General features: G+C 38.6%; 4 protein-coding genes across 4 annotated transcripts; 3 read left to right on the forward strand and 1 right to left on the reverse strand.

The window, feature by feature from the left end:
- Positions 1–13,159: 13,159 nt before the first annotated feature.
- Positions 13,160–21,326, forward strand: rgmb (repulsive guidance molecule BMP co-receptor b). Its single transcript, XM_041999972.1, has 3 exons — positions 13,160–13,637; positions 17,293–17,834; positions 19,111–21,326. Exons 1-3 carry the CDS (start codon positions 13,520–13,522, stop codon positions 19,867–19,869), a joined length of 1,419 nt encoding a protein of 472 aa, XP_041855906.1. The 5' UTR covers positions 13,160–13,519; the 3' UTR covers positions 19,870–21,326.
- A 2,486-nt stretch (positions 21,327–23,812) lies between these two features.
- Positions 23,813–30,936, forward strand: erap2 (endoplasmic reticulum aminopeptidase 2). The gene is made up of 21 exons (XM_041999971.1): positions 23,813–23,919; positions 24,810–25,144; positions 25,255–25,441; positions 25,518–25,687; positions 25,771–25,909; positions 25,997–26,131; positions 26,238–26,358; positions 26,436–26,590; positions 26,712–26,825; positions 26,911–27,042; positions 27,349–27,480; positions 27,665–27,733; positions 27,823–27,998; positions 28,088–28,167; positions 28,265–28,448; positions 28,552–28,708; positions 28,791–28,975; positions 29,105–29,266; positions 29,460–29,600; positions 29,744–29,825; positions 30,315–30,936. Exons 2-21 carry the CDS (start codon positions 24,975–24,977, stop codon positions 30,459–30,461), a joined length of 2,838 nt encoding a protein of 945 aa, XP_041855905.1. The 5' UTR covers positions 23,813–23,919; positions 24,810–24,974; the 3' UTR covers positions 30,462–30,936.
- Positions 30,937–31,362: 426 nt separating this feature from the next.
- Positions 31,363–48,204, forward strand: LOC121649015 (leucyl/cystinyl aminopeptidase). The gene is made up of 22 exons (XM_041999549.1): positions 31,363–31,756; positions 34,017–34,111; positions 34,887–35,089; positions 36,104–36,215; positions 36,376–36,633; positions 36,735–36,925; positions 37,079–37,217; positions 37,648–37,782; positions 37,957–38,077; positions 38,166–38,317; positions 38,404–38,517; positions 38,611–38,742; positions 39,127–39,261; positions 40,286–40,446; positions 40,520–40,608; positions 40,687–40,870; positions 40,984–41,140; positions 42,107–42,291; positions 42,466–42,627; positions 43,675–43,815; positions 43,925–44,006; positions 44,108–48,204. The coding sequence occupies exons 1-22, from the start codon at positions 31,729–31,731 to the stop codon at positions 44,237–44,239; spliced, it is 3,108 nt and encodes a 1,035-aa protein (XP_041855483.1). The 5' UTR covers positions 31,363–31,728; the 3' UTR covers positions 44,240–48,204.
- Positions 48,205–53,138: 4,934 nt separating this feature from the next.
- On the reverse strand, positions 53,139–57,339 carry slc14a2 (solute carrier family 14 member 2). Its single transcript, XM_041998416.1, has 10 exons — positions 57,243–57,339; positions 56,466–56,528; positions 56,182–56,365; positions 55,666–55,855; positions 55,281–55,409; positions 54,697–54,889; positions 54,373–54,520; positions 54,052–54,186; positions 53,856–53,905; positions 53,139–53,763 (listed from the first exon to the last, which is right to left on the reverse strand). The coding sequence occupies exons 1-10, from the start codon at positions 57,264–57,266 to the stop codon at positions 53,362–53,364; spliced, it is 1,518 nt and encodes a 505-aa protein (XP_041854350.1). The 5' UTR covers positions 57,267–57,339; the 3' UTR covers positions 53,139–53,361.
- Between the last annotated feature and the right edge of the window lie 3,609 nt (positions 57,340–60,948).

Genomic DNA, 60,948 nt, shown 5'->3' on the forward strand with positions numbered 1-60,948 from the left:
CTTTTAAATCCAGTTAAATGAGAAAATCGGACATGAAGATTATCTCTGATTGATGGTGTCTTTTGAACTTTGATCATGGAGCCATGTGGCGCTTCCATTAAACTGGGCTGCTTTCATCTGTCTTGACATAAACACCAAACAAACTGTGCGGTGCAGATTTAATTACGTGGACCGCCACACTACTTTCTCTCAGTGTTCTTCCATAAATATCTTTTAATTGTATCACAATTTTTATCTGTCTGTCTAAACTTTTAGGCTATTGAATAAAACAAGAGTCAGCAATGACCTAAATACAATACTCTCCTTGTGACAGTTGTATTAGGGTCTCTGTGGCTTGAACAGCTGCGGATATTGTTAAATTAGTTTTGGGCCCCGCTCTCCACCCTACACCCTGCCTGGGTGGGCCTGTCTGCAGGGTGCCAAGGGTGGTGTCTGTTGCCAGTGAATTGACATGCTGTTTAAAAATGGATCTGTCTAAATTATTCAGTCTGTTATTTTAGTGCAAGCATTCAGGGATGATGTGTGGTTGTCACGGAAACATAGTCCCATGATCCTAAGCCCACAGCTGAGTTCCCACTGGAAGAAGGGAGAGAAAGAGATGGCCTGTGCCAGCCGGATCATTTCAACAGAAAATGAGGTGGAAATATAAACTGCAACTATACATGTGTATGTGTGTGTGTGCGTGTATGTGTGTGTGTGTGTGTAAGGGGGGTATCTACCAGTTTTTGTGCCCACTGGCAGTGAGGAATTATATGGACCCACAAATCATATAAATATTATCTGGAGAATACTGCCACTAGGATGTAGGGGAAATAAAATACTTACCTGGATGTGATGAATATATGTATGTGGTTATGGCTTTTTCTAAGCACAAGCACACAGACACACACAGGATGGGCCCCAGGCTGTGATGGTCAAACTTTATGGATCTCCAGTGAGACATGAACACATGGAACAGTCATCTAGCTTCCAGCTGCTGATGTGGAGCTTCTCTGCATCTCCCTCTGAGATCCTGTCCGTGACGAGAGGCTGCATCTGGGGGCTGGCACATCATTCACTGGACTCTTGTCTGCAAATAAAAACTATTCACTGTCAGTCAATGTTTTTGTGCCTGTGTCTTTGTGTGTGCACAGTGAACTATTCTTTGTGCACAAGAAGAAAAGGAAACGGCTGTGAGAACAGCTGGGAAATCAGAAGGTGATTCTGTCTTTCCTCTAAACACTGGGATTTACGCGCCTACCAAAGCCCAGACACACAGCAGTCTTGTGCCAAGATGAACATGCATATGCATGCAATCATGCACACTTATTCACACAAAGGACTCTCCCTCTTACACAGCTTGCATCATAGATTTCAGATTGTTTCATCATCTGTTACTCATTTTTCTTCTTAAGCTTTTCACCTTAAACAAACAAATGCAATATGCTCATTGATTTATTCGGAAAGAGAAAAACAATGAAAGATGGCGAGTCTCTTGTGTACAAAGCGGTTCCACTTTAAACAGCTCACATGTTTATAACATACTCCCTGCTGTTTTTGATAAATATATTATTGTTCAGCAGCATTTTAAGCCACATTTGATCAGAAAAATTGACAAACCCATTTCTTCAGGACTTTCTCATTGCAGCCTGCATACAGTATTACTGGACACTGATTAGCCTCTTAAACTACAAAGACCTCAATTGCCACTTCCCTAAACAACACAATCACTTTATTTCTGAAGCACAAAAGCTGGAATGATGTGTTCACATCCCCCAAAACCTCTGATTGTTAGTAGCATTTACATAAGATAAATACTTCTCAAATGACTTGAGATGCAGTGTACCACAAAACACACGACTCAATGGCAGTTTGAAAATGTTAACTCCTGCCGAAGCCATTTGGAGACATGCAGCCTGCTGTCCTCACAGTGTGACTCCAAATCCCACTGTCCCCATCAAGCTTTCCTCCTTACCTGACAGCAAACAAGAGCTCCATACACCTGCGGCAATCCACGTTGATGTGTATTTTTATGTGTGTTTGTGTGTGTTCACGGAAGAGCTTGCTGTGCAAGCATATTCACAGCCAGCATTTCTGACAAGCCTAATGAATCTCCAGAGAGCAGCTACCTGCCAGCTCTCTCTTGTTCTGTCTTGTCTTCATTGTTCCTGCACTCTGTTTTCTACTTTCTTGTTTTCTCCCCTCATCTTGCTTTTTGTCTGCTTAAACCAGTGTTACTTCTCTCACTGCAGTTTTGTTTTCTTCCTAAATTAGATCACCAGCTGCTTTCATCTCTTATGAGTAAATTTCTTACATTGTATCCATAAATTTCTATGAAATTAATGGGGTGAAATGGTCCGTGCTACTCATGCAAATGTAATGAAAATACTCTATTAAAGACGCACAACAGAAATGTGCAGATTTTCTCAGTGATGCGCCCCCTGTCAATGGCTAATTCGGCATCCATCTTGCATCCTGCCTGTACTGAGCTCTTTTCAGCCAATAAAAAACTGTTTATCTCTTGCTCTCTTATTTCTTGCTGTTAATTTGTCTGTGTTTTCCTCTCTTCCTTTTGATAATGTTCCTTTGCTAAATCAGTCACAATGCACGTTCAAAATGGCCAGTGTGTTTATATCTGCTTGCTAGCATGCGACGCGAAACTCGGCTGCAACGTTGTACAATGTCCTGGAATAAATATATGTATAGTACCATTTTTTGGGACACTACTGAGCAGCAGTTTTAAGGTCATAAAGTTACACAATTCATTTTTAATACATTGTTGAATGTCACTCAAAGTTCTGCTTTGTGTTTATAACCCATTTGCCACAAAGGTTCTCAATTTATCTTTCTACAACCAAGGACACATATAATCATAATGTTGTTGCACCTCTGAGATATGTACCAAGTGTCCTTTGGTACATGATGGCGCGGCCTACGATGGTGGAATAAGTCATCCTGGAGATCTATTTTTAGTTGTATGACGAATTTATAAGAATTTATAAGCTTTTTTTGCCAGATTTTTCTGTTTCATTACCCAGACTCTTCGCCTGCAAAGCCATACTGTTGTGATGGATGCAGGATGTGGTGTAGCATGGTCTTGCTGAAATCTACAAGGTCTTCCCTGAAAAGGGTTGCAGTCTGGATGGGAGCATAAAACTTGGATTCAAAATTTAGATTTATCTGACCACAGAACAGTGGAATTTCACTTTGCCTCAGACCATTTTAATTCAATTCAGCTTTATTTGTACAGTGCCAATTCTCAACAAAGTCATGAGGCACTTTACAGATACAATCATTTCAAGTAAAGTTTTGTGATCCAATTAAAACAAATCCACATTAGTCCAGTTTATGACACCCGTGTTCATACAAGCCATTTCATAATATATAATAGCCCATCTAGCTACGCAGTGCCACTAAGAGCAAGATCGTGAGCATCCAGTTTTGGCATTTGGCCTTGTCCTTTGTGCACAGAGATTCCTCCTGATTCTCTAAATGTTTTGATAATATTATACACTGTTAATGGTGGAATCTTCAAATTATTCACACTTTTTCACTAATGAAAATTTTTTTAGACACATTTTTAGACAGTTTTTTGTAGATTGGTGAACCTTTGTTCATTTATACATTTGAGAGGCTTTGCCTTTCTGAAATACTTCTTCTATACCAAGTCATAATACTGGCCTGTTGCCAATTAATCCAACTGGTTATCCAATGCTCCTCCAGTTGTCTTTGATTTGTGCCAATTATTCATCCAGTCTTTTGCTGCCCTTGTTCCAACTTTTTTTAAAATGTGTTGCTGCCATCAAATTCAAATGAGCTAATTGTTTCCACAAAGTGGTAAAGTGTCTCTCTAACGTTTTGTTTGCGTTCTGGTGGGAATAAAATATAGGTTTACGAGATTTGCAGATAATTGGATTCTATTTTTATTTACATTTTGCACAGTGTCACAACTTTTTTGGAATTAGGGTTTTACATGTATACACACATGGAATATAAATACAAGTGAAGGCTCTAGAACTAACAGAGCACGAAACAGTGAATACATTTTTCTAGTCTAAACTCCAGATAGCCCACTTTCAGTACTGTGTAGTTTTAACTTATCCCTGTCAGCAGGGTGGCCCAGAGATAGCCATGTGCTAATTGCAATGGCAGATTTACTTAGACTGTAAAACACTGAATATAAAAACTAATTCTGGTATAAAAATATGATGAATCAAGAGAGAGTTTGGACTTTTAGAATTTGCAAACAAATGAGATCATATTTATCTGCAGTTTGCAGAAACATAAAATGTCAACTTTTTAATGTGACAGCAAGGCTGATGTGAGATGGAACCTCTTTCTAGAGACGAGGCTTTAATTATACCTACCCTCGCTGTATTAGTCATGCTTCAGCTCAGCTTGTCTTTCCAAAATCCATTACCTAAGCCAGAGGAGGCCTTGTAAGGTTACAAATGATTGCTAATTACACAACATTATGATACACTGTCCTCATCTTTCTGTAATCACAGTAATTAGGGAAATAATGTCTACGTAAAATCTATGAGCAGAGAAGCAAAAGAACCATGACTGAGGAAAACAAAAGAGACAAATCCACACAGGCTGACACCTCAAGCACACATGCTTTGAGAATAAGCATAAATGTGGGTGTACACACATGCACACACATATGGTGTATGATTTCCATGTATGTTACAAAGTTGTGACTGCTTCACTGATCTGTTGCCTCACATGAACTGAGGGGTAGAGTGTGTAGACAGAGCATTAGTAATGAAATGCTTCACACTTATTTGGCTTTCGCACTTCAAATGATATTGGCATGGCACAGCGTCTAAAACACAACCATTAGATCTATAATGACTACGCAGCCTACTCCCCATGGACTAAATGCACACACACACACACACACACACACACACACACACACACACACACACACACACACACACACACACACACAGAGAGAGAGAGAGAGAGAGAGAGAGAGAGAGAGAGAGAGAGAGAACTCTCCCAGCCCCCCCAAATAGTCTATGTATTATGCATTCCACCCATCTGCCACTCTGTGAGCACTCTATCCCAAGGGGAAGAGATGGGAGGAGAGGGGGAGGAGAGGTGAGGGAGGCACTCACAGCTGGATTAACAAAAAGATAGTCGGGAGGTTAGCTTTCTCCCCCACTCACTCCCTCTCTGGCTCCACATCTGTATATCTGTCAGGTTACGAGCTGATGGAATGTGAGGGGCTCACCTGTGTTTGGGCTTCCTCCTTACAGACAGGTATGAGCATATGGCTCTGGAGTATGAGTGATTTATAGATGTCCATACCTTTCTTTGCATATGTGCGTGTGCATGTGTGTGTGTGTTGACAGAAGTTTTGTGTTTACTACTGGAGGATGTGGAAGACCCAACAGGAGATAAGCTGACCATCTGTAGCCCCAAGACTCAAAATACCTGTGAGGCCTAAGTGTTTATACATGTTAATACTTGCATAAAAAAATGTCCAACAACAAAGCATGTGTGTGCATGTGTGTGAGAGACAGGGAAACAGAGAAGTGTGGTTGTGGGTGTAAAGTTATCAAAGTAGAGACAAAGAACGCTTCAACAAAGTCGCTGAACAATTATCACTACGATCAGAAGCACAGACAAAAGTGTTCCAGTTTTTGGAAGTCCTCAACTGATACATACAAAGAGGGTGTCTCTCATCCCTTAATGAGTGCTGAGAAAATCACAAGGCTTCTGCTTATTCAAGTCGATGTTCAACGGCAAAGTGACTGACAAAACAAGTTTCACTGCAGAGCGAGCTGGAGGCAAAAGAGAAGCAGTTTTAATAGCACGTCTTTGTCTCACAGCTGCCAAACATTCACCCTGACCCAAACCAAACTGCAACCTCATGATCCTCATCTGCCCTATTACATCCTTCAGCTGTTTCCTTCTTTCTGCTCAGTGTGTGCAAATGTGTGTGTTTGCCTAGAGAAAACAGAGGCTCCATTGTGACTGTGTTGTCAGATGCAGCTGTGTGCACTTCAGATGTTTTTACACAAAGGATGAAGTGAAAGATGAGCGAAATGAAGAGGGTCAAGAAGAGCTGATGAAGAGATGGCAAAGAAATTTGCTAAAGATGTATTTGTTAACCTCACCCTCGTAGTAACTGCACTAATGACAAATAATTCCCTTAAAAACACAAGTATACTTTCAGGGAGATAAGGGAGTTAAAAGTGTCTCCATGGACCAGTAACCACTTATAGGACGAGTATTTATGTATAGATCCTAAATTCTGTGAACTTAATGTCAGGTTTTATTGAATCTAAACTAAGTTTAAACAAAAAAAAACAAAAACAAAAAAACAAAAACAAAAAAAATTAATGTCCTGATTTGTTATTTAATCAACAAGCATGTGGAAAGAAGAAATATTGAGGTTTTTAAGTAGCATCATCTCATGGATATTAACTTTATCTTATTAATGTTTGAATGAACTTGTTTATGGACCTGTGATGGTTTAACATATAAGCAGCATTTGATTGTTATAGTTGCTTTATGTTAAGCCACTTTACCTAGGTAGCACTTTATTATTATTTTATTATTATTGTTATTTTTTTTTTTTTTCTAATTTTTTGTAAACCACTTCTTAATAATGCTTAGGTCCCCCTCAGGCTGCTAGATGTGTCCTGAACAGGAGAGCCATGGACACAGCACCTTTTCACATCCTGTGGAGTGTCTACGGATCAGGCTTGCTCCAGCACATCCCTCAGATACATCGTCAGATTCAGATTTGGGGAGTTTGGAAGGTCTACACCAGGGGTCTCCATCTTTATTCCTCGTGAAATACTGTCCTGCAGGTTTTATATGTCTCCTACTACAACACGCCTCTGCACAAGCCTGTTAATGACCCAGTGATTTGAGTCAGGTCTATCTCATCAGAGTAGAATCCAAAACCTGTAGGACAGTAACTCACGAGGACCGGAGTTGGAGACCCCTGGTCTAAACCTTGGGCTCTTTCTCCATGAACTGTTTTGAGGTTTTTTGTTTTGTTTTTTCTTTTTGTTTGTTTTTCTTTAGTGTAGAAGAACACACTACCGCTGCAACCAAGGAAGGTGATTGCCATGAGTTTGTGAGCTTTGTCTGTCCTGACATTAAGCACCTCTATTCGTGCTTAATGTCAGGATCCACAGTTTTCCAGCATTACAACAAGATGTTAGATGTTATTCACTTCAATTGTTATCAGTACAAAGCCTTTATGTGTATATAATTACGGATAATGTGATATAATAGAAAGTATTTTGTTATTTCTGACTTTGAAATTAAATAAAACTACTCATTGCTGAATATAAAAGAAAAAACAGATATAAAGTGTAGTATCATTAGAGCATTTTGGTTTTAGGTCATTACCATAAATCAATGCACATCAACGGACTGGTCAGAGAAAAAAGACTGAGATTGAGTGTAAGGAGAGAAGAATCAATGTGATAATCACCCTCTCTGGTCTGCGTTAAAGGAATCCTCTCCCACTGATCCGAGTTCTTAGATGACGCTTCATTTCCACTCAGCATTTTAAAAGATAAACTCTTTCTTCCCTCACTGTGGCACCTGAAACAGGCCTCTGTCTCAATCTCCTCTTTGTAATAGTGGAGTGAAAGTGCAGGCACAGGATGGTCTGATAAGGCCAACTCAGGTAAAACACTGCACAAGTTTGGCTCTGGAGAGAAAAAGCTATCAAACAGCCTATTAAAGGATATGGTTTCCCCTCACATTACAAGAGGCTTTGATACCTGGATTTTATCTGCCATGTTATCGTCTCACATCAGGAATACAAATGCACACACCTGCAGTGCCCTGCAGTGCAGGGCCCTTTAAGGCCCACACAAAAGATGCATGGAAGTATGAGGACGACAATGTATGACAACGTTTGAATTGCCATTTATGTACGTAAGGGGGCATAAATAGGCCCTTACCTTATGATATGAATGTGTGTGGTGTGGTGGCCATCACTGAGAATGACTTAGTATAACTCACTATAATACTAGAGCAATGATTTTGGTTGATAAGTACATATTTCAAGTATTGCACCAATGGTAGCATTTACTCTGTAGCATTCAATAAAGACATTAAACCAGTTAATTAAACTGGATGTTTTAATATAATTTCTTTTTTGTTTTCATGTTGATTAATCTTGCTTAGTAAAATGGGTGTTGTTGAGTGTGTAGCTTGACATTGAAAGAATGCCTCACTTCACCTCATCCAAACACAGCCTGGGATGTGTGTGCAACAATGCAAGCTCTTGACATGTGCACACTCTGCAACACACACACACACACACACACACACACACACACACACACACACACACACGCACACGCACACACACACACACACACAGCATTAAAACATGCACACAGGTGTATTATGAAATTGTGCTGTTGAATGATGGCCTGTTTGGCGTTTGGGTGAGGTGTAGAGAGGTAGAAGTGCATAAGGGAGGCAGAGGTGTGGAGGTGAAGACAACCTAGACGTTCAGAAACAAACTGTCTTTGTGCCTGAGGCAAGTGTGTTAATTCATGTGAAACCAGGCAAAGCAGCTTTGTGGGGAGGTGTGTTCGTTTCCTCTGCTCCTTGGTCTCAGCTGTGGTGTAACTGATTAAATGAATAAGTATGAAATATAGAATTAATCTTTATGAGCGGGTTCATGTGTTATTGAGGTGTCTACATGTGTATGTCTGTGTAGGCAGATATGTGATTAGAATGAAGTATGTAATTAGCACTTATGAATAGAAGCATATGCAAAATTATAATTGAATTAGCCAGTCTGTGTTCTCTGCATTAGTGCAGATGAAATTTTCACCTGTGTGTGTTTCATCCTGCAAAGAAGTGCACTGCAGGTTGACAGGCTGGTCATAGAGGTTGCACAACCATCAGAACACAGCTTGCTTAATTCCTGTCCCAATATTTGGTATCCAGGATGTACAGCTGGGTGGCAAATTAAAGTTAAACAGCATTAAGTTTCTCAGCAGGGACTAAACCCCCATGAGCTTTAAATCTCTTTTCCTTGCCTTGCAGGATAAACACTATTTTTCCAAAAATATTACCCCATTTGATAAGATGATGTTTCCAATATCTTATAATGAGATTTTTTGTATCATCACTTTATGATTTTGATTAGTTATTTTCAAAAGTAGTGAAAAAGGCCAACTGTCTTGAAAAAAACAACAACAACAACAACAACAGCAACAACAACAGCAAGTGCATTCATGTAACAGCAACAACTTAATGTATGCATGGTTAATGATTAATACTCCAAAGCAAAAGGCAAAATCTTGCAAATCATACAAATCATGAAGATTTATAAGTCTTGTTTATTTATTTTTTTTTAAATACATGTTTAGATTTTAACTTGATGCAAGGAACACAAAATCAGAAATTTGTGATTGTGCCTCTTTGGTCACTTTCAGTATTTGATTTAAACTCATTTTAAGCTATTGGCATGTCATTTTATATAGTTAAATTACATAAAATTATATAAATGAAAAATGTTAGGGTTGGGGTAAAAGTACAGATAGGGTGTTTCACTTTACTTAACATGAAATGCTACACAAAACTACAAAAATAAACATGCAGTAAAATTACTTTACCTTTTGTTATGAGAACAAGCTCTTCCAAAGGATGGAAAGTCTAGACTGCAGGAAGGCCAGTCAAGCCCTAGGACTCTCTCTCCTAAAAATTAAAATGAATGTGAGGACCCCCAGGGACCACAGGTTGGGAACTACAGCTTTAATCCATGTACACCACCATTGAATCGTAGATAGTAGCAATATGGCCTAATTGTGTCTAGCCTGCCACACCTGATGATAAAAAGCTGTGTTTCACTAGTAATTAAAATCATGTTGGATAAGAACTTCACAACTAATCTTGGATGAACTAAGTTATCACTTGTTACCAATTCCAGTAAATATTTTAGTTTTGTTCAAGTGATCCCTTCTTTCTGTTCAGTGTGGTATCATTCCAGGAATTTAACACGGCTATGAAAGTACAGGATGTTCTGTTTTTTGAATTAACAGCTATGTTCATGAACGCAGCAAGAAATACAGAAGTTTCTTTTTCTGGATTATCAAAAAGTATCCATACAGTTAACGGTAAAATATCCAACCAATTTTCTGCCAGGAAATTGTTTTTTATGGAAAAATTTCGTATAGTGCACCTGTCTCTTTACTAATTGAAGGCCTGTAATAAAGGTGTGTGAAGTAAGTTTACACTGTATGAAACATGCACATTTATAAACTACAATACCCTGTTAGAGAAGATTTCCTCATATGTGGATCCGCAGTTGCCTGCAGACTTTCTTCACTGGTGAGATCAGAGGCTTCTGGCACAAACAGGAAACTAATGTAATCTAATATGAGAGCCTGGTTGAGTTGCACATATCATCTCCTCTGGGCACACTTCCAGTGAAATCCTTGTGAACTTTATAGTGACTATGTGTTGTTGTTGTTGTTGTTTTTTTTATCTGACATGGTAAAGATGGAATAGTAGCCGTGACCAAACTTGTGGCTAGGAAAGATGAGTGAACGTGCTGAAACTGAAAATGTCAGAGAGAAAGAATCCATCTTTGACTCAGATAAAAGCACATAAACTACCAGCTACATTCTTTTTTTCTTCTGCTCAGCAGTCAGTTATAGAAACATCACTTGTAGACACACACTAGTTTATTTTCACACATATACTCAAAAACAACTCCAGCCAGGATAGCACGGTTTAGGATGCAGCACAGTACAAAGAGTAAACACACCGTGGATTGCAAGTAAAAGATTATCTAAAACTATAAAGGCTTCGGTACTTGCTTTCAAATCTGTCCAACTTTATAACCTTTATTTAACTGACTTTGGCTCAGGTTCAAACCTTTGCCCTTTGCAATAAAATGCTTTAAAATGCATCATGAAACAAGACATGAAGTTATTCATTCATGAATTATATTTGTAAGTGGAAGAAACTGGGGGCTGTTTTGCATATATTCAGTGTGTGTGATTATCTCAGGGTGGTGTTTACATTGTCTGCTCACCTTGCACTATGGTTTATTTGACTGTAAAGATTTCTGACAGTTTTTGTGTTAACTGTTTAGTGTCTTTGCGTTGTCATGTCATTGTCTACACGTTGCAAAGCTCCCTTCATCTTAAGCCCATCCCTGTGTCTGTTCAATGTTTTCTGCTTTTTGTCAGTACGGTCAATAGAGAAACAAACTTATCTTAAGAAACTAGCAGATGATGGATGGTGCACAGAGTTTCCATCTGGAATATAATCATTTGGAATCAAGCTGAAAGAGTTAGGTTTTAATCCTAGAAGGTTTCATCAAAGACAGTGAAACAAAAGCTCAAATAAAGATTTAACCACTTAATAACAAATACTTGAAGCTCACCCCTCATGTACAGTTCATTTGGCCAGTGGATCAAATACAGCAAAAGCTCAAAACAGCAAATAAATAAATGATGAAAACAAAGATTTGCCCTACATGAATGGAGTGTGGAAAATCCCCAGTCAACATTAAGTCTTGAGATTGTAAAATTAAGATTTTGAATAGTTTTGAATTGATTTTTCTATTATAGTTTTAAGCTAATCATGAAAAAAAAATTAACTAAAACAGAGCAATATATAAGACTTTATTTATTTATTTATGTTTTTTACTACATATTGAATGCAACATGGGGTTATATTCCTGTTTTTCAGAACCCCTCCACTTCTTTACAGTCTCCTTCCAAATTCATTCCAACAGATGGAAGCTCAGCAGACATGTCCAAACCCTGTTGCCCCAAAAGAAAAGAAAAAAAGTTTAGGAGAAAAATAGAGTGTAAGTTATGTATTCAGATGCAATCTATTGTACTCACTTTAAAACCATTTATAAGTTGTAGTAACTTGGATACAAAATTAATTAAAAGAATAAATTAACTAAAAAAACTAAAAAGAATGTCAAATATCTATGTTATGTAAAAGTATATAAAGGTAAGGATGCCTCCTGGAGAGGTGTTAAAGGCATGCCCCACTATCAGGACCAAGGGCAGACCTCAGATATGCTGATGGGATATTGTCTCTCAGATGGCCTAGGAATGTCTTCTGCTAGATGAGCTGGAAGAATTGGCCTAGGAAAACGACGTCTGGGCTTCTCTACTTCAGCTGTCCCCCCACAACCTGACCTTGGAATGATGGATGGATGGATGGATGGATGGATTAATCTTTTAAAGTAGAAACAGGATTAATAATTTTCATATACTGAGCAACATTTACTGGAGTTCATATTTTATTCTTAAAATAGTTACCTGTGTGTATTAAATGTCTACATTAGAAAAAAGGCTGCAGTTTTAAGTTATTTGATAAACATGTATTGATACTCATTGTTGTGAGTTATGAGTAAGATATCAAGACACTAATAATAAATTCTAAATCTCAACAATGCTTTTTAAAATGTTTTTTTTTTTTTTTTTTTTTTTATGCTGAACTTTGTGCCATGGCAACGAATCAACAGTTTATTCTTATCATCATCAATTTCATGGAAAGTATTGAAATAAAATTTTTGGGTTTTGTTTTCCATGGTGTCAACTGTCTTTGCCCACTTTCCCAGAAACTAATTTCCACCACTGTGATTAAGATGACATAGAATCCTATCATTTATCTATTACAATTTTGTGATTATTCCATGTCATTCCTAAATATGACTTAATTAATTGTGAATAAATGTAATTATAACAACCAAGTTAAAGGGCCTATGTACCATATTATTCCTTCTGTTTGGTAGCAAAACATGGGAGAAAGCGCGAACAAAAAAAAGCCTAAATAGTATGGAAAAGTATGGAAATAGATCTTTATATTTAGCCTTGATTTATTATAAGAGAAAGATGGTATTTCAGTTTTGCTTTGTTCATTTATTCACAAATTGTCAAGTAAGTGGCAGCACTGTAGCTTTCGCACTTCGATTATCTTCTCTGATAAACACAATCATCATTGTATCTCCCTGTTTTACAACTTTTGTCTGTCTGAGCGCCTTCGCTCTTATGTGGTCTTGTCCCTCCGTCTAGTGGTAGGCGGGTTTTCCGCCAGCAGGGTTTGGTTGATTCACTATTGATTTGCTGGAGGGGCAGAAGAGGAGGAGGAGGAGAAAGTGAAAGGGGAGGAGTGGAGAAGAAATCCCGGCTCAGTGCGGGAGGGATGTGATTGTGCGTGTAGGACGCGAGAGGAGAGAGATCATAATCAAATCAAAAGTCCGACCGCTGAGCTAGAGAGCGCACTTAAAATCACGTGGGGTGGAAAATTTTACAGGGGAAAAAGTAAAAGTGTCGTCGAAGTGACTTCTGGTCGTACTTTGCTTTCCCTTCCCTCTTTGCTTTTCCTGCCCCTCCGCCCTGCATTCCGCGGAGCAGCTGTGTTTTAATGCCCCTGCGCACCCGTGGAGGAGAGTCAGGAGAGAAGAGTGAGGAAGAAGAGGCAGAAGAAGTGAGAAGGCCCGGACACCACCCCTCCTCGCTCTTTGGAAGTCTGTCCACTCTCCCCTCCTGGCCCTGCATGGACGGGGATGGGGAGAGCCGGATGCTGTTGCCTCGGGGCTGAGCGCCTTGCTTCCCCGTCTATGGTGCGCCGCTTCCGGCCGCTGCTGCTACTGATCATCGTGTTCTGCTGCGGTGCTCACCTAGGTAACTAACTCGTACACTTCAGCACTGCAACGACATCAAGCGTTTCTCTTCGTCATAGTTGAATAAATCTATTGTTTTACGCACTTTTTTTCTGTTTGGCAATAATTTTAGTTGGCTGCAGAAGCTACAACCTCCTTTAACTATACTTCTTTTTAGTCTGTTGCACTTGGTAGTGAGCAGAGATACTTTATTAGCTATTAGTTATTAAGGCTTTGTAGGCAGCGACTGTATGTCCGATCCTTGAGTTGGGCCCAGCGCTGCCTGACAATGGCTCTCTCCAAAGCGGCAGTGCAGCAGTCTGAGCATGGATCGAGTTTCTCCTCCTCTCTCCTGGGCCGTCGTTCTCCTGTCTGCCCCTTAATAGCTCATGGAGGAGGGGGAGAGAAGTGAAGAGTCTACATCTCCTGTCCATATGTAACAGATCTATTCCATGCAACATAAATTTAAAGTAGGCAGTATTTGTTCTATGTCAATCTAACTCAACCTAATGTTGATTACAGGAATAAACGAAGTGTTATTTTCATCATATCAGGTTGTCAAATTTAATAATTAAAAGTAGCCTAGATTAAAGCTACCTTGAAAGTCTGTTGTTGTTTTTTTCACATAATTGTTTGTCTTTTGTTGATCACCAACAAAAACTCATAATTTGGGACAAATGCTTGACATGTTTGATTTAACTGAGACTTGGCTTGAAAACAGAATACATTTTTAAAATGGCTGTAAGTATATAAGTATTGATTCACGACTTTCTTATTTAACACAGTATATGCTGGTCATTTATGCTGCATAAAAGAACAGTTTTTGGTATTTACTGTAAAAATGAAACAAACAAACAAAAAAAAAAAAAAAAAAAAGAAAGTCCTGTCTGCCTTTCAGAAGCATGTTTAGGTCGTGCCTGAGTTTTTCTGTGTGTGCATGGGGTCGACTGAAGTGGCGGCTGTCTGTTGGCCAGTCACACCTCCAGTAATTAGTTTAACACGGCTCAGGCAGCGGGACAAAACCACCTCTGCACACAGCCTGGTGGGAGCAGACATACCCGCTTCACATTAAGACCCTCTCAGCACCTATTTCCACACATGCGTCATCTGGAAAGAATGTGTATCATTTAGTCTGTTAAGTCAAACTGAACATTTCATTTGCTAAAACCTGAACATGTTTAGGATATTTATACACACGCCTTCAGCTCATAGCTCCATGTGTCTCTTTAGACAGGTAGGCTGGAGTGTCTGAATTACAGACTATTGTTTAGTTGAGTGCATGCTGTTGTGAGCCCCTGGAAAGCTTTGCATCTCTAAGCTTAGAGGTCTGTTTGTGTGATTTGAGCTCAGAACGTGCGAGAGAGCACACAACAAGGTGATCAATAAGCACTTCACAAGCCATTCTCTTGACTGAGAGGGGATCCCAGTAGATCCTTTTTCTGGTCTCCTGGGATCAGAGAAATTGGGGGCAGGCAGATTGGGAAACAAAAGAATTGCTAAAAATCATGCCTGGGAGATTCAGCTGGCGGATCTTTTGACCTCTGTCTGATGGTGAAAAAGGTGCTTTGTGATGCAAGAGGAGAGGGGACAAGGTGACCAGGGAGGGGATGAGGGAGTCAGGATGAAAACACTATGGAGGCAGGTTTTTTTAAAGCTTATCAAAATATATATAATTGACAACAGATGAGGCAGAGAGAAAACAAGATATGATTAGGAATTGAGTGGAGGGTGGAGTGAAAAATAATGGCTAATACAAGAAATGGAGTAAATGTTGCTGGCAAACTGACTCCTGTTGTGTCTTTATTAGAGACTACTTGCAGGGGATAATACAAACAAAGCTCTAAATGTGGTGAACACATTATTTCCTCACATGACCACTTATTTACATTCAAAGATTGAATTCGCTTTTGAAAGTACAGCAGTGAATACTCGAATAGATTGAGGATATAATTGAAGAGCAAAAATACGAAAACTGTCCTTTAATCCAGAATACCAAACAGTGAGAGCATAATTAATCATCACTTAAAAATTCTGCTTTTCCACAGGGCACTCACAGGTAGGCTAGAGTGTGGGATCAGCTATGCAGCCACACAATGGGAGCTGGTGTAAACTTCAAAAGATGCTCACGGTCAGCATAGTTTTAACCTTTGCAAGTCAAAGGGTTGAAGCTGACTCCTTTGCTTATGAGGTCAACTATGTCACTTTGTGGGGAAAATGTTCCTGAATTAGTGCGCCACTGTGTTTTTAGAGGAGCTCAGGATTTTGATACCTTCTGAAAGTAAGAAAATAACTCACTCTAATCAGATTGGGAGCAGTGTTTAGGTGTAGCAGGCCAGATAGGAGGCAAAGTAGGAGGCTGTTGGTGTGTTGGTCTAAAGACACAATATGTCCTCAGTGTTCAGACAGTCTGTGCAGTGGTGGTCGGTGTGGCTGGCAGCCTGTGTATGTATATGTGTGTATCTGTGTGTTGGTGCTAGTATTTAACAGGCAGGAGAGAGATTCTGAAGCATGGTGTAAGTTGGGGGGGTAAGTCTGTGCCTGAACCCTGATTTCTAAAACTCAGAGCAGTACTGCCCCCAAATGGTAGCACCCAACTCCTTCATTAGCCTGCAAAGAGGAGATGGAATGTGATGTTAGCTTTTGTGTACTTATTTACTTGCGGTTGCTTAAGTGATGGTGCGATGTTGAGGGAATCTGTTTATTTCAGTTAAAAAGAACCATTTACTTTCTGTTTTTGCTTGGCCATTAGGAAGTCATACCACCATCTGAAGATCACGAACTGTGTGTGTTTAATGGAAGCACAAGCAACATCCTTTTTTAGATCGCTCCTTCTGTATGTGGGTGTTTGTGTGCAGCTGCCCACACACTGCTGAGCCTCTCTCTGGCTTAATCTAATAGGAGCACGCTGTGACTGATGCATTAGATCTGGTCTCTAATCTCTCTCTGTCTCTAACTCCCTCTTTCTTCCTGATGATCAGTGATACAAAAGGCTAGTTTGACCCTTGTTCCATTCAGAAATGTAGAAACAGATAAAAGATCACAGACTGTTTCAGACCAAGAAATCTGTTCATGGTGGATTTAATGGGGAATTTCTGATGATTTGTTTCCTCTGCTAAAGCTAAAGATCACAAACAGAACCTTTCTGACCTTCGTCAACAAACGGAATAAGCTTCACTACATCATAGTTATAGATTTGCATGCACAGCACACCTGCATCACCCTGCTCCCTCTTACTATAGTACTGTATGGTTTACATGCTTCTTGGCTGTGCAAGCAGCATTATCTCACTCCTTGTGGGAAAACTTGCTTCATCTTTCCTGTCTGACTGCTCTTTGGTTTATTGCTCTTCAGGTTTATTACACTCACAAAGCGGCACTGCCCATTGATCAGGACTTTCAATCAGCAGCTGGTTCTTTTTCTAGTTTTATTGAGTTGGACTGTAACAGGCTGGTACCATTGTGTGTTTAAGATCAAAGCCTTCCTCACACAGTAACCTTAGCTGTCTCATGTGAGCGCAGAAACTTTCCATTTCTAGTAAAATCCAGTTTATTCCAGTTCAAAGCTAAATTGTCAGACATTTGTGGTTACTTCCTTGTTTTCTGCTCATCACTCACATGTACTGTGGTAATCAATCAGAGTCTTCGTTGTAAATCCGACTGTCTGTGTTTCCCTTTCAGGTCAGTGCCAGGTGGCCAGCCCTCAATGTCGCATTCAGAAGTGCACCACCGACTTTGTCTCCTTGACCTCCCACCTGACACCGTCTGTAGATGGATTTCACACAGAATTTTGCAAGGCTTTGCGAGCGTACTCAGCCTGCACCCAGAAGACAGCCAAGTCCTGCCGTGGAAACCTGGTCTTCCACTCGGCCGTGCTGGGCATCTCAGACCTCATGAGCCAGAGGAACTGTTCCAGAGATGGGCCCACATCCTCTACGCACCCTGAGATCCAGCTTGAGCCCTGCAACTACCACAGTCGTACCCAACATGCCCATACACACTCCCACATGCATACACACTCCCACTCTCACAGCCACGGCCATTCTCGGCCCGGGTACTTGTTTTGCGGGTTGTTTGGGGACCCCCATCTGCGGACATTTAAGGATAGCTTCCAGACTTGTAAGGTGGAGGGAGCATGGCCTCTCATTGATAATGACTATTTGTCAGTTCAGGTAACAAATGTTCCTGTGGTCCCTGGCTCCAGCGCCACAGCAACAAATAAGGTGAGAACTGTTAAAGGAGAAAGCAGTCTATTATTAAGGTTATTAAGGCTGAAAGAGCTTCTTAAGTGAGAGCAGCTGATGTAATTTGATTTATTTCTGTGTGTTTCTATAATGACCTCTAAGTTGCTTTTCTGTGCCACAGCGTAAAAAAAATCGTATTATTGTGAAAGTGGAAAACACCCTCGCTCTTCTTAACTCTCTTTTTCTATCTTATTCTGTGTGCCTGTTCCCACAGACTCACAGGTGTGAGGCAAGCAGCCTCGATCTTGTGACTGTCTCTTGTGACTGCAGCAGTACTGCAAACTAACTTAGTTAATGGCTGCATATAGCCTGACCACTAATAACGCAGAATAAGATGTGTGAAAGGACCCGCTGTTTACTTCTGAGTGCGTTTGCAGGCATTTGTGTGTGCATGCGCGTCTTATAAGTTCATAAGTGCCACTCCTTGCACTCAGCTTAAAGCACTATGTGTGTTAAAAGGTCCCTGTGCAACAGAAAAAATACTCACACACACACATATATGCACAACCCTAAATGGATGACGAGCCACACAAGGTGATCTTTGTAGTGTTAAAGAAGCAATGTTGATGTTTCCCTTGATGATCTGGCCTCTCTAGCTTAGTCGATAGCTTTAATTATTAAAATGCATACACACCCATGCATACACTTGGTTGTCCACACAGTGGCATAGAAGCACACAGTGAACAAATAGCAGATTTTCTACACTTGAGCTAAAGATTTGACCTTGTGTCAGAGGTGGGGCAAGTTATTAGTCATGACTATTAGGGACACACACACACACATACGCACACTCTTATGTACACTCACATTAACAGCCCTCTAGGCTTAATGGGCTGCCAGGCCTCATTCCTCACGGCTGTCATGTGAACAAAGCAGCCATTCACCGGAACTATGATGCTAGTGCTAACCGTAATGCTTACACCACACCCTGCATATCCACCACTGCTTTCACACTCCACTGAAGTGCGTGTATTTCTCAGAGTGTGCTTGTGTGCTTGCATATGTCAGCATGTTTGTATAGCTGTGTCAAATTACAACTTGTTAAAAAGTTATTAAGTCATTTCTCAAATGTGTGATGAGTTAATAACCTGTGTGATGGGTGGATGTTAATACCCTTCCATACCTTTCTTGTAATTTCTTTCTTGCAGTTCATTGATCAAAGGATTGTCTAAAATGGACCGTTTTGAATGAGCTATCCAAAAATTTTGGCAAAAGATTTAGATAATAAACTCGCTTTGTTTTTCTTGCTTTACAGATCACCATCATCTTTAAGCCTTACGAGGGTTGCACAGATCAGAGGGTCTACCAGGCTGTCACGGACAACCTCCCTGCTGCTTTTGATGATGGAACTGTGAGCAGTGGTGACCCCATCCACACCTCTGTTGGTGCAGATGGTGCAGCTGGGAAGGTCCGGGCTCTGTGGATCTCTGAACGTAGTCCTGGGCGTCATGTGGAGCTGCACGCCGGCTACATTGGTGTAACTGTAATTGTTCGTCAGCTGGGCCGCTACCTAACGTTGGCAGTGAGAATCCCAGAGGAGCTGGCTCAAGCCTATGATGCCACCCAGGATCTGCAGCTCTGTCTGAACGGTTGCCCCAGTAGTGAACGCATCGACCAAGCAGGGCATCTTCCCCTGCCACTCTCTCCTCCAGCTCTTGGACTCCAGCTACAGCAGCTGCGTCGGCCTAGCTACTCCTCACAAACACAGGCATACCCTTATGGTGCCACGCATGTTTTTGGTGTGGAGGGGGCAAAGGAGCGCTGCAGGGACCAGCTGGAGGTACTGGACATTTACTTCCACTCCTGTGTGTTTGATCTCCTGACCACTGGGGATGCTAACTTCACAGTGGCAGCATACAGTGCCCAGAAGGACATGGAGAGTCTCCATCCACACCAGGATAGATGGAGGATCTACCCCCGAAGCTCTGCCACCTCCAACTTACACTCTGTTTCTCAGTCGATGAAACGGCTTGCTCTGCTCATGCTGTGTGCTCTGAGCATTGTTCTGATGTAAGAATGTCAGTCTTTGTATGTGCCTGCATGCATGTAGGCTTGTGTATGTGTGCACTAGAAAGAGAGTTTAGGGAGTTTTTTTTTGTTGTTTTATTTTTTATTTTTTTTACTGAGCACTGATGACTCTTTCATGCAGAGAGAAAACAGCAGCAGTTACTGGGAACTAGAAGGGTTTTATAAGAGGTGACAAGCCCCCCTAGTGGGTAGAGAACAGAGTGGCAGCACTAACTGGTGGATTAAGAATCATAGAACGCAACTGACAATGACAGAAATGTTTCTGTTTAGGTGAATCAACTGTAAATAGTTAATTTCGTTTTCAGTGCACAGTGTAAAATGTATTTTTTTATTTCCGTTTGATGTGACTTTTTTAATACCTCAGACAGAGGATGTTTGTTTTTAACAGAAGCACTTTATTTTAGTTTTGTTGTTGCTGTTTTTCACAGATGCCAGTCAGTGTTTCATTTTTTCTCCACCAAAACCTGCAATGGCTCAAGTTTTATCATTGCATTACTTTTTTTGCACTGATGAAAAGTCAGTTGATAAAAAAAGCTGCTTTTTTTTGTTTGTTTTTTTTAATGGATCATTCTTCCAGTGGCTGATGAGACTCAGCATCTTGTTTTTAAGTCAGTCATCATGAGCTTTTCTGTTGAATGTATTATGTTTGATGTTGCAGCAAATGCCATCTGTACTACTTTGTTGCTATATGATTTCAGCTACGTTTGTGTGCAAATGTTCGGATGCATCATTGGTCTTTTTACTAGTTGATAAATGTGGCTTAAATTTGTCAGTCTCTTTAGAGGTATTCCCACCTTTTTGCCAAATTGTTCTGACTATATGGGCTCATATTTTTTACTCACCAAAATTATTATAATTTGAGCCAAAGACAGAAAATGTTGTGGGTAGTTTTTTTTTCCTTCTTCTTCTTTTTGTACAAAGAAAATCAAAACTCGGAACCAAACCAGCACCCTTCTTTCCATTTTATAGAAATGAAATTTACTACTGTAGACTGTTTTTCTTCAGCCAGAATTGACAAAAAATGCCTCTTACAGGGCAGCATGTAAGATATTGCAGATAAAAACAGTGAAAAACTGAAGAAACTTGATAACACTGTACTCCAAATTGTGCTTAAGCACTGTGTTATGGGAATTTGATGCCTGGGAGAGATTCCAACCTTCTTCAACATAACCTGTCTATCTAATTACGCCCAATTAGTTAGGTCAGCTTAATCATAGTTTGGTTGTTTTTGGTATTGCAATCTTTTACATCATGTGTGAGTTTGGGTTTGGTGAAGAGTGACTGGTCAATGTTGAAATACTTAACTTATTTATGAACGTAGCGTCCTGTAGAAGAACCTAAGCTCCATATTCTTGCTGTTGGATAATTTAAAAAAATGTCAGATGTGATTGTACTGCCACCTAGTGGTGCTTTCTTGCTATGTCGGTGTGTTACTTAAGTCGCTCAAAAAAAAAGAACAAAAAAAAGGAGGAATCAAACTGTGTGCCAGTGTTTTATTTAAAAACAATAAAGTCAAAACAATCCATGCAAACCTCATTTTATTAGATTTACACTGATAAAAAAATATGAAAATGAAAAATTATGCAAAAAAAACAAAATTATGTTTGTGTCATAAAAATGTGAAAACATTGATTTTCTTTTTTATTTTGGTCATTTAAAGAGTTCATTTAAACTTAGTGGAACTGCACACACATCTCCAAAAAGCACATACACACAAAGTAAGCGCATTAAACCACCTGTCTGAGGTTAGGTTTCCATCAGATAGCAGGTTTGGCCCCACAAGTGCAGTCTGTTTTCAACTGCCACAGTCAGCAACACCTGGGATGTCATCCTGAAATACTGAAAAAGGCGCGACTACTAATTTGTAGCCACCAACTCTTAAGACTTATTGTTTTCAATAAAACTTTTTTTTCCAGTATGAAACCATCTTCATGAACTCAACCATAAGGGCAAGAACATGCGCTTCATGTTCACGTGTGAAGATGGTCTTATTGTGTAGAGCTCTGAAGAGAAGAAGCTCAACTTGCCTGATTTTCTTTTGTGTGTTGAAAACACTCCTCATTTCCAGCAATCTGAAAAGTCAAATATTCTGTTAAGATTATTATTTTAAGCTCCTACATCATCATATTAAATTTTAAACATCCTTATATTAAACAAGTAGCAGCTCCACAATTGTAAAACCAAATAGGATCTTTTTTTTTAGCTTTATTCATGAGACATAAAGCAAGTCTTGTTCTTACTGTCACCAGTGCAAAAAAAACTGTCAGAAATGGGCAATATATAAATTATTAAAAAATAATGTGCCCTGATATAACAACAAAATTACACGTTAAGAAATATACTTTAGGTGCTTTAATAAATTATATCCCATTTTCTTTCTCTGTAAATTTGCTGAATGTTTCTAGGGGTTAATGCTGTATGAAAAACAAAATCTTACCATATGATCACATAATAAATGGTTATCAGAGTGTTAAAGACGAGGATCTTCATTAAAAGCAGCCTCATAGCCAGCACCACGACAGTGTTTGTCCATACAGCAAAATCTGTCGATCAAACCACACAGCTTAACATAAGGTGTCTGCATAACTCCCAAATATTTTTTAATAGTTTGCCAACAACAAACTTTTACCTTCTTTTTCTTCATCTTCATAGCAAATCTTGTCTTCACCCGTTGACTCAGTGTCTGCAGAGGTGATTGGGTGTCTCCTCATGACTTTGGAGTGTTGTTGGTGACTCACAGAGCAGCTGTAGGATGGCCAGTTACTTGTTGCCACTGTGATAATCGCCACTGCGCTGTGGCTGCGGTGCTTCCTGCTCACAGAAGTGCTGTATGGTGATTCAGAAACGTGACCCTCGGATGCAGACCTCCAGCTGATCTCTAGGTGCCCTCTCCTGAAGTCACTCACCACACAGACCAGTAGGGTCCAGCCAAGCCTTTCCCCTGAGAGATGGACTGGAGGAGCCAGAGATGCCAGCACATGACCCTCTACTCCTCCTGACCAAGCAGCGGAAAAGAGATCAAAGTTTGAGAAGAGGAGATAAGATGTAGAGGCTCTTCCAGTTTTTGTAAAATTTGATTAAACATACCTAGTGGAGGATATCACTACTAATGAAGCCTTTGTTAGCTATTTAAAAACTCTTCAGGTATTAATGCGGTATTATGTACAAATTCCACAACTCTGCACAATTTTAAAACTGTGATTCTGGACTACACAGAGTCATTTAATTACAAATACAGCAGTTTTTGCTTTAAACAAAAACAAATAAGTTCTTCTACAAATATTTTTACAATCTTTTGAATTTTCTTCTATTCTTTCAAAATAATAATGGATTAAATACAAAGTTCTCACCGGTCCATAAACAGATGATTGGCAGGTAAAACAGACTCCTGGATGACTCAGTCATATCTACCATATAGTTTGCGTGACTTTTATAATCCTTGATCACCGCTTGCTCTGTGCACAAGGGTGTAAGTGTGTGTTTGTGTGCCTTGTGCATGGGTGTGTTAAATAAGAGCATGCCATTTGGCTTTGCCAGGAGCATTGCATTATGGGGGATTGACAAGTCTCATTGTTGTGACCTTACACTAACAATGAAACCCCCTTATCCCCTCCCCACACACACACACACACACACACACACACACACACACACACACACACACACACACACACACACACACACACATACCCAACACATACACAAACACACACTCAGACACAGGGAGAGGAAGAGAGGACAGAGAGCTCTTACACATGTGAAGTTCTGTCTGTGTTTTTAAAGACTGCAGGATACTGAGGACAGGACTTTACTGTGGACAGCAGAGTCAATGAGGAATGACTTTAATAACTGGAGACACACCTGTCTACGGCTGTTAGATCTGAGGTGAGATGATATCAGCACATACAAAAAGTTAGACAACACCTGCACACACACAAAGCAGTTTTTTATAGGCAGTGGGTGGCAGCTTAAAACAGAAAGTGAAACTTTACTTCTCGGCCATTGAAGGAAGCATGATGAAGCTAAAATGACTGAGGTAAATCCCTTCTTTCTTTGCTTAAAACACAACCTTGCAGCACACACCAGACAGACGTTCTTGTACAAATAACTATTTTCAGACTCTCGTTTTCAAACTGTTGTGTGAATAAAGAGGTTGTACCCAACTTCTTTACATGTTCTCTATGGTCCAGTACTGCATTGATAATGCCCATGCAACCTGATTTGAACTGTAGCTACGCACCAGCAGCTGTTGTCACCTCACAGTTATAGCTGTGTCCTCTTCTTGTTCTGTCCACATGGTAAATCATGTGATTTTTTTTTTTTTTGGTCACATGTTTGAGTATCCGTCAGTATGAGATGTGTAGTGGCCTAATATTCAACTGAGCTTAGCGTGTCAAATTTAGCTGAGCATGTGCTCGGTAGAGCCCAGTTACTGTTAACAGTGTTTTCTCATCCCTGAGGAAAAGTCCAAATTTTGGATTTTGGGTAATGAGTTGAAAGTTATTTTAACTGCTCGAGTGTTGAACGGTCACAAGCCTGAGTACTGAAGTCTTCAGTTTTTTATCTGTTATATTGTTACAACAAGGCTCAAAATTAACTGGAGTAAAGAAAACATCTGGTCTCTGGATACCAGTGGCATCATGCTGTTTGTTGCTTTACATAATTTTATGCAATGGCACATACATGTGAAAAATTCTGTCTTAGGGGTATAGATTAGTTGTTTTTTAAACAAAATCACACATCTAGGCTATTGAATTGACAGTTAATGTTACAATTTCTCTTCTTGTCTGAAACACTTTGAAGCTCCCAGAGGAGTCCTGCATCTCAGTTTGAAGCCCCCTGCTATTGAATGAATGATTAGTTTCTCTGAATAGATCCCTTGTCTTTTGAGTGATGTATTTTTAATTTTTTACTTGTGTCTTTCAGGTTTAAGGGAAGAAGCCTCAGAAGTTGTTATTATATCATCATTCACCATCATTCACTTACTCCATTTTCTGTGTTTGGGCTATGACCAAATGATTTCAGTGTTAGCTGTCAGCCTGTCAAATAGGTTGGCATTTTTTTAGTCATTGACTGGACATTTCTTTTGCAATGGTCTCAGTGAGGCTGTTAGTGTTCATGTTCCTCAGTGTGTCTCTTGCTGGGTCTCAGCCCTCCAAGAGTTCACAGCAGGTGTCAAGTCCTCCTCATCCCTCTGGAGAACAGTCTCCTTTGGGAGATGACAATCTGTCCTTTCCTTGGAGCCGTCTTCGCCTACCAAGGTAAGCTTCAGCTTCCTATTTCTAAAATAATGACATGAACTGAAGGAAATTGTAGCCTATTTGTCTTTCAGTCAATTAATAATAAAATGACCTGTGTTTCTTTATCTCAGATACATCATTCCTCTTCACTACCACCTCCTCCTACACCCCAACCTTACAACTCTCAGTTTCACTGGCACTGTTCAGATCCAGATTGATGTTCAGAACAATACAAACTGGGTTGTATTACACAGCAAGGGTCTACAGATCTCCAAAGCAACAATTTTAGACCAGAACCTTGCTCATCTGTCTGATCAGGTAGTTGTGAATTCTTTAAATCAATTAATTAGTCTTTGTTACCTATAATGAACCTAACAATCTCTTCTGGTTTTAGATTCTTCCAGTTCTTTACAACCCCTCCCATGAGCAGATAGGCATTTTCTCTCCCAGGGTGCTCAGCAGTGGACAAAAGTATTTCCTATGTATTGAATTTGAGGCAGAGCTTGCAGAAGGTTTCTATGGCTTCTATATAAGCACCTACAGAACCAGTAAAGGAGAAATCAGGTGAGAGGAGGATCACTGTTTCACCCGTAATAAATGATCCCATGTGATAAAAATAAAATGTGTCTACTTATATCTCTTCTCAGAACCTTAGCGTCAACTCACTTTGAACCAACTAGTGCTAGAATGGCATTCCCATGTTTTGATGAGCCAAGCTTCAAAGCTAATTTCTCAGTGCGAATCAGAAGGAGTCCAGAGTTCATTTCTCTTTCCAACATGCCTGTAGTGAGTTTTGCATGTTTGCAGAGCTGCATCTTACATTTGAATGTGTTTGGGGAAGAAAGCCTTCAACTAAGAGTTTGTGCATTTTAGGTCAAGACAGTGGAAATAAATGATGGGATTCTTGAGGACCAGTTTGCTGCAAGTGTAAAAATGAGCACATACCTTGTAGCATTTGTTATTTGTGACTTCAAGTCTGTCACTGCAACAACATCATCTGGGGTGAAGGTGTGGTCTCCATCACAATATTTCAGACTTTTATTTCTTGCTTGAAATATGACTTTCTCCTCCATAAATTCTGCTTCATTGCTTGATTTGATCAAAACTCAACTAGGTTTCCATCTATGCTGCTCCTGAGAAGTGGCAGCAAACCCACTATGCCTTGGAGGTTGCTGTCAAAATGCTAGACTTCTATGAAGAGTATTTCAACATCAACTATCCTTTACCCAAACAAGGTTTTACATTTTCATTTTATTTTTATTTATGTGCTGGCAATACGTCATTTCTCATGTCCATGTTTGGCCTTTTTCAGATCTCATTGCCATCCCAGACTTCCAGTCTGGTGCGATGGAGAACTGGGGCCTGACAACCTACAGAGAAACCAGCCTTCTCTTTGACCCCCTCACATCTTCTGTTTCTGATAAACTCTGGGTTACCATGGTGATTGGCCATGAACTTGCCCATCAGGTGAGATGAAGAACTTCTATCTTCTCACATGTAAAATTTAATGTTTATCTTCATCTATTCAGTTTCAATTAATTAAATAAAGAATGAATATAGAATATTAAAGTCTTCTCCTTGCCCACAGTGGTTTGGTAACTTGGTGACGATGGAGTGGTGGAATGATATCTGGTTGAATGAGGGATTTGCCAGATACATGGAGTATATTTCAGTGGAAGCCACCTATCCTGACCTCAAAGTGGTATGTGCATTAACTGATGACTGATGAATTTATATTAAGCTAAAATGAAAGGATTTAAATTAACCTTTTTAATGAATTTTTGCAGGAGGAGTATCTTTTGCATGCTTGCTTTGCAGCAGTTGGCCATGATTCATTGAACTCTTCTCGACCAATCTCCAGCCCTGCAGAGAACCCCACTCAAATCAAAGAGATGTTTGACACAGTGTCCTATGAAAAAGTATGTTTGGTTTTTTTGTTTAGTTTTTTTTTTGTCTGAGCAGATACCAATTCATTATGGCTATATTACCAGCAGAAATAATGCAGTCGGTGTCACTTTGAAACAGGATAAAACTTTCTCACATCTGATTGCCTTAACTAATTTTCAAAATTGGAAAATAGTTCAAATGTGTGTGGTTTATATATGCATTTATAGTAACAGATTTTCACATTTGAGGCAATCTAAAAATACACACACTTTTATTTCACCCTTTGAGGCATGTTGTGTTTTATAGCTGATGGAAATCTTTTCTTTGCTTTCTTCCAGGGAGCTTGTGTCCTGCACATGCTGCAACATTTTCTGACAGATGAGGTATTTCAGAATGGGATAGTACGATATCTTCGCAAGTACAGCTATGGAAATGCTCATAACCAGGACTTGTGGGACAGTCTGTCCAATGTAAGAGACTGTGTAGTCAGTCCGTTTGTAATGAACTAGATAAAACAAGTTGATGAGTTTGAATTTGTTTGCATTTTACACAAGTACCCCAGCTCCTTTTACCTGTAAATGCATTCATTTTAACCTAAATGTTATATCTTCATTTCTAAAAAAGATCATTTTATACTTTTATTTGTTTTTTCAGACATGCTCAGAGGAGGAATTCATGTCTGGCAAACACTGTTACAGCAAAAGTCAGGCTTCTAAGAATGCAGTGAGTAAACACCAGCTTGCCTGGCCTACTGCCACAGTTTACAAGACTGTGATCACAAGTATTGATTTTCAATGGACTGTCTCCTGCAGTACCTTTTTGCAGGGGAACATCTGGACCTGACTGCCATGATGAACACTTGGACTCTGCAGAAAGGCATTCCTCTGGTAACAGTAAGCAGGAAGGGGCCTCGAATGCTGCTTAGACAGGACAGATTCTTGAGGACGGTTATGCCATCTGACCCTCTGTGGTCCACATTGCAAAAGGGGTACGTATACAGGTCTAATCTTATATAACTTTAAATTGTTGGTTAACACTTTTAAGCATTTTGAAATCACTCTTTGGTCTCTTCTATAGTTTCCTTTGGCATATCCCTTTGACATACACGACCGATGCGTCCAGTACCGTCCATAGACACCTGATGACATCACCCACAGGTAAGAGTGGAGAATATATATACAATGTATAATTCCTATAATCATACATTTTATTTGCAGTTGTATGATATAACGTTTGTTATTATCTTTCATTTAGACAGTATACACATCGGAGAGGAAGTGAACTGGGTGAAGATTAACTCTGAAATGACAGGCTATTATGTGGTTCATTATGAGGATGGTGGTTGGGATGTGATGACTAAACTGCTGAGGGAAAACTGCAGTGCTCTGAGCTACAAAGACAGGACTCACTTGATACACAATGCCTTTCAGCTCGTCACGTACGTATGTTTATATGCACACATGAGACCTTGCTGTATGTCTGTAATAGACTGCTTTAATTATTGGACATGAAATAGCATACAGAATATTTTCTCTCTAAAGGGCAGGCCATCTGCCACTCAACAAAGCCCTGGACCTGATCGGTTATCTTCAGCTGGAGAAACACACAGTCCCACTCCTCCAAGGACTTGGCTATCTGGAGGCTTTTTACCACATTATTGAGAAAAGAGATGAGATCAGTTTAACACAAGACCTGGCCGTAAGAAGACAAGACTATATGTTTGCATGATTACTTGTGTTTGAATTACTTTATGTTTAAGTGAAGTGCTGTGTCTTTGCAGAGATACATCCTGCAATTTTTCCAAACTGTCATTGACCAGCAGACATGGAGCGACAACGGCTCTGTGTCAGACAGGCGTCTGAGGTCAGAGGTCCTGTCCCTGGCTTGTCACCTGGATTATCCTCCCTGTCTGGAGCAAGCAAATCTGCATTTCAAAGACTGGCTTCAGTCCAATGGAACACTCATGTCTGTAAAACGATATTGTTACACACATCACTACAAGTCTGCAATAACATATCTTATTAACACGTTTCCTTAATTTCTTGTTTCATTATGTGCCTAATTTGCACATCTCTGTGTTTGTGGTGACTATAGCCTGCCCACTGATGTAGCAGAGACGGTGTATTCAGTAGGAGCTCAAGATGAGCATGGCTGGGCCTCACTCTTAAACACATACAAGATTTCCCTATCTGAAGCACAAAAAGACAAGATCTTGTTTGCTCTGACCAGCAGCAGAGACACAGAAAAACTCAAAAGGTGCTGTATGCTGTCTTTTTGCTCTGTTTTCAAACAGTTACTGCTGCCACCTTGTGGCAAACATTATTGTATCAAGATTCATCTCCTCTAGTTTTTATTACACAACTACTTAGTAAGCTTAAATAAAGAATTAACAAGTGGAGTAGGAATGTGTTGATTTAAATCAGCAAGCAGTCTGTGTGTTTTGTTGCAGTCTGCTGGAGCTGGGTCTGGAGGGCAAGGTGATCCGATCACAGGACCTGTCTAGTCTCATTCTGATGGTGGCCAGGAACCCAAGGGGGCATTACCTTGCCTGGAACTTTGTCCAAAAGAACTGGGACAAATTGGTTCAAAAGTTAGTATAACATGCTGGAAATTCTGAAAACAACCTAACTGAAAATTAAAATATGTGATGTGATAAAAGTATGATTTTTTTATACTGTAAAAAAACAAACAAAAAAAAGATTTTATGCTATGTCTGTATTGTTTCATTTGCAGATTCCAGTTGGGCTCGTTTTGTATTAGAAACATTATCATCGGGACCACAGGCCAGTTTTCATCTCAAGATGATCTCACTCAAGTAAATTTACCCCTACATATTAAAATACTTTATTTTCTATAAAACACTTTAGATAATCGCAATTTTGTTGCTAAGATGTTTAGATTACATTGCACTGATGTTGGCAATGTCAGAATGCTTGTTTCCTTGGATTTGATTTACATGTTTAATTCTTTATTTCAACAAAAAAAAACAAAAACAAAGAATGTCAAATTTCAGATAAAATCAAAGCACACTGGTTTAAAAAATGCTTTGAAAGGGGAAATGTCTGAGACTGCCAAGTTCTTTACCACCTGAACTTTGTCTGAGACACAAAAATGTTGATTATAAGTAGAACTGAATATTATGGTACTATTGAAAATATATTTACATTAATCAGACCCAGTTTATGTGTGCTAATTTTGCTGCTGATAGTATTTTTTAATTGAAGTAAATTTATTCATTTACATGCATATTTATTGTTTGTTTGTTACTATATTTGTGTAAATATATGTGTGTTTTAACCCTCAGGTGCAGTCATTTTTTGAGTCCATCAAAGAACAGTCCTCTCAGCTGAGAGCTACACAGATTGCCCTGGACAATGTGCAAAAAAATATTCGGTGGGTTCAGAGGAACTTAGAAACTCTGAGAAACTGGCTGGATGAGCAGATGAGGTGAAAGACAGCAGAGAGAGGTGCTGACCAGCACAACCCCCAAACAAAACAAAACAAAGAACAAAAGAAAAAAAGAAACAAAAACAAAACATTGAATTGTTATTTTGATTTCTCCGTGTGATTTCTTGTGAAGATTTCAATGCTTTATATTGCTGAAGAGTTAACAGCTGAAATTTTGAAGAAGATCTGTAAATGACTAGAGATGTATTTGTTAAAGAAACAAAAATCTAATTGGTACCTGATACTTGGTGGTGTGTACAGTCTATGTGTGTACATTGCATATTGTGTCTCTTGTGTGAGTGTGTGTGTGAGAAAGAGAGAGAGAGAGAGAGAGAGAGAGAGAGAGAGAGAGAGAGAGAGAGAGAGAGAGAGAGAGAGAGAGAGTGAGAGTGAAAGTGATTTAGATTCATTCCAAAGTGACACACAAAGGCAGTGTTGATGGACTCTTCACCAAAAAGACAATAAAAGGGTTAATTGTACCTCCTGGTATCTTTGTATGCTTTGTGGTCTTTGAAGCATATGCACTTACATGTGTGTGTGACTACTTGGTTTTTATCAACTCAACCATTTTTGTAACTTTTGTAACAGAAGGTTTTTCCAAGAAATTAATATAGAACAGTGCCATACCATAACAAGTCTCTGGGATGGTGTTAACTATGTATTTATGGATACAAATTTTAAATTAAATTAAGCCCTGTAAATATATGGAAGGGTTAGGGTTATGACGGGTATGACTAATCATCGTTCACTGAATTAAAAACTGCACAGTGTCCTCAAATGCATGTCATAGAAAAGAGTGTGTGTAACTTCAGTGTGTGCGTTTCATTGTGACCCCGCCCCCTGGTTTAACATCCAATCGGATGTTGGTACTGTAATTTGATGGTAGGTTGTCAACAACAGGAAAAGTGTCATTCTTCTCTCGTGTATTTGTGGAACACTTGAGATTAAGATTTGTTTTTTGCGTTTTCAGCGTAGGGGTTTATATTTTCAGAAAAGTTCCTGGAAATTACCACATTTTTAACATAAAGCCATGGATGATATAGTTATGGAAAGCAGTTAATGTTAGCTAACTGAATGTTATCAGTTACAATTGTCAGAAGTTGGCTAGTCTCAAGCTAGCTACTACGTAGTTAGCTTACGTGGTGGTAGGCTGCTGTTTATTGCTGTTGTTGGTTGTGGCCAGTCAAAAACATCACATTTGTTGGACGTCTTTTAACATTTAGAAGTTCCCTCGTTTTTTTGGCCTAAGGAGGTCTTCGGCAGATCTCACCATGGATTTGTTCGACAGGAACAGTACAGGTAAGGACGGAAAATGATAAGTACTGTAACAGTAAGCTAACAGCAGCAGGCCAGCTAATAACTGTCGGGACACTGGCTGCAGGCACAGTGGGAGTGACATTCATTAGAGGACAAATTTTTATATTAGTGGAATCAGGTTTTCAGGGGGGGAAAAAAAGCAACTCGGCGTTTTCCGACTAAAGTGGTTGTTTTCACAGCGGAGGGATTCTCGGAAGCTAACTTACTGTTGACTGTCCTGCGATTAAACAATAAAATTTGCATGGCTCCTCCTCATAAATCACATAATTAATGTTTACATATAAGCCTTGCAGCTTTTTGTGTACCATTATGATTATATTTGCTCCGAATACTGTAAGTAATTATTGTGAAATAGCGTGTCTAGAAATAAAAACATAAACATACTAATGTGCTGTTAGGAATGACGTTGTGTTAAATCCCAGCAGCACAGTTTACACAGCTCTTTACCAAGTGTAAACCTGTTAGTTTGATAGTAGCTATATTTGGTCCTGTTTTGAAGAACTAAAAAGTCGTGCCCAGCTCAGTCCAGGCTGCTAGCAGTCAGCTGCTTTATAACCTCTGCTGTAGTCACATGGCGTCATGGTCTTTATTATACAAACAAAAGACCACTATCACAGTGTTCTTCAACAGGAAGAAACAATAACCAAATCACAGCAGTATGACTTTTCTCTCTCTCTCTCTCTCTCTCTTTAAAACGTGTGAGTATTCTTGGTTGTGACTTTGTGATTTTCAGTACAAGACTTAACTTGTATTTCAAAATTGCATTTTCAACAGATAACGATTTGAAAACCTCATACTTCCTTTATGCTTTTAATAATCAACCAATGATAAACAGTGTTATTTCTGGGTGCTCTGCATCCATGTGAAGTCTTTACTGTGTGTTTCCACTTTGGTTGTAAAAATAGACAGATCTGCCAAAGTCAAACACATACTTAACAATACTAGGTAGGGCTGATAGTTGTTTTGAATAAATAGGAAGAACGCAGTCATTTGATAATGTACTTAACTGCTACATGAAAACTTGGCATTCATATTCCTCGATGTAACATCATGATAACGACCTCTTTCGTCCAGATATGTTGTGTCTATATAAAATGTATATCACCATGTTAAAACGGCAATATCCTATAGCTGTTAGAAACAGAAATGATAGTCATTAAAGTGTAATGTGTCTTTATGGGTATTATTTTTACTGTAAAGTCTTCTGGACATTACACAGTACCTAACCACTTAGCTCTTAATCTATTAATAGACATTCATACCACAGCAGTGTTGTCCAGACAGAGAGGCTGTGTTGCAGTCATATGAGAAACACTGCACTGATGTGAGCTCTCACATTTTGGAAAGTTTATATTTTGGGGATTTAAAACCAATCTGTGTTTGCTGCCTTCTCTTTTATTGAACAGCATGTCGTTAATTAGATGTGTACTATTCCTCTCTGCTCTTTATGTAAATCTATCATGTACTGACACTGATAAAGTACTGATCATCATCTGTAAAAGCATAATTGGATTGGGTGGTGAAATTAGTGATTCATAGCACACAGTGTTCTACTGCTTCAGTTATTGAATTAGGAAGTATAACATGCCTCTGATTGTTTCAAGAACTATTGAGGAAAGAACCCAATTGCAGCCAGAATATCACATGAATGTGGTAAAACAAGGCTTCATTCTTGTCCTGTTGTAGAAAATGCTTCGATAATTTGAGGAAGTGCAGTCTTTTGTATACTTCAGCACAATATGGCAGATAATGAATATTTAGAACATTTGTCCTTTCTCATTTCTGTGGGCTCCCTCAGTTGCTTAATTTTACTGCAATAAACTAAATGAACTTTTTGGATAAAAAGTGTAAGGACCTTTTTACTTGTCACATATTTAGTTGGACAAGTTCATAGCAGTGTTTCTCTAGCTTGATGAGCCTGTTTTATTTAGGTCAGAGTACCAACAGGAAGAAGAAGAAGAAAAAAAGAAACTGCTACGCATACACACAGAAAACTGTAGACATGAATGCATTTTTTTAATGTAGCTTCATGTTGTTTGTACTTCAGGAAATGTAACAAGCCTTGCTTTGAATAGTGTCTTATTGCCACTATGTTTTGAGGAAAATTCTGAAAAAACTGCATATAAGTTAAATGTTAGTCACTTGTTTTAATGTTTTTTGCATTCTGTGCACAACTTTCTTTGTCATAGGTCACTTCCCTTTTTTAGAATCTGTCTGATTTCTTTTCTCTTGTGTGTTGCAGAACATGCTAACCTGCCAAGGAACATGATTGAGAACAGCATGTTCGAAGAAGAGCCTGATGTTGTGGATTTGGCCAAAGACTCCACTGCATTCCCAGTATGTCAGTTTCATATGTTGATAATGTGAACCAACTATAGTAACATAAATAGGAGTAATTTGTTTCAGGAATGGATAGCACTTTCTGGGTGTTCTCAGAAAATGTGTATATGCAAATTAGAGGCGAACGCATCAGCTTTGTTTTCATTTTAAGGGTGCTTTAAAAGTGGGCACAGATAAAATAAAAAAAATAAAAAAAACAGCCATTTATGAAATTGGATAGATATAAAACCAACCAGAGCAATTAAATGTCTGGTAGGTTTGCCTCAGTGGTGCTATCATACACGAGGAACAATCTCGACATATGCAGTTTATTTATGTTATTGGTTAATTTTGTGCACGGCCATGTGGGAATCAGTATAAACAGGCAGGGAACAGTAGACACGTTCTGCAATAGCAAATGAAATATGAGATCACTGAATTGTGTGTTGTTATCCAAGTGTGTATTACCTATTTTCTCTCATAGTTTTTCACATCCACCATCTCCTATTACATTTCATTGTCCTGTGTACTTCTTTTTTTTGGCATCTGTGTCAGCTATCTGTGTCAACAATCCAAAACACTTCCTAATGTTTTGTTCTCTCTGTCTCTCGTTTGTGCTTTGCTTATTATTTTACTTTATTTTTGTTACAAGCCCTGCTCTCCTGACTACCCTCATGACCTTCTACCCTTTGCAGATTGATTACCTGGGAATGCAATCCAATGAAAGACGTGTTCAAAACAGTGTAGAGTTTAACTAGAGAATAATAGAGTACTCTGGACTTGTTCCTTCTAGGCCTTTCCTTCTCTTGACCCTGATGAGGTGTCATATGAGCCCCGTAGCTCTCGGTTGCTTGTGCGAGGCCTAGGAGAAAATGACATGGATGAGGACGAGGAGGACTGTGAGTCTTCAGCTCGTCTCCTCGGCATGTCCTTCATGAATCGTAGCTCCGCTCACCGATCCAACTCTTCCCCCTACACCAGACAGCCTCCACCGAGGTAATACACTGAGCAGGTCATCGTTTGCAATGCTTCACAATATGTTTGCATAAAAATCTAGGAACATTTCTTAGTAGTGTTATATTTCATCATCTTCTGGGTTAAATATTTGTAAAGCCTGGTGATACACAAAAGTTGAAATCAAATTAACGTTTTGTATTTGTTTCTAAAAGTTTATAAAACTTTTCTGTAAAAAGAACACTGAGGAGCTAATAAGCCATAGTTACAGATGGAAATGATAAATGCATAGTAGCAAGTACTGAAATGGTCTTCAGATTCACTAATAACCTACTTCACCTCCTTGAGATGAGATTTTTAACTATACAATACCTGTGAGGAAAATATAAAACAACTTGGACTCATATTGTGTTGAAGCATTTCCTGAAATTGTTGCTGCATTCAAGGTCCTGATAGAAATGTTATGCTTATAGTTGCAATACTGGATAACAAATAACCTTGAGCATTAAGTGACAGTCTAATATGAAAAGTATTTTATGCTTAATTGTCATCACAAAATCTTTGTAAATGTATGAAAGACCAAAATCTTAGCAATGATGTTAAGTTCTAGTTGTAGTTTAAAATGAGTAGAAACAAATGCACATAATAAATATCATGTTACTGTATATGAAATGATGGAATAGCTTTTGCACATGAAAACTGCTAGTTTTTCAGTCAAGTTACTAAAAGCAGTGAAATGTTTTCTAAGAATGGGCCGCTTAACCGGGCGGTTTGACTTCCTTAATTTGTACCAAATTGGCTATTAAGATGTAAAATTTACCTGCAGCTTCATTAGTTTACTGTTTTTAGGATAGTTTAATGTGTATACAAACAATCTATTTACAATCTGCTATATGTGCTCCCACTTGATGCAAATGCTCCACAAAGAATATAGGTTTACCTGCATTCAGAGCAACCTTGTACAAAGTTAAGGATTCATGATCAGTCTGCTGCAGCACCATTGTACACAATATTTAGAGACACTACTGTTTTTGTTTTTGTTTTTTCGTGTCACAGGTCATGTTCACGACCCTCAGCTCGCACCATGGTTGTATGTGTATTATTCCTGGTGATAGTGGCCTCTATGACCATGGTACTCTACTTCTTACCTGGTTGCACCTTTACTAAGGTAAGAAAATCTTCACATTGTTCTGTTTAAATAGGAAATCCATACATGCTTTCAGCTAACATATCTGCCAAGACAGCTTCCCTTTTTAGCCTTTTTTATTTTGCTTTCATGCGGAATCACTCATTCCTCTGACCGAGTTTAATCCTCAATCCCTATGCAGGCAGGTTGTCGTAAGCAAAATAAGACCACTCCAGCAGAGCCAATCAGCCCCATTTCCACAAACGGTGAACTGTTTCCATGGGCCCAGTTCCGACTGCCTCGCAGCATACGTCCCCTAAGCTATGAGCTTACCTTATCTCCTGACTTTGATGACATGACGTTCACTGGCAGAACTGTTATCAACATGGTCGTTCTTCATAATACAAAGATCATTGTCCTACATGGTGCTAATCTCAACATTACCAAAGCTACCTTCAAGGTGGGATTAAATTAGGTTTGTTTATTAATGAATTCAATAATTCACTGTTTGCCATTGTTCTATTGTTCACTAGTTGCTCACAAATTAGTTGTCTTTTTCAGCTGGATGAAGGCCAGACCAGAGATGTGACTGTACTGGAGTACAAACCCAAACAGCAGATAGCTATTAAGTTTACAGAGGAGCTGAAAACAGACCAACACTGTGTTTTGACCCTGGATTACTTTGCCAACCTGTCACACACCTACGATGGCTTCTACAACAGCTCATACATTGACAAAGATGGAAACAAACGGTAAGCTTGTTTTGCTGTAAGTACTCGTGAAAGATGTGCTATAGAATATGAACTTGATTCACCTCATGATGATGCAAAAAAAAAAAGTTTTTTTTTTCTGTTCTTAAGGAATTTTTCTAGTTCAGCAGGAGTAATGACTGTCTTTTGTCCCAGGGTCTTAGCAGCAACACAATTTGAGCCACTGTCAGCCAGGAAGGCCTTCCCTTGTTTTGATGAACCAGCTTTCAAAGCCACTTTCCTGATAAAAATCAACAGAAAACAAAATTACATGACTCTTTCCAACATGCCTAAGGTACAGTAAAATTAGTTATTTGTCTTGAAAAGAAAAACAGCATCTACTGGAGTGTCTTACATAGCATCTCTTGGTTTGCACAGATATTTAATGTTAACAGTTAATGTTATGCTAGCTGATGACTAGTGCCCATAGGAATATAAAAAAAGAAGGCTTTCTTATAGGCTTTTCATATAAGGCTTTCAATAGGCAGGTTTATAACCTTTAGAGGCAGTGCACACAGCCTCATGTCACCATTAATTACAATTGGAAGCAATGCTTTATGGTGACTGAATTATGCCACTTCTTGTCTTAATGATGTTGCACATCATTCATCTTACCATATTTAAGCTAACAGATGATTTATTGGTATTTGCTTGATGTGCTGTGTTCCTTTAAAATCTAGTATACTTCCAACATCAGTGACCTTTTCTTTATACTGTGTTTTCAGGCCAAATCCACACCTCTTTCTAATGACCTTGTGCAGGACGAGTTTGAAAAGAGCAGTGTCAACATGAGCACATACCTGGTGGCCTTCATTGTTGCGAACTTCACCCCTATCAGCAAAAATGCTTCAGAAACCATGGTAGGTCTGAAAAAGATGTGCGTGACTTCCTTTTTGTTGTTGGCTCAGGTTGTAGATCTCATCATGTGTTTATACCTGACGTGTTTTGTGAGCTTTTCATTGCAGATAGTCTATTTGGATGTGAGTATGTATGTGTGTGTTTACAGTATGAATTATAAATTAGTGTCTGTTCAGGTCTCGGTCTACTCTGTGCCAGAGAAGAAAGAGCATGCTGACTATGCTTTGGAAACAGCTTCCAAACTGCTGGAGTTTTATAACGACTTTTTTGATATTAAGTATCCCCTCCAGAAACTTGGTAAGCACACACCCCATACCTGTATAGTTCACATAATTTATGCAAATTATACATGTCTAAAGTATATCTTTGCTTTCTTTTTTGTCAGATTTGGTAGCAATCCCTGACTTCCTAGCAGGTGCCATGGAGAACTGGGGGCTCATCACATTTCGGGAGACCACCCTGCTGGTGGGCAAAGAGTCTTCCCCTCTGGAAAAACAAGTTGTTGCTTCTGTGATAGCGCATGAGCTTGCACATCAGGTAGTTTTTTACTTTTGCGTCTTTGAAAAAAGCAGGAACAGAGATGATGTTCAGAGGGCTGATCCATCTTTGGTACTGTGTTGCAGTGGTTTGGAAACCTGGTAACTATGAGCTGGTGGAACGACCTGTGGCTCAACGAAGGCTTTGCCACCTACATGCAGTATATGTCACTGCAGATGGTGTTCCCCAAGCTTGACATCGTAGGTTCAAGCTTTTAATCCATAAAACATTTCTCTTGTTTTTAAGCGGAAACATTTGTGTTATTACAATAAGTCCTGTTTGTACGTTTGCAGGGTAATTTATTCTTAGCAGTGCGGTTCAGAGCCATGGACAAAGATGCCCTAAACTCCTCTCACGCTGTGTCAACAGAGGTCAATACACCGGAACAAGTGGAAGAGATGTTTGACTCAGTCTCTTATGAAAAGGTGCACTTTTAATTAATAGATGCTGTCCTCTTTCACTGTACTTCTACATCCCGTTATTTATCCGAGGGAGAAATTTCTGTACTGGGCCTCAGTCAGCTCTAATGGAAGTTATGTAAGTAACTGGTGAATTCCTGGATGACTCCCAGTCATGCTAGTCTCTTGGGGAGAAGATTCTGGGAGACCAGGTGCAGGCTGTTATGTCCTGTTTATAGCTCGTGTGCACAGGTGGCCTACACATCACGCAAATGCTTTGTTGTCTTAAGGCCTGCTCAAAGTGCAAGTGAATGGAGGGCTGTGAGGGAATGATGGGATGGAATGAAACAGAACTGTAGTCATTGCTTGTTTTGGTTCTAATCACAGATTTCTTGTCCCTCTGTTTTCCAGGGTGCATCAATTCTCCTGATGCTGAATGCTTCCTTGCCTGGGAATCAGCAGTTTAGAAAGGGCATCATCCACTACCTAAAACAGTTTAGTGGATTAAATACAGTAACTGATGACCTCTGGAACAGCCTCACACAGGTATGTGTGTGTGTTATTTTCATGACTTTATCATAATTAGTTCATTAACTGAGTCATTGTTTTTCCTTGTAGGCTGAGAGCCAACTGTGTAAATAAGATAGTCTTCATATGACTTTCGAATTTAGTTAGTTTTACCGTCACTATTGATTGGTTTTAACAAAGAAGTGTCTCAAGAGCTCTATTTGTATCCTAAAAAACACAACAATACTGATATTGATATAATAATATGATTGATGACTGTAATATTTTTCTTTCTGTCTTACTCCCCTCTGCAGTAGTGATGGTATAATGAAGCCCCCTTAATGTGTCAAGTCTTTCTGGCCAATTAGTTTGCCATAAATTGTATTACTCAAAGCCCCCTTTAGTAGTTCATTTGTGAGTACTGACATCTGCTGGTTATTTGATATACAGCAGTCCTGTGATACATCTCATACGGGCTACATACCAGTGGATCTGCAAACATAATTATGCACGTGTTCTGTCAGAATCTCCATATTTAGTTTTGTAAAGTCAGATTAAATAAATATGCGCTGCAAGTGGTATATCTATAAAGTATCAATATATCAATCCTGTTATATAAATCAATCATTACACGGGCCTTTCATTTGGACACGCCCCATTTTCTCAACGCAGGTTTGTGGCTTCCTTGTCAGGTGTAACATAATTACTATGGAGGACATGGCACATGAATAATGTAGTTGGTGGAAGAGGATTTTAACTGCTCACAAATACAGTTTGTAAATGAGTATTTTGGTCCAGCTAACTGCTACAAACAAACACTGATCATGTGAATGTGTGTCAATGTTGACAGTTTGAAACTTTGGTCATGGAGAGTGTTTAGGGTTTATATTTGATTTATTTTTCCAAATTTGCGTTCTTTATTGACAGAGATATACTGTTTTCATTTTAACCACAAATTTCCATGAAATAGCTGCAACGTTTCAGATGACAACATTTTATGATGAAAAAAACAATAAACACTGCATTGGATCACACTGAGACTGTATTATCTTTCTGCCTGTAGGTCGAAGTCTCCACACATCACCAGAATATATCAGAGATGATGAGTTCATGGACATCACAGAAAGGCTTCCCATTGGTTACTGTAAGCCGCAAGGGAGATCAGGTGATCCTGACACAGGAGCACTTCCTGCTTACATCTGACAATAACACGTATACTTCCAGGTGAGTTTCACCGCCATATGCTGAGATCATAGAAAGGCATCACAAGTCTAACTGTGCTGTGTGCTCCATTTAGCTTGTGGAATATTCCAGTAACATACGTAAATGACAGCTGTAGTTTGGCCCCTGAGTGCAGACAGGTGTTCACTCTGAAGTCCAAGTCAGGTAAAATACAAAACATGACTTCCACATAAATAGTGTTTAGATACTGTGTCAAATAGTATGTTTTGTCTCTGTCTTCAGGAACTTTGAAGCTGCCCGAAAGTGTGAAGTGGCTCAAGTTGAACTACAGAAACACAGGCTTTTACATCGTCAACTATGGAGAGGAGGGCTGGGCTGCTCTGACCGATGCTTTGTCCACAAATGTCGGTGTTCTTACGCATGAAGATCGTGCTTCACTTATACATAACATCTTTGCACTCTCCAGGTAAAAAGAAGACAACCTAATCTTGTTTTTCTTCTTCTTTTTAAGCAGTATTCACTAATTAAAGTAAATTCTTTTCTGTTCCACTGCTCTTCATTGTCTTTTGTGGTCAATAGACTGGGACGTGTATCCTTCCGTCAAGTCCTCAACTTGTTGAACTATATGTGCAATGAAACTGAGACTTCACCTGTAACAGAAGCTCTGCTGCAGCTCAATAATATCTACAGGCTGCTTGATAAAAGACAGGAGTCTGGTCTAGTTGCCCGCATGAAGGTAATGTACATATATACACACATATCCACTGCAAAAAACATTACTGAAAAACATCATATGAGCTGTATGTGATGCATGAAGTATTATTTTGAATTTTGTATGCATTGCATTAATAAGGAGTTGTTTAATAGTGTCAAAAAGTTTAAACATTAAGATTAAAAATTGATTGTGTAGCAGTGCTGTTGCCGCTCCAGATTTTCTTCCAGCTGAAAGACTGTTTGACAGCCTCAGTTTCCCAACACTGACTTATTTCTGCCAAGAAATTCACACTCTTGGACGGTTTGAGTGGCCTGCTGTTGGTGCCTGACTAGCCTAGCACATACATGCCAATACAGAAACACTATTTGTAGATTACTTAAAAGCAGCGGTCCCTATTGGCAAACAGCATCTTGTCATGTGGTGGGTTGCAGTTGCAGTTTGGCCATCCAGGACCTTGAAATATTACTGCAGATAAAGACGGTGAGACTGATTAGAGCTTTGTTAATCAGACTCACCAGAAACTTTTCCTTGAACATTTGCCCCGTGTCTCCACTTTGAATCTAAGACCAAATCACATCCCAACACCAACAATTTTATCATACTACATTAAAATAACCATGATTGATTATTTTCTGTCTTTCATTTATTCTTTTCTCAAAATGTTACTGTTTCTTATTATTTTCCTAAACTCTAACTTAATGACATTTATATTTTACTTTCAAATCAGCTACCACAGTTAGAAACTTCGATTCACTCAATAACTAAAGAACGCAAAGTGTTATTACACTGATAAAATTTGAGTTTAGTAGTTAGTAGGCAATTAGTTATTGTCTGTTCTTTTATAGGAACAGTAACATTAACATCCTTAGTTTATAAAAAGAATTTTGTCAGTCAGATTGTAAGGTAAGTTTTAAGGGAAAGGTGCCTGTTTGCTTATGTATTCATGATGTTTTTTTCTTCTTCTTCTTCTTTCTTTTTCTGAAATAGACTTATATTATGTGGCATTTTGGCTCTTTGATGGACAACCAAACATGGTCAGAGGAGGACAGTGTGTCTAAACAGGAGCTGCGTTCAGCTCTCCTGGAGGCTGCCTGTGGTCTAAAGAGCGAAAGCTGCATTCAGAAAGCAAAATCCCTGTTTAAACAGTATGTTGAATCCAACGGCACCTTCCGGTAAGTAAAAGACACAAAGGGTGTTGTCTGTAGTGGTCAGGATCATAGTGGTGACAGGATGAGTCATATAGTGCACATATCTCTTTAACAATGGTTTGATGAGACTTAATGAGTACCTGACTTTGAGTTGTTGGATATTTTTACAGTGTTTTTTCTCTGTATTTACTTCTGTAGGATTCCAGGTGATCTGCAGCAAGTTGTCTTCTCTGTGGCTGCTCAGTCAGAGGAAGACTGGCCAACTTTGCTCAGCTTGTATACACATGCCACCTACGATTCAGAGAAGCGAAAAATTCTGCAGGGTCTGGCATCGACTCAGGACTCAAGAAATATTGTGTGGTAAGTGTTTGTGTGTGTTTGACATGTGTTAAATAAACATAGTCTTATTAAGTCAATTTCCTTTAAATTAAACTCTGGCTTGTCCTTAAATTGGGTGCAGTTGTTAGTTTCCTGATGCAGGATAACCCAGTTCACAAAATGATACATATACATTGGCGAAATCCTACCAATTGGTTTGACAGTTCTTTTGTTTTGGTTTAGCAAATGACCAGACTTTTACATTGGCCAGTGCTTTTTTTTAATGGTCATTAAGGCCTTTTCACTTTGCCTGTTTAAAGTAGGACTGATGGGTTTTTGTTGTTGATCAGTGTCCTCTTTAGAGGGAGATTGTAGGGGTCAAAGTTAAAACTCAGCTAATATGCAGCTGAGTTGGTGTCAACAGTCTGTAACAGCTGAATTGTAACGTGTCTGATTACTAGGAGGCACTGGGGTGTGGTACACCTCTATTACCAGTTATTTTTTTGTCTCTGAGTTTATCCAGCAACACTAGCTTACTGTTTGTAAGGGCGCACTTCTTTGGGACTGATTCAATGCTGTTTGGTCTTCCCAAGGGGAACAGCAGTAAATTAATTAGGCAGCTTTTGGTGCAAATATGGCATGACTGCTGGGTGAAAAGGGCTTTAGAAACACGCACAGCAGGACATTTTACAGCTGAAAAGGTGTCCTGTTATTTTCCTGTTGCTCATGGGTGGATTAATCGCTTTCTTACTGTAGAGGCACTATTTATAAATGACCTTATACCTAGTTTTTCCATTTCTGTGCTGTGACATATACACAAAAACAAATGCAACTACAAGTTGATCAGTTTGTGTCAAGGGGGGGGGGCTACTACTTAATCTCGACAAGTATTAAACAACATTCTTATCCAGAGGGACTTTTGCAAAGTTTGATGTTGAACATTGTGTCTTAATTTTTTCTCATGGTAATATTATAGTGATTAAAATAGCATGACAAACAATGTACTTGATTAGGATGGTTGTCATGTTCAAGAGTTTACTGCCGGCACACTGAAATACAGCATATTAACACTTGATCTGATCTTTCCAGGATTCTTAAAGCAGGTCTGAAGGGGGATATCATTCAGACACAGGAGTTGCCTTTGGTTATTAGCACTGTGTGTAAAGGCTTTGCTGGCTATTTGTTTGCCTGGGATTTCATTCAAGTGAACTGGGATCGCCTCATTGAGAAGTAAGTATGAGCCTCATAAAAAGCCATCCCTGAGAATGCATTTAAAAATTGAATTTACATGAAATATAAAAGATAACGCACATCACGGTATTTGTGTTTCTGGCTGAAGGTTCCGTATAGGTTCTTTTGCAATCCAAACAATCATCAAGTCTTCTACCTCGCAGTTCTCCACACAGACACACCTTGAACAAGTATGTTTTAAAGTTACTTATACATTCATGCTTGTAATTTGAGGGTGTGTGCATGTGTTTTTGGGAAGATATTAACTGTTATGTGTGTGTGTCGTGTGCAGGTGCAGGCTTTCTTCTCCAGTCTGAAGGAGCGTGGCTCTCAGATGAGAAGCGTGCAGGAAGCTTTGGAAACCATCAGGCTGAACCAACTTTGGATGGACAGGAATTTGCCAACACTCCAAAAATGGCTCTAAGAAAGTAACTCCATCCGGTGTCTGCCTCAACAAAAAACAACTGGGATGTGTCTTTAAAAAGGCAGCAGTGTTTGCACTTTTGTAGGACTCTGTCTCTTAACTCCATGATCCAGATTTAGTGTACTAATCAATGATGAAGGTTGTGCTCTAGCTGGGTGGACAGGGTTTTAGATTATTTGAGATTGGTCCTGTTAGTTGGACTTGATAGCTCAGGGTGGCTCCAATTGTGTGTCTACAGGGTGTTGTCAGACCTAACACACACTCCTCATAATTCATGCTGTCGACCAAACCTTTTCTGCAGATCTCATCTAAACCTCATGCCTGAGCAGACAATCACGCTTCAGATGAGCTCCTCTAGCCCAACCGATTCTCAGGCACATCTAACCATGTGAGCTGCAAAATGGCCACTTAAAGAATCAAAAGTATGATGAATGTCATCATCATTGTATGTGTGAGAACTGTCAGTTGTATATAATGCATCTGTCAGGGTTTCCACAGCAACGATGAGCTGAAGTTACTACTACTTGAAAGATGCAATTACCCTTAGTGTTAAATTGTCTAGGAGAAATAATTGCCTGTCTGTATTAACTATTTATGCAAGGTGAAGCATTTGCTATATTAGTCATGGCTGGGTTACGTTGATTGACCAATGGCTTAAAATACCAAACTTATACTTATTTTGGCATCAGTTGAATGTACTAAAAACCTTCCCACTGTGTACAGTAGAGGATGTATAAAAAAACAGCGCAGGTTTAAATCAACAACCAATGTGTCTTGGGTGAAAGCGGGCAGTGCACACTGGAGCCAAATGTTCATTTCTTTGTTTCTTCCTCCTCCAGCCATTAAACACTTTTGAGCTTTGATTAGGGCTGGGTAGTTTACCAAATTTGTATATGTGTTTTTATTTTAAAAAAAAACAAAAGAAGGAAAAAAAAATCAGATAACAGTTTTATGTAGACATCTTGCATTTCCTTTTTAAAGTCTTTGCGGTGTGTGTGTGTGTACTCATTCACACAGCCTCTTCCTTTCCTTCTGTATTTGTCAGCTACTCTGTGAGCTTCAACTTGACAATGTTGTCCACGTTTTTCTTTTAGAAAATTAACTTGATTTAAATGTAGCAATGTGTTGGACAATCCCTGGTTGAATTATGAAGATTGTCGCCAGGATGAACATGTGAACGCTTGCTTTTCCTTCTCCTGTCTGCTGCCTGGCTGTGAGCTGTGCATGTGAACTGATGGCCTTTTCCATTACATGGTATTGTATGCTTTTTTTTAAAAAAGTTTTCTAATGTAGTGCCACACAAAATTGAATGATACGTTTTTTACTACAACCTTAGCTAAGGTGCAGAATAAACTGGGATAATGCTATAAGATGATGTGGAAACACAACATGAATGGTCAAAACAAACTGTTACCTGTACACGTGTGGGTGGAAGTAAGATCTTTACAGCATTAGCACTTATTACCTTACATTTTAGTACTCTAATGTTGTTTGAAAGTCCATTGCAAAATTTATTTCATAAGTCATGGACATCTCAGGCCCGACCAATGCACACATGAGTATGTTTGTCAAAAGTGAATATGAAATAATGGGTTGATCTGCTTTTATTATGATAACTCTCAAAAGATATTCAGACATTTTTTAAAACTTTTTGCAAACTAATTCACTCCAAGGAACAATCAATACTCCTACATACTCACTTGTAAGTTGCTTTAGAGAAAAATGTTTGCTATTAGGACTCTCTATGATAAACACACATGGGGAAGTTTTCTGTTATGATAAACATCTGGTCTCTCCCATATTGTGGGGATACTGTCTTTGGTGGAAAATTAAACATGGAAGAGCCCTACTGTACTGTACCATGTCATGGGAAACACCATAACATTTACAGTCCTTTTAGACCTAAGTACAAAAGCAGACATTGTTTTAAATTTGATGATGTCACATGTAAAATCAACAATGGCTGACTAATCTTTAGTATTAACAGCCACTAATTCACTCACAGTTTTTAAAACATAGTGCTGTCTGATGAGAAGAAAAGCAAAAATTTAAATAAAATTTAACTGGAGTTTATTTAAATTAAGTATCTAAATGCAAAGATCATTGGAGAAAAGCCCTCAGATGTTAACTACTGATGGTGTTTGACAGTAGAACATACATGTAGTGTTTTACAGCAGTGTTACCAATATTATAATAGAGAATACCAAGATATTATGTACTGCCATTTGTTTGGTGAGGTGTCATTTCTTTAGGTCACTGCCCAGCCCTAGCTCTGCACCACATGTTTTTTTATTATTGCTTATTTGCCTGCAGTGCAGTCACTGTACAGAGTTGCTCTTTTACTCTACACTCTTGTAAAGTTGTAATTATAATGTAAATATGGCCAACTTTGCGCTTTTGGATATATCATTCTATATATTTTCGTTTTTAGCATTATAACATTTGCTTTCTGTTATGTGTGTGTAAATACAGTTTATAAGAGGGATTATATAAATAGAATTATTCAACAGGCAAGGTCAAACCTATTTTTTTTCCTCTATTTCCTGATTTAGACATCAAAAGATGGTCTTTGATGGATGCCGTTTTAAGGGCTAATGTGCATACCGAGGGTACTAAGTAAAATGTTTGTCTAGCAAAACTGTTACTTATAAGTCAAAATGGGAAAAAAACATGCACAACCTACTCCAGAATTACTCAGCCATGTTTCTTATGTTTTTATAGTTTAGTTTTTTTGTTTTATATATATATATATATATATATATATATATATATATATACATTTTACTCTTACTTTTGCTCCAAAGTTTTTTAAAGACAAAAGTGCATCCAAAGTGGTACTTATTTAAGTTGACTTCCCTGTTAACTCGAACAGGCTTGCATTTATTTTTATTATTATTTAAGCTTCTTGGTCCGATTTTTGTATGGGATTGTTACAAACGAAAATCATAAGATCTGTGTTAAATTTTGTTCAGTGGTACCCTCAATGAATACAAGTTGAATAATTGTGACTACTTGTGGCTGGTTAGACAGTTCAGGGACTATTAGATGCTACAGAAAACTGAGGAATGATGTTTGAGAGAATGAGGAGTCATGATATTTTACTGTTGTTACCAACTCATCATGGCAGATCTAAAGTAGAGAAACTTGTGTGTAGTAAACCTGTCAGATTGTTTTTGATTATGCACTGGGATGATATGCTGTAAATGCTTCTGAAATGTTTTTCCTCATTTGAAGAAAATATAAATGAGCAGTTTTATGAAAAATGTCCGGATTTCATTATGATGGAAATTTAAAGGGATCTTTCATCGTCAGATTTTCTCAAATTGTTTACTTAAGGTTTGTAAGTTCTCCGCCACTTATTAACATAACCCAAAGTTTACCTCCCAGCTTTTTATGATTAAACAAAACAGTTCAGAGATTTTCAATATTTACACTCCAAATAAAGTTAAACAACCACCACTTTTGTTCTTATGGGTATCGGTTATAAAATAATTGTGTTTCCTGCTTATAATGTGAGCCACGCTGAATTTAATATGAATCACTGTGAAAAATTAACTTTGTATTAGTTTAATTCAGTTAAGTAAAACAACTTTATTGTTCCCTAGAGGGGAATTTAGTTTGACAGTCTTTATGATCACACTACAACAGAGCCTTAATTAAAAACAGCATTGACAATCATAAGCAGACAAATGTGTCAAAGTGTGCAACAGCTTTGGCAAGGATGTAATTACAACTAAAACAATGACCATAAGGCAAAGTCAGAATAAATACAAAATAATAATTGAAACAAATACAATTAGATGTCTGATTAGCAGCAGCTGTGAGCATGAGCACTGCTGCAAGGTTAGTTGGAATAAGGTCAGAGCTGGGAGAAGATAACATTATGTGAATTTACATCAAAATAAAACAATAATACGGATTAAACACACTGTACCATTAAAAAAAAAAAAAAAAAAAAAAAAAAAGAGGGAAAAGATGGAGAGAACGCCATGCTTATGGCTGCACTGATAGAGTTTCAGTTTTTGGCGGAGGAAATGTGATAATGTGGGGTAGCATCCGCCTCACTGGAAAAACAAGGCTTGTTATAATTGTGGGCAATCTCAATGTAAAGTGATGTCGATATGAGGTTTCATAACTAGTGACGTTGCCATATCTCCAGAGTCTGGGACCGAACTCTAGCCTCCAAAATGAAAACACTCGCTCCCACAGAGCATGGTTTATCAGAGACTAGCTCCAGAATGTGAGTGGAGAGGATGGAAAGATTTACCTGCAGTCTTGACCTCAAGCTTAGTCATGCTGTTTATGCCAGAGTGACCAACAAAACCACATTGGCTGACTTGTGACAAAGAATGGGATACCAACCACCTTGCATGACCAAGCAGGTGACCAGCATGAGGAGGAGGTGCCAGGCTGTATTGGCTGTGTGGTTCTTCAATGTGCTTCTGATTGCTAAATGAATTAACTGTTCATTTGCTAGTATGTCATTTTACTTTAGACTTCATTCATTCATCCAATCCAATAAACGACACCAAACAATAGTCAATTGCAGAATAAGTTGCTGGGTATTGAAAGTAAAGAAGTTTTTGTGAGATGAGCACACCTGCATAACTTTGCTCCTAAAATCTGTCGGCTGGACACTAATAATCCATATTAATGATATTGTTTAGGGTGCTCTCAACCTCAATCTATCTCAATTGTGACGTTCTTACAGTGAATTATGCTGTTTTGAAAGGGCAGAGTTCTTTTTTAAAATGAGGAATTATTTCTTTTGTTTAGTCCAAGTAATTTTATGATTAAGCTCCACCATGACCTTCTCCTGTTACTTGAAGCAATCGCAATAGTGTGGTGTCATCAGAGAATTTAACAAGATTATGTCCATCATGTGACGCCCTATATTTGTCTGTAGCAAGGGAAAACGCACACAGCTCTGAGAAGATCCAATATTTCGGGTGATGTTTGTTGACAAGTACCCATTCACAAAAACCCGCTGAATTAGTTCACTTTAATAAAATTTAATAAATTTAAAACCATAAGCAAGTGTAACCAACATTTCACATTTTGACAAAATACTGCAAAAGAGGAAATCTGAATAACAATATAAAGTTTGCTAATATTTGTTTGTATCCATAAAACAATGTATTTGACAAAAATTACTATTGCTGAGTGACACTCAAAGGGGAAACAATTTCTTTAACGTGTTCTTTATTTTGTTTTTATCTTCATTTCTTTGACTTGTCTGCTTTCTTCCAGGCTATTTCTAACCAATGAAAGCCTGACCCAAGAAATAATGGGCAGAGAGTTCTCTTTTTTTCCATATGAAGTCTTTATTTGGCACCTTTTAAAGCAAAATGCAAATAAATAAATAAATAATTTGCACATATATGCAGTTTATTATCATGTGAGACGTCAGAATATTGCAGTGCAAAATACGTCCACCAGGGAGCAGAAGACAAGCATCAAATTGTAGGTAACGGTTTTGAGTAAAGTTTTTTTTTTAACCATGCAAAACTGATGCAATAAGTCTTAAAAAAGAAAGGACTAAATAAATGTCTACATATTCTTCACATAGAAAAAGATATACAAACACATTATAAAGACATTACATTTACTTTAATATGTAATCATTTATGTTCATTTATGTTCATTTGAGTGGTTTCTTCTGATTTGACTATTTTCATGAAACACAAACACTTGGATTCTTATCTTTGGTGAGATTCATTGTCACAGAAAGCATAATGTTAAATGGCTGAGCCTATTTATGAAATATCAGCCACATGATTAGCACTGTTCACAGCAGAAATGTCACTGGTTTAAATCCTTTAGAGCCTTTCTTTGTGGATGATTCATGTGTTTCTCCAGTACCAGTATGGGTTCTTTCCAGGTACACCAGTTTCCTCCTACAGTCCATAAATATACATATTATTTTAACTGGTGATTCTGACTTTAGAAGTGAATGTGAGTGTCAATAGATGTTTTACTCTTGTCTCTGACACTTTGAAGGCCTAACAACCTGTCCAGAGAACACCCTGCCTCTCATCCAGTGGCAGTTGGGGTCCCTTTCAGCTCCCCATGACCCTTAATTAGATTAAACTGGTCTCTGGGAACTAGATGAATGATAGATGTTATCCATTCCTGTGCACACTTAAACATAATTGCATTCCAGTATTGCTCCTCAGAAGCAAGTTGCCACAAAGGAGTCATGATATTTCACTGGCTGGTACTTGTCTAACTTATACAGCAAGTAAGCTAAGACGAAGTGTGGTGTTTCTTTTCTGCAGATTTGCAGTAAGTTATGCTGACATTATAAGTCTATATGTTTTTTTAAGTCCGTCCATAGGGGACACAGTTCTTGTTAAAAAAAAAAGGAAAACAATCTGTTATTCCTGGCCAAATATTTAAAACACACTTTAAATGAGTATACTGTCAGATGTACCTGTAATATCAACTGAAAACAGAAAATGCACAATCTATTTCTTGCTTCAACATGTTTTAGAATAGGAATAGGAATGTGGTACTTTCTAAAACTACACTACACTACAAGTCCTAAAGCAGTAAGAAAGCATTTTTTAAGCAAAAAGCTTATCAGCTTAGTCAGTTACTGGCTCCCCTGTAAACACGTGCTATCTGAATATTTAGTGTTTTTAGATGTTTTTTTGAAGGAAATCAAAGTTTAGACACATATTTCAAGGACAATTTGAGACAGAAAACATGGTAAGAGGGAGCTGGCCAAGTCTAATAGCATTCCTGATTAATAAGGAGGATGTGATACTGTTTGTAGAACCTCTGTGAAATTAAAATACTGAGACGGTTAGCCATCTATATGTTCACTGTTACCTGATAATCACTGTTGCTAATGATGTTCAATTTCCCTTTTAACCAATTTATATTTATTTATATTAGAGGCAGGCACAGATTTGAGATATCCTCTCTCTCCTCATGACCCCAAGTCAGAAGATGACCGGCATATTCCATCATTTTAGTGCAGATTTATTTTACAAGCTCAGTTATAAATACTAAACATTTTTAATAAGCACATATATGTTTAATGCTCAGTAAACATTTCATAATAGACCCTTTTACTAGCTTATTATTTTAGTCATAAAATCTCTACACACCCACAAAATCTCCCACCACACACTTAGCATTTTCTTAAACAATCATCAGACTGCTTAAGCATTTTAAAGAGACTTTACCTTCTTAACTTGGAATGATTTATATCAGTCTACCTTCCGGCCAACGCCCCCTGTCTCAGCAAAATATGACTGCCAACATGACATGAAAAATTCCTACTTTATAATACTAACAGCTAACTTAAAAGGTCATCCTGACATCTCAGAGAACATTTCTGTCTCTGCTGATCAATCATTTTCTCCAATCAGCATACACATGAGTCAAGGAATTTTGCTGCTTGACTTGATCATCTCCTTTCAACCCAGCTCATCTTTTTTGCTGCTGCTTCTCTTTGGCTGATACGATCTCACATCAGCCATCAGTCAGCCGTTGTCTTTATTTTCTGTGACAGCCCTCATTAACCAACCCATCTGAACAATGCAGCCCAGCTAAAGGTCAGATTGACACAGTCACAGTTATGGTCACAATTGGCCTCCTCAACAGCACCCTACATCAGATCAAAACGATAAGATGAAACACTTCATAACAACTGATTACCAATATCTGATGAAATGTGAGCTGCATGACCAGGGTCTGCAGCTGGTGAAAAGCCCTTCAGCTGATAAGAGAATTTAAGGTGTGCTTCACCCAAATGTTGAGTGTTTGTAATGGTTTCATGAATCTGTTCACTTTTTATGCCTTTGTGTCCGTATTATTCAAAACGTGGCACTTAACCAGCAATGTGAATGATTATGTTACTTCTCTTGCTTTTAATTCTGATGAGAGTTAGCTTTTAATACTCTAAGATTTCAACAAACAGAACAACAGACACAAGGCATGAGGGCTGAATAAAATGACTGTCTTGGCTTGAAGTGTTCATTAGGAGCATACACCCATAGCTATTCATATTCCAAATAACATTTGGCAAGAAATGAACTAACACAGCAAACTGTGCACAATCACACTCAGAGTCAATACAAAGTCCCCAATTTACTTAGACAGCCAATTACCTTTTGGACTTTTGTGGAAAACATACAAACTCCTCTCAGACAGGTCTCAGTCAACCATCTCTAACTCAGAAAGTTTGAGTTGTGAGCCCGCTGTGATAACACACCATTTCTCCCACTTTAATACGCTGCTGTTACAAATTTGTTCTCCCAGTCAGTATTTAACAATCCAATATGTACATCTTTTTTGACAAATGTAAAAATGTGTAAATGTAAGAAAAGTGCTGAAAGTTGTCCTGAAACTGATTCATGCTGTCTAAAGCAGGTTCATTTAAGGACACACCAGGAAATACCTTGATCCTGCATGAGCAAAACCTTGACTTAAAACTTTACACATTTGACAGAAAGCTGCATAGATGCTGTTGCATCACCCTGTGATGGTTTAACTTTCTTACTTTACTTACCCTTCTATGACTCTGCAATTTTGCAATTCAGGTGTCTGGAGAATTGCTGGAAGCTTCTGGCAACGCGTGCTTACAGTTATCTAATCGTCACTAGAACTTATCTTTGTTCTGGATCTTACATTTTTGGCTCGAGGAAGCAGCTGCAGTAAACCTCCAGAGAAGTGAAGGTTACATACTTTCATTTTTGACAAAGAATAGCTGGGTGTTATCCAGAAACTACAGAGTGCAGAGCAATTTCAAGCCATGAGCCCAGACCTCAGTCCTATGAAGCACTCATTGGGCATTGCTATATGTGCTAGAGTGAGTAAAATCTCATGCACTTTCAACAACTCCTAGTTGAGGAACATACACTATGAATAAAATTAATAAAACAAAACATAAAAATTGTCATTTTATTGTAAACAAAGTATTAAAGGGCAAATTGCAAAACACCATCAAACCATTCAAATCATAAAATATCAACTGGGCTCAGGTAAAATTTTAAATATTCACAGTACAACATGTAATTTCTCTAAAATAATATTTAAAGATACACAATTCTTTATATATTTTAGAACCACTAGCATATTGATTTTATTCATCTGTCTGTAGGAATGTTGTATTAAACATAATCAGCATGGATGATCTCAGTTAAATCATTGTCTCTGTTTCTTTCTTCTGTAACCTGCTCCTCGGGTGCTCGATCTTCAACAGGTGTCTGGTCATTTTTACGTATTAATGTCCCACTTACTACTTTTCCCTCTTCCAATATCCTCAGTAGCTCTTTCTCATTTAATATGACTTCCTCCTCAATAGTTCTCTGCTGCTCTTCTCTTTCTTTCTTCTCTTTCTCAGCCTTCTCTGCTTTCTCCTGCTTCTTCAGCTTCCGATAGAACATCAGATTTTTCTCGGGGAAGGTGACTTTAGCCAGTGGCAGCTTGAAAATCCTCTCAGTCCCCGTAGTTAAGAGGAGGAAAGTGAGGGCAGAGAGGCAGAAAGGCCAGGTGCAGGCAGGCAGACCAAACTGTGGATGGCAAATACAATGCACTTGTTGAATTGTATCTAAAGGTTTTTGTGTAAAGTGAGTGACTTGAGGCCACAGTAATGAATACTTACCCTAGACATGATGTTAGCAATGGCTGAGCCAAGGTATGCGCAGAAAAAAGCTGCAGAGGAGGTAATGTTGTTATAAGTGTGATTGCATATTTAAAATACTTTCTAAAGTCGTACATAGTCACATGTTATACAATCAACTTATGAAGAGAAGATGTACTTTTAGATAGTGTCGTTATCGCTTTAGGTGTGTATTTACCACATGTGATGGCAAGTATGTGCACCTGCCAAGTGAGAGCATAGAACATTCCTCCAATGGCAATGCAGGCTAACACACAATTATATCCCCAGAGGCCAAAATAAATATCTCCAAAAGGAGCAGAAAGAGCCAATCCTACAAAAGAAAAAAAACAATAGCAACAAATGGTAAGTTGCAGCAACCAGAACACTACAAACATCATGGAAAAATCAGTCAATAATCATTCAGGGAAGCATGCAGTTCAGTTAAGAAAAAAATTAAATATACATCTTTATTTAAAAGCCTGACTATATAAGCTGAGGTATTATGCAGCTCTGTCACCTGAAACCATGCCTACTGCAGATCCCAGGACAGCATGAGCACAAGTGATGGGGGAGGAAATGAAAAGTGAGATGATGAAGATTCCTCCTGTCCAAGGATTGTCGCAGCCATAGACCTGACCGATCCCCACAGGTATTGACATGAACAGCTGAAAACATACATATAGATATTTTGAGAATAATTGCTGATCAAACAATGGTGCACATCCCAGGTGTTTTGCACTACTTTTTGATTGCGCTCTCAGAGTGCTTCTAGTGGTATCTTACTTTAATCTGTGTGGAAGCCTGTTTAGCAGAATGTCTGAAAATGTGGCTCATCACTGACCTTGGCTACATCCAGTTCAGCCCAGGTGATGTTGGGGCGCTCTGAGCGTGGCTGAATGAGGACTTGGGGGAAGTAATTGTTGTAGTGGCCAGTAGCAACCATGTGGAGACAAACCAGGATGTTGAAGGGGAGTGTGAACACTGGCAGATCCCATCGGCTGTTAATAGAGGCTAAGGCACTGGACACAACTGGGCTGAAACACAGTGTCACAGTACAACATAAACTATATTAATTTACACCATATAGCTTACACAATTATTTAAACATTTTTGTAGTTATATTTGAGTCACAGATGCAGTTCTTGCAAATTTATGAGATTTATATCTGACTTTTTAGACTTTTTATTTCTGACTGAATCAGCTTCTAGTGGTATCTTACTTTAATCTGTGTGGAAGCCTGTCTAGCAGTCAGACCTGACTGATGAAACTTTGCTTTCTTTGAAGTAGAACTCTGAGCTAATCATATAACTGATCTGCCGTAGCAGTCATGTGTTTGGTTTGTTATCTGCTTGTATTACCTACCAATCATCTATTATGCTATGAATTCACTGTGTTGTTTAACTCTTGCTAAGGTTATCTGCTTACCACATCATAGACATGAAGATGTTAGGCAGCAGAAGCCACCAGTACCAGTTTCCTGCATTGGAAAACACGGCCATTAGCAAACCCACCAGGATGCCATTGTAACCGTACAGCCCAGCAGCTATTGCACCCCTGAAAGAAAGTTGTTTTAATTTAGCAATCAATGCTTTTTTTTTTTTGTTTGTTTTTTTTCTTTGATTTGTTAGCTTTTTCTATGAAATCATTTAATCTGTAGCAGGATCATCCAGAAGGTTTTGTGTTTGTGTATAAGGTCATGTCAGCTCACTCAAAGTAATGCTAGTTTACTGTTTATGGTAGCAAGATATTTCAGTCATTATAATCTAAGCACTTGTTTAGTCAAGATACTACAAGATACAACCGTTCACACCTGTTTTGCTGCAGAATGAGAGCAGAGATGGTCGCAAAGAGCGTGCCCACAAAACCATTGAGGGCCCACCAGTAATTCTGCAGGATGAGGCCCGCAAAAATAATGAGACCACTCAGGGGATTGTTGACAAACATCACCTGGGCTGCTCCTCGCAAAACCCAGTCCAGCAGCTGCAGCAAAATGAACTGTTCTGGGAAAAGGAGCAGAGAGTCATTTGACTGTCAGCAAAATGTTGTGAAAAGACACAGTGAAGCTCAAACACTGATGTTTTCAGATGCAGCAACTAAATGTGTTATTGTGATTGTTCAAGGACCCTTGAAATGAAAACAGTCCTTTATGTATTTATATGCTCATTGATTAGGTCTATTAGGCCGAAGAGTTTAGAGTTTTAATTTCTCTCCTTCTCAGGTGCACAAGTTTCATATTGTAAAGTAGTAATCAAAGTACTTCTGATGTACATGGTGTCAGTCTGTTTATATCATACTATGTATTGTCTGTGAGTTAATGCAGACTTACTTTCCATCCATTTTCCAAACACCTTCATGTCTCCTGAGAAGTAGGAGACTCCCTTGAGGAAGCAGGATTTGGTCCTCTGCAGGGTCTTTGCGCCTGCAGGCTGCACTTGGGCTTCCTTCCTGTCCTCCAAGGAATGGTCATGCTCAGACGGAAGGTCAGGGTGTGCCATCAGAGTTTGAATCTCCTGGAGCCATCATCATGAATGTATTTCAGAATTTTATGCATTGTTGGGATCATGTTAATATAGACATTTTACTTAAATTAACCAGTATAATTCAGCTTACAGAGAAGAGAGAGGCAGGAGAGCTGGTAGACTGAGTGAGACAGTTGATATTCTTGTGAATATCCTGAGAAGACAGAAGCAAAATACATCTATGTATACGTACACGATCAGATATAAAATATTAAACATGCCTTCTAAATTAGACTCTAAATAAGCCATAAACTCCAAATGGATACTGTTACGATGGACAGGCTGTGCAATATAGTTGTACAATGTTGCTGTTTATATTCTAATATTTTTACCACTGCCACATGACTGCATGCACATACAAATACTTCAACATATTACATGTCTACATACTCTGAATGTCAAAGGTAGCCTGATAATCATTATGCAACAAAACCAGCTCATGAAAAATTTCCTTTACAGGACTAAAAAGTACGCTAAAATGTATTGATGTGCTACATGTGTCTTTATTTCATTTACATGAATGAAAAAAATGAAAGGATCACCTCTTTGTCTATTTTTTTTCTCAAAATGCTAAAGAGAGTTTTTACTTATTACACCACAATGAAGGTTTGCCAAACCAACATGCAGCCTTTGACTGTGAATCATCAGTTAGATTAACTTTATTGCATTACACTAGATAAAGATATTAGATATTTTGTTAAATTATTATTATTATTATTATTATCTTTACATAATAATACAAACAAATCAATGCTTTTAAATAAAGGAACGATAAGATGATAATCTTCCAAACTAAATATTAGCTCATTTAAATTGAACATGTTAAATGCAATTTCATTTTTGACAATTATTCTCAAAGTGCCCTTACCTTAGTGCAGTCTGATTCAGTCATATGTCCCAGAATAGGCACAGGCTACATGGGCTGCCAGCTTTTTTGGAGCTGTATCACATGTACTTTGAAGAAAGCCTTTTATAACAACTGACAACTCCACCTCTCTCTCACACCCTCCTCTTTATTTCACTGACGTGTGTTCAGTCACTTATCTTCTGATTTCTGATTAACAGTGATGCTGATCCTTGTCACTTCCAGATCTCCAGATATATTGTATTTTATATACTTAGTGGTCATTTTTCTTGTGACAGGTGGGGTGGATATGAGATCAGAACAGGTCAGGGTTTTTTATTTAATTGTCCAAATTGAAATGCTATGTGAAACTTTCATTAAACTAATGATTTGCAAAATATCTTTTTCAGTGACAATGGTACAAAGACAGCATACAAAACAAGTGTATACTATGATTATAGATTGTTTTTTAAAGAAATATTTGCTCATTTTTGAGCATAATTTTCACACAGCAGCCCAACTTCTTGTAGAAAGAGGTTGTTTGATTAAAGCATTCACAGTTTCATGTTATATACTGCAGAATTTAAACCATGTAAAGCACGGTAGTATGTAATCTTCTTAACAAAGAACTAGAAAGTTTTATTACATCGGCCCTTGGGACACGTTCTGCTGCAACATCCTGACATTGATCCAGACCTGCTTAGACTAGAGAGAAGGGATCAGGAATATGCTTCAATCTGAGTTGTAATGAACGGATGACCTTTTTTTTTTTTTAATAGTGATATCTCTTTTTCTTCTAACCTAAATCTTGTGGTGTTACAGTTAAATATTGTTCATTCTGTTGCAGAAACTTCGGCACATACACAGATGGATTATGTGGGCTGGATTAGTGTTTTTCTTTCACTGGCATTTATTTCATTAAATACCATTAGAATATAACAGAAGAAGTGATAAGAAGTACTAATTGCTGCTGCAGGCATCTAGTCATCACTGAAAAAAAAAAGAAAAGGTGACTTGATAAATAGCAGGTGATGAGGAAAGGGGAGGCGTGATGTGAACGACCAGAAGGGTTGGACAGGAGAAATTCTTGATTAAATGTAACAAAGGCTAGATTGCAGACCCAAAAAGCAGATAGAGATCTAAGGCTGAGAAACAGAAGGTTATATTGCAGGAGGAAAACAGCCCAGTGAACTGGTAAAAACTGGAAGCGGGCAGACAGATAAATTTTGGCTCCTCGGGTTGATATAGAGGGCTGTGGATGCAGGTGTGGCTCAGGACCGGAAGATGAGGTATATCCAAGTTTTAGGGATCCAAAAGGCTTAAGCAGGGTTCTCTGAAAGGACAATACACACATTAGGCCTGGTAAGCAAGACAAAATTCCCAAAAATACAGTAGACCAGGTACCGCGTGTTGTTAGTTCAACAATCTGGGATTGAATAGATATACTGCTGGTGTGATGAGATGATGAATGGCATCTGTGTCTTAGGAACCTGTCAGCAGAGGAAACAGCCATGCCACACACACACAAAACGCAACACATGGGGGAAGGAAAGGGAAGAAACAGAAGGGCAGACAATAGAGTCCAGAGACCCATGACATTAAAAAGAGGAATGAAGACTAAACAGGTCTGGTGAAACAGATCACCACTTTTGTACATCCTTCCAGGAATAATCTTTAGAGAGCACCACAACTGCTCGTGTGTCTCCATGCAGTGTTTAGGATTAATGCCTTGTCAACACTGAGCTTTTTCAATAAAGTAATAAACATAAATGATTAATATTTTAGTAGAGATGTCAGTGTTAAAAGATTTTTTTCTGTTTCACAGGTTTTTAAAATCTCTATTGTTTATATAAACATGCCTTTGTTTGCATAAATGTCTGTATTATCAGTAACCTAATCATCAAATAAAGCTACATTAGAAGTTAGTACACTTTTTTTACATACATATATCTCTTTTTCAGAGGGGGATTTTAGATATTTATTTTAGTACTCTATTGATCAGATAATACTGATGAGAATGATTGAAAATAAATTTTATCTGTGTTTTGGGAGGACATGATTGATAAAACAGAATATGTGTGATGCAAGGCTGGACCAGCAAAAACCTTCAGAAATAATATTTTGATTTACCAAACTGGAGATTTTCACCTTAGATTAGGAAGAAGTATAAATAGAAGAAGATAAGGAAAGAGAATTTTGAGAAAACAGGTTGAAAAAACTGTCTTTGAATATATAGATAGCAAATTTTAATAAAATATTTAGTGATTTACTGATTTTCTAAAAAGAAAAAAACAACTGGATGGATTATGAAGATTTTCCAGGATATTACTTAAATTAAAACCTTTTCTGTAACCTTTCTAGTATGTTAAAACACTGCAAATGAGGCATAAATTCTGAAATAGGAAAGGCAATTTTATTATAATTCATACTAGGAAAATCAATGTGCTGTACATGACAAAAAAAAATAGATAAAGGTTTATGTGAGTTAGATATGATACAAACAGATGTCAAGAGGAAAAACACTACCTTTAATATCATATTCAAGGCAAAGGCAGACAAACTTAATAATAAAAAAAAAAGACCTGACTTTTAAAAATGAAGGCTTGGAGCAGACTCTGTGTTTTCTGATAGTTTGTTGCAAATATTTGGAAAATAAAAAGTGCTAATTCATCTATTTGAGTTTGAACTCTCAGCTCAAATGGTGTCAGCCAATCAGATTGATATTTTGGTCCAGTTTGGCCATTCAGTGTCCTGTACACCAGCAGCAAAATTTTAAAATAAGTGCTTTTGTGCACAAAAGGCCAGTGTAAAGATCTGAGAACCACAGTGATATGTTTCCTTGTTTTTTTGGTCTTTGTATGGGCACAGACAGAAGTTTTTTTTTTATTTTGGAGAAGCTGTTTATGTAACTGCTCAGATCAGTTGTGACATCTCTTAGGCTTTCAATCAATAGATTGAACCTGCCAGTCCAGTTCACTTCAGGTACAAGCTGTACTGATGGAAGAACAGAAAGTAGGCAACTTAGAATGAAAACTAACTGATGATGAGATTGAACGCACCTCTTTGAGGAAGTCAATCAATTTTTTTGCAATCACAAAACTTACAATATGAGATTAGTAAAACAATAACAATATAATGCAAAAGAAAAAAAAAGTTAACTCCTGAAGCAAGAGACACACACGCATTCAGTGAATGAAGGAAGTGTAGACCAGTGCTGACATCTGCTGGAAAGAGATGGAATTACATATGACTTCTGGCGCGTACATTTGACGCCTACTTAATCCACGCTGAAGAAAACCCACCTCGTTCTCATAGGTCCATTTGTCTATGAAGGCCCTTTTACTTAAGGGGGGGGGGGGGGGGGGGGGGGGGGGTTTAGGAAACACAAAAACTTGCAAAAAATGAAAAGCTGATATTGATAACTGCAGTCATGGTTAGACACTTTGGTTTTGCCTCTTCAAAATTAGGCCTGAAAAGAACATGAAGCAGTAGTTCAGTGTTTGAATGCAGAAAAATGAACGAGCTGCAGAGTATGCCCCTATGTATGTGTTTGTACTGTGTGTGTGTGTGTGTGTGTGTGTGTGTGTGTGTGTGTGTGTGTGTGTGTGTGTGTGTGTGTGTGTGTGTGTGTGTGTGTGTGTGTGTGTGTGTGGTGAAGTGGTGAGGGTCTCCAGCTCCTGCCAGACTCTATGGAACCTGATACTTGATGACTCCCCATCACAAGAATGCG

This window comes from Melanotaenia boesemani, chromosome 11 (genome assembly GCF_017639745.1).
Source record: "Melanotaenia boesemani isolate fMelBoe1 chromosome 11, fMelBoe1.pri, whole genome shotgun sequence".
NCBI classification, from domain to species: Eukaryota; Metazoa; Chordata; class Actinopteri; order Atheriniformes; family Melanotaeniidae; genus Melanotaenia; species Melanotaenia boesemani.

Excerpts from the sequence above, each read along its gene's own strand:
- rgmb (XM_041999972.1), top strand. The coding sequence starts at position 13,520 with ATGGGGAGAGCCGGATGCTGTTGCCTCGGGGCTGAGCGCCTTGCTTCC. Across the intron at positions 13,638-17,292 it reads CTGCTGCGGTGCTCACCTAG|GTCAGTGCCAGGTGGCCAGC; the intron begins GTAACTAACTCG and ends TTTCCCTTTCAG. Across the intron at positions 17,835-19,110 it reads GCGCCACAGCAACAAATAAG|ATCACCATCATCTTTAAGCC; the intron begins GTGAGAACTGTT and ends CTTGCTTTACAG.
- erap2 (XM_041999971.1), top strand. The coding sequence starts at position 24,975 with ATGGTCTCAGTGAGGCTGTTAGTGTTCATGTTCCTCAGTGTGTCTCTT. Across the intron at positions 29,267-29,459 it reads GACACAGAAAAACTCAAAAG|TCTGCTGGAGCTGGGTCTGG; the intron begins GTGCTGTATGCT and ends GTTTTGTTGCAG. Across the intron at positions 29,826-30,314 it reads CTCAAGATGATCTCACTCAA|GTGCAGTCATTTTTTGAGTC; the intron begins GTAAATTTACCC and ends TTTAACCCTCAG.
- LOC121649015 (XM_041999549.1), top strand. The coding sequence starts at position 31,729 with ATGGATTTGTTCGACAGGAACAGTACAG. Across the intron at positions 38,078-38,165 it reads GTATCCCCTCCAGAAACTTG|ATTTGGTAGCAATCCCTGAC; the intron begins GTAAGCACACAC and ends CTTTTTTGTCAG. Across the intron at positions 41,141-42,106 it reads GTCTAGTTGCCCGCATGAAG|ACTTATATTATGTGGCATTT; the intron begins GTAATGTACATA and ends TTTCTGAAATAG.
- slc14a2 (XM_041998416.1), bottom strand. The coding sequence starts at position 57,266 with ATGACTGAATCAGACTGCACTAAG. Across the intron at positions 54,187-54,372 it reads TGCAGTAGGCATGGTTTCAG|GATTGGCTCTTTCTGCTCCT; the intron begins GTGACAGAGCTG and ends TTTCTTTTGTAG. Across the intron at positions 53,906-54,051 it reads CATACTTGCCATCACATGTG|CTTTTTTCTGCGCATACCTT; the intron begins GTAAATACACAC and ends CCTCCTCTGCAG.